Raw genomic sequence first — 71,474 nt, forward strand, 5'->3', positions numbered from 1 at the left:
GCTTTGGTCAAATGATACTCGGTCCTGTTGGCAGAAAAGAAGACTCGGACACCGTAGGTCTCAACTCTTCATCAAGACTCGCCCTCTCAACTATAATGTGAGAATTTATAAAGTTACCATTAGTAGATACAATATAGCCAATCCCCATTACACCTATAATCATGGGATCTCCTAGTAATTAGCTAGTGCCAACTGAATTTTCAGGAGATGCAATAATTAACTTCATCTTCTTGCAGTATAAGCACTAATAATCATAGAGACCAGTGTACGCATTTTTACACAACTACTTTTAAATTCTAAACAATTCTTTACATTCACCATTTTTTTAATTTACTGATTTAGTATTAGAGTGGTTATCATAGGCGCCAACTATTTCACGTTCTCTTTCTTACAAAGTGATCAATCGCAGCACAGTTTCATTTTAACCACATCAAATTGTAATATTAAAGTAGGAATAACAATAATATTCAATAAAATATAATTATAATTAAAATTAGTATATTTATAGTAATATTTTGAAATTTTTTGAATTATTATAATTTAGTTAATATGAACAATTTATTTATTTGTTATTTACTTTCATAAAGAAAATAAGTGGTTAAGAAAATTTAAAAAATTCTAATTCTAATTATATTTAAAAGAATTAAAAAGTTTATATTTAACCATTAAAAATAATCAAAAGAATTTATATCTGATGTGGTTAGTATAACTATATTAATATTAGTGTAAATATTTAAATTTTATTAAATTTTGATTAAAAAAGATGAAATTATATGTGAGGTGAGAGAAATAATTAATATTTTAATTAAATTTAATCTGAAATTTATAATATAAAATTAAAGGGAGTTTAATGATATTTAAAATAAAATTAAAAAATTTAAAAAGAAAAATTATTTATTTTTATTTCATAATAAATTAATAATTTAATAATTATTTATGGTGTAAGAGGTATAGAATTACTTTTAGCAGTCTCGGCTACCAAAGTCAAACTGACGAAAATTCTAACTTTCAGAGCCAAGTAAAGAATAAGGACTTTTAATGCAACTGCTTGTATCTTATAAAAAAAAAAAAAAAACATTTGTTCAACTTCAGTTATTCTATTGGTTTAATTGTTGGATTTCAGTGTACAGCTGGAATCCTAATCCAATTCTATTATATAATAATCACTGATTGTAGCATGATTTTTGGTTTATCCTCTCTCTCTCTCTCTCTCTCTCTCTCTCTCTCCCTCCTTACCCACTTACAGATTTTCTTTGCTTCCTTTGGTAGGGCAATTATTATTCTTAACATCTATTAGTATTAATTCTCGTTTTTTTTCTTTACTTTATTCATTGTTCTTGTAGTTTACTCTTTCAATACAATCCTGTCTCTATCAAACCCACTTTTTTTTTTGGTTGAATTATTTCTTTATTATCTAATTCTAACCTTTCATGGATTCTTCACTTAACCTTGGTCTATTCTTTCACGCTAACGCTCCTTTCTCTTTTCTTGGCAGACTTTTGGGTAATTATTGTAGGTAGAGAAACTTGAGGTATCTTGCCCACTATTATTCATGCTTTGATCTTGTACAGTAAGAGAACTGCAACTTTACTTTCCTTTTTCCAACGCTTGGGAACTTTTCTGCTCTGTGAGTGATCAGTTTTGCTTTTCTTGTATTGGATTATGTTGAATTCAGATGAAGTTTTGTGTGATTTTCTCTATTGGGTTTTCTTTTCTGATGGTGTTTATTAGACTTGAAACCTGAAATTGTTGATTAATGGCGGAATTGATGGGTCCTCGGTTGTACAGCTGTTATAATTGTCGAAACCATGTTTCTCTTCATGATGATATAATTTCTAAGGCTTTTCAGGTGAAGCACTTGAATCCCTGAAGATATTAACCAATTGTGTTTTAGCTGTTATTTCCTTTCTGTGATATGAGATTTTGTATTATGATCTTTTGATTGAAAATCTTGTACAGCAAATATATGATTTTTTCGTGGGTTTTGAGTGGATGAAACATGAATCCTCATCTGGGCTTACTTTCTGTGAAAATAATTTTTGTGGGTTTAGCTCTTTCTGCGAAAATAATTTTCAGATGTGCTTTCAGTTAAATCTTTACTGCAGGTTTCATCCAGTTACTTAATTCTCTTTTTCTTTTCAATTTGTGGAGGTTATTATTATTATTTTTATAGGAAGTTACAAGAAAATTTTGTATTGTTCAACAATCTATTACATCATTTCCTTCATAGGGAAGAAATGGCCGAGCATTTCTGTTCTCCCACGCAATGAATATTATTGTAGGTGCTAAAGAAGATAGGCATCTGATAACTGGTCTCCATACTGTTGCTGATATCTATTGTGCTGATTGCCGTGAGGTGTTGGGTTGGAAGTACGAGCGAGCTTATGAAGCATCTCAGAAGTACAAGGAAGGGAAATTCATACTTGAGAAGTCGAAAATTGTTAAGGAAAACTGGTAACAACCTGCTAGGATCCTCCTTCGGTTTGTTCCAGCATTGATTGTTAAGCATATAGTTCTTGGTAATGTTCATGTTGTAAAGAAACTGATCAGAATTGAAATTGTCATTGTTTGTCACTGTCATTCTTGCCATGTTCCACATCTGAAAGATATTTGAAGTCTTGATTTATCTGTTAATAAAATTATTTTCACAAAAGCTTATGGTGGTATTGCTCCAGTGTTCTATCTCATCAAGTTAATTGACTGGAACTCGTGTAGGAACTACAAAAAAAAATTCAAAAGAAAAAATAGATCTGGTACCTGTTTGAATCTTGTGCTTAGTTATTGATTTGAATCATATGATGTTATGTGATTACTTGGCATATGAGCTTCTTTGAAGTAAAGTGCTTTCTTGAAGAGGATATAAAGATAGCATCTTATTTTTTTTATGAGGTTTCATTACCTTCCATTTGAAGTTCAGCATTAGGCTGAATGAACTGCCTTTTGGAAGTAAAATGCAATTTTCTGTTGCTTCCGGAGAGATCCATTAGAGGAATGTTATAGAAACAATAAGCTTATAAATCATATTCATCCTCAGGTTCTCTGGCATTTGTCTATACATTACAAACTGTGTTTTTGGGCTGCATTCTAGCAGAGGCTCCACTGCAGAAGATCCCATTAAATTGAGCCTACAAGCCTACATATCAGGTCTATACTAATAGCCATAGTTTAAGTTCTCACACACCTGTAGAAAAACTAGATTCTCGGAGTTGTTTAGTTGAGCTCTATTCGCCTCCATAGCAGCTCTGCAGGCTGCCTCTCGGCAACTGAGAATAGTTATGATGGGCTCCTCTGCCTCAAGAGCAATGTCCTGTATCTTGACATCAATATTTGCCAATACTTTGATTTGCAGAGTCTTCCTAGCCTCCAGGTGTGCCAGATATGTATTTTTTTTTTTTTTTCAAATTCAAACTGAAGCATGCCCACCAATTCATTAATATCCTGAGGCGTGCTTTGAGAAGAGCATGGTACCTTTTTAGCATTATAAGATCAGCCTCAATATCAGAAAACCTGTTGTTGCTTCAGTTACCTGATGAATAATTTTCTCATGGAGAGATAACAACTTTGCAGCTTCCATATTCTTCCCACGCTCATTCTCTGCAGTGCACAATTCTGAGCAGGTAAAGCATGGAGTGACCGGTATTATAGAAAAATCGGTAATCAAGAATTGCCAACTGTAACCCTCAAGCATTTTGGTAGTAAAAACAGGCAAGTCATGTAACCCAGGAGGATCTGGAAGTGTAGAAAGTAGATTATCACAGGCCTCTTTTTCCTGGGGAGATGGAGAGATGTCAGTGAATGCATTCGGAACCCTCGTTCCTCGTTGCTGGCTTAGGCATAGGAGTTGTTCTCCTAGTTGTCCCTAGCCTTATACACTGGTTAGCTCAATGCCACCCCCAATATTTACATTTAGGATGGATGCAACCCCAGCCTGCCTCATAGATTTGTAACTGCGTTTCACAATAGACATAACAAAATACTCATCCTTTTCTCAGAAAAAGAAAAAATTTACCATACTATGATTATATGTACAATGGTTAAATTAGATGTAAGGTATTGATTACGGTAGAATTTATATGGGACATAATGTGATTAATGATTATAGTAGAATCTACATTGATTATGGTTGGATTTACGTAATGATTATAGTAGAATCTACATTGATTATGATTGTATTTACATGAGACATTGACATTATGATTGGATTTACATATGAGACGCTGACGAACGTCGAATCTGTCAAATGTGAGTATTTTTTTTAAGTTCAAAATTTATTTGCAGATAAGATGAATGAATTTTGACCCTCAGAAATTTATAAAAATTATTTCTTTTTAATTTCAAGTAAGAAAATATAAGAAAAAAAAATTAATTTTGAGATAGAAAAGAGAAGGAAAGAAAATCGCAATTGAGAACTTTATTAATAAAGACTGAAAAATAATTATTAAATAAGTAAGTAATCAAGTTGAAGATAATTTAAATTAAAAGGTTTTATCAATTGATTATTGATATTTAAAAATAATTTATTTAATTTTTTATTGTTTGATTAAAGGGTTCAAACAAGCCAATTTCACAATTTTTTTTAATGTTAGAATAATTTAATTGCATTTAATGAAGAACAATTTGAACTTAATTAATAATTTACAAGTAAAATTATTTAAATCAAATCATTCAATTTCTTAATATAAATTACTATGTTAAACGCTACTTGTATTAACTTAATTAAATAATTATGTACTTAATTGAAGGCCTCTTAAATACTTAGAAAGACAATAATGGAAGTGATGTTTTTTATGAAGCAGAAGAAAATGAAAATAGAAAATTAAGATGAAAATAAAATGAAATTGGATCTCGCAACTTGATGAAAAAAAAACTCAACTAGATTAACTTTTAACTGAATAAAGGAATTGAGTTTGTTAGGGATCGAATAATAACAAAATACAAAAATAAACACGAAAAATAAATAACACATAGATTAAATGTAGTTCACCAATTTAGCTACGTCTATGGCAGTTAGGGTTTTCTTATTTATCTGTGAGTTTTTCAACAAAATACACTATGAGAATATTACATATTTATATGTTCAGAAAAAATATAAAAAAAAATAAAATAGTCCTCAAAATATATCATTAGGAGAATATTACATATTTCGTGTGGTTCACCAATTTATATACCCGTTGAGTATGGTATGCAGTCCATAATATATTATTAGCCTCTATATCTCAATAGAGTTAAGTGCAGTGATATCTAAAAAAAGTATGTGCTCGACAATGTCCAAATTAGTGTTGTGTTCATTAAGCAAACTCATATTTACAGCTAACACAGAAAATCACAAAATCCAAGTATATGTCATGCCTTGTGTTAAAAATGATTCTAAATTATGAGACTAACTAAAATCTAAAATTTACCTTATGCTTTTTCACTATATATCAAAGAAAGAAACCATTCATGTTTGGTTAGTTCAGTGGGATTTTTATTGTTTTTAGAAAAATATAACAAAGAAACCTATGGATACATCTAAGAGCGAGGCTTTAAATTTTATTTACTTTTGATTTACCACCCTTAATTCAAGTCAAGAATTCCCTATTAATTCCTTATAAACCTGTACCGGAATCCAATCTGCAAGATAATCACACAAATAGTTTAAATATAGAGTTGTTTTTACATATTTTTTATCATAAACACCTAAATCAAGATTAAAACTTGTAATGAAATAATATATCAATTTATCTCTCAACCTAAAGCGGAGAAGTAGTATATTTAAATTGAGATTTTTAACATTATAAGAATACTCAAAAGTAGCATAGAATTTCCTCAACTTATGATGAAAAATTAATCTCCAAAAATTTTCTTCAGTCAATATTATCATTTAACTCATAAATCTCATCAAACATCAAATACATTTAAATTTATAGAAATGTATAAATTTATTTAATAAAAGGCTTATTAACTCAAATAATTCAATATTTTATCAACTCACTGTTTATATCCTAAACTTTTAATTTTGAATTATTAAACTAAACCTTTAAAATTTATCATTATTTTATTTATAAGTCCAAATCGATTTTGACCAGAATTTAAAAATGTCAACTATCAACCCACATGCCTTTTTTTATTATTTTTTTAGTTAACTATATTTTTAGTCTTTTGAACGAAATAATCCAAACCTTTTTTTTAATTTTATATTTATATCCCAACCTTTTTGTATTCATGTGGTGGTATCTATAAAGTTAACATTGGACTTAAGACTATGTTCATCGGAATTATCCATCAAGGGTAATATTTGAAGATTTAGAACTCTATTCATCGAGTACTATTCCTGTTCATTGGGTATTGTTCACGAGTTTTGTTCTTCTGATCCTTTGTTTATTTTAATTGTTTTGGGTTGGTTGTTCTTATGACTGAAGTTAATTATATATGTAACAAGTTGGGTATGATTAACATTTATACTTCAACTTGAGAGAGAGTGTTATAGATTATAGGAAGTAAATATGTTAATATAGGAAATAAATATTGATAGATTAATCAGTTTGTTTAATCTTAGGGATTGTACAATTATAGATTTGATTTTCCTTCTCTTTAGATACAGTCTCTTATATATAAATAGGTTGTAATCTCTATTGTAAAAGATAATAAATATTATCATTCTATATAAATCAAACATTTTCACAAATTCATATTTATATTCTAACATTCAAATTTTGAAGAGCGGGAATACAATTATCAAAATACATAAAAGATCAGTTACTACATCCTTGTTCAAAGCATCGATACAGGAAAAAAAATCAAATTAGTCAATGATGTTTTTTTTATAACTCTAGTTGCAATGGAAATGATAAAATCTAAATAAATAAAACGATAATAAACAAAAAAGTAATAATTAAGGAGACTAATTTGAAAAAGAAAATAATTTTTTATTTTTTATTGATTGTCTTTTTCTTCAAACTAGTCTCTCTTATCCATTATTTTTATTTAATTTATGTTCTACTTTGTCTGTTACCATCAAAACTGTTAAAAAAAAATCACTTACCAATTTGAATTTTTTTTCCTCCAACGGTACTTTAGTTAAAAATGTAACTATTGATCTTTTAGATGTCTTGATAATTTTTTTTTTTTGAATTAAGATGTCTTGATAATTGTTTTTGTAACAATTCAATATTGAAAGATTGAGACATAAATGTGAAGTTTTTTAAAAAAATATTAAATATTTAATTTAATTATCTAAAACTGAATTTAAAATATAAACAAAAACATTTAGATTATTTGAGTTAATTCGCCGTAATAAAAAAAAAATTAGAAGTGTGCTAATTTCAACATTTCAAACAAGTTCATAATCTGTGGAGCAATATTGGAGCCCAAGCCCATAGGCGTGAGGTGCCGAACCGACTCAAAAGAAACAACGTTCCAGAACATAATTCCCTTCTTCCCTAGCACTCTCCCACCAGAGCATAGCTTCAATTTTCAGGAGAGACTACGTCGTTAAATCTTTTCTCAAATTCTAGAATTTGTGAAACCCTATCAAGAGAGCAAAGAAATGGGTGGCTTATCGGAGACCAAGTTCTTGCAGGAGCTTGTATTATACGCTGCAAGTGCAGCCCTAAGTTGTCTGGTATTGTTTGCGGGCCTCCGACATCTTGACCCTAACCGTGAGGCCTCGAAGAAGGCTCTTGAACAGAAGAAGGAAATTGCGAAGCGGTTGGGTCGCCCGCTTATCCAGACCAATCCCTACGAGGTACTTCTAATCCTGTGTATATTTTTTTTTAGTTGGAAGAGTTTCTTAATTACTCATTTGGTTAGCTAATTTCGCAAACAACAAACTAATTGATGTGGGTTATATGAATTTTTCACCACTATGTTAAACACCAAGTTCACGTCAAAAGTGGGATAAAGAATTTTTTATGGGTATTTTTAGATTGTGAGGATGGAGAGAAATGATAGGTTGAATTTGTACTTAGGTGATTTATTTCGAAAAACATGTGTCATTCTTTAAAGAATTTTGAAACTAGTGTTTATCTGAGTTGAAATTTTTTTTGTGAATTGTGATTAGGTGTTTTTGATTTTAGGTTAAAATTAATTTGATGACATTTACAATATATAAGTTTCTTTTGATTGTTAATTCTTGAATGTGAATGAATTCTTATGTTCAGTATGCATTTTAAAGTCTTATTAAAAATAGGTGTAATTTTTCCAAAAACACTCCAATTGTTTTTCCTCCTTTTTAATTATAAATTCCAACTGATACAGTTTGAGCCAAAATCAAATTCAGAGCTATCAAGGAATCCAAAATGTTAATACCTCAATGATGATGTTTGACAACACAACATCAGTAATGGTCTCCATGCTGATTATTTGTTTGAGTAAATGTAAATAAAACACAGGATTTTAATGGGATAGCAAAAGTGCAGCCTTTAGTGACAGGATTAAGGTTCTTAGGCAAGAGATTTAATTAACACCGACTTGTCTTTGAATCATTATGTGGGTTTAGCAGGTAAAACCACCTTTGATTCTGTTTTTAACCTTTTGAATTTTACATGTCAGTCTCAGTGGGGGAAGTGGTTGCACTATGGAAAACCTTTCCTCTTTCATGGGTGTGTGGAAGATTTAACCACTTCTGAGGTTCTCAGCAACTGATTGATGGTCTAAAAGTTTTTAGATTTTGCATGTTTGGCAATATGATTGGTTGTAATAAAGGCTCTTTGAGGCTTATGATCAATTCCACAATTTTACACTATTAACTTGCTTTGAATATCCTTGACTCCTTTATTTCATTTTTAACAGGATGTAATAGCTTGTGATGTCATAAATCCCGATCACATTGATGTGGAATTTGATTCAATTGGAGGATTGGAAAGTATTAAGCAATCATTGTATGAACTGGTGATTCTTCCTCTGAGGAGACCTGACCTTTTTTCACATGGGAAGCTTCTTGGGCCCCAAAAAGGAGTCCTGTTATACGGACCACCAGGTACTGGTAAGACAATGCTTGCCAAAGCTATTGCAAAAGAGTCAGGAGCTGTTTTCATTAATGTGAGGATCTCCAATCTGATGAGCAAGTGGTTTGGTGATGCTCAAAAGCTCGGTGAGTAATTCTAGTTTTCACTTCGATTTTATATGATATCTCGTCATGAATCTCTTAATCTTTTGAATGAATTTAGTCCAACTATCATTGAGATAAAATATTTGTGAGAAACCATTCTTTGTAATTAAGTTGAATCTATGTTGTATGGTTTCATTGGGCTCTGGGGGAAAATTGGAATGATGTCAGTAGACTTGGTATAATTCTTTAGGTTAAAACTCATATGACAATCTCTTTCTGATGGCATCATGAGCCTTTGAGCCCTCTCTCTCTCTCTCTCTCTCTCTCTCTCTCTCTCTCTCTCTCTCTCTCTCTCTCTCTCTCTCCCGCTCTCTCTCTTTGCACGTCATTAATTTCAAATATAAGGTGGTTCAATCATTTGCATTTTTTGATGTGGACATTGAGGTTGAGAAGTTTCTGATATGGTTCGACCTTTCTTTCTCTCCTTTAAATCTATGTTATTTCTTATTTGGTTCATTCGATGCAAAATTATTTATATTAACAGGAAATAGGTGAAGCAAGTAAAGGTTCCTTTTGCAATTCTTCTGCCAAGGGTTAATCTGATGTACTGTTTATTTTCTGCTATCCTGTGACAGTGGCTGCTGTTTTTAGCCTGGCTTATAAACTTCAGCCTGCTATTATATTTATTGATGAGGTCGACAGTTTTTTGGGGCAGCGTCGTACTACAGATCACGAGGCTTTGACTAATATGAAGACCGAGTTCATGGCTTTGTGGGATGGGTTTACGACAGACCGTGAGTTCTTGTCCTGAAACAGTTACATTTTGTGTTTTCTTCTGTGGAATTGACAGTCTGTATGTGCCATATGTAGGATCCTTGAAACTGAGGTTTGCAGGGTTTAGTTGTACCTACTTGGCCTAAACTATTTTGTTGATTTCATGTATTTTAGAGAATGCACAAGTGATGGTTCTTGCTGCAACAAACCGCCCATCAGAACTTGATGAAGCAATACTACGGCGCCTTCCCCAGGCCTTTCAGATTGGGATGCCTGATCGCAGGGAAAGAGTTGATATATTGAAGGTTATTCTGAAGGGCGAGAAAGTGGAAGAAGGCATTGATTTTGACTACATAGCAAGCTTGTGTGAGGGTTACACAGGTTCTGATCTTCTTGAACTCTGCAAGAAAGCAGCTTACTTTCCTATTAGGGACCTACTGGATGAGGAGAAGAAGGGGAAACGATATAGTGTGAGTATATTCTTCTTTTTTTTTTTTTTTGGTTTGCTCTTTCAATTGTATTTATAATATGGGATATGAAAAATCCTTATTTGCAAAAATATTAGAAATTTTTTAGATCTATTTTAATGGTGGCTGGGCTTATACACATCTAAATTCATAAAGTCTGTTTTGATGGGTATACTTGTCAATGTGTTACAGTCAAACTGTTGCTTCTGTGTGTGTAAAAAAATTATTGGGCTGTAACTTCTCAAAATTGTATAGACTATTAGTAACCGAACCCAATTAGGTTAATCCTCTTCATTTTTTTTCACTCTTGCATACATTTTTCCCTATTCCTCTACTGTCTAGCTATGATTTTCCTTTGCTGACTTTGTGATGTCTTAAGTTGACTTGAACCTTAGCAAGAAATGAAATTAAGTGCTCTATGAGCAGCCATTTCCTCCTGGAAACCTCACTTTTATCTTTATGTCTAGCTATTTGAGACTTACTCTTTTGTGATTTTCAATTATAATTTTTCCCCCTCAGGCACCAAGGCCTTTGCGCCAATCAGATTTGGAAAATGTTGTTGCCACATCAACTAAGACAAGGATTGCTGCAAATGAGTACACTAGATCCAACTCACAATCACCTGGATGGTCTAGACAGTCGGACGACCATGTTCAAGCCACAATCAATGAACTCTCTAAACTTGTAGTTTCCCAAATATTGAACATTCAGTCAGATGCCCAGGACCATTGAAAATTATTGTCGTCTTTAATTCTCTGCAAATGATATGTCATTTTGTAAGATCATCATCCCACAATTATAGTTCTATTTATTTAGTGCTCTGAGTTGGATCCCATGCAGAAAATCTTATGTATGTAATCAAGCTGTTAATCTATTGATTTGAGGGCTTTGACATGCTCTTGAATGTCTTGGGATTCCAGATTTTCACAAGCAGAATTCTTGGTTGCTTGCTGCAACACGGTTACAGCACCTTTTTTAACTGGATTCACTTGAAAGAATCTGGAACCACTCTTTCCTGATTTTGCTTGGTTTTATTGAGATCTAGAAATTTAACATTCTGATATAGCCGTCGGAAACACTCTGACCAACTGTTTATTTTACTCAGAATTTTCTGAATGTTCCGATAAGTAAGCTGAAGAAAAACTTGCATGCAGTTTTTGCATGTATTTATACATGAATATGACAGTTACAAGTTGGATTTGGATTTTTCTCCTCGTTCAGTTCTTAGACAGTCATTTTTTAAAGATGATTTAATTTTTTTCTTTCACTGGATAAATGTTTTCAATTGATTGATTTTTTTATTATTTTTATTTTTATATTTGTTTCTTTCTTGAAGTGGTTGGCTTTCATCTGTTTTTACATAGTGCCTGTCAGCCTTTACTTGTCGTCCGGAAGACCATTTGCAACAGGCCTACTAGGCTAATAGCGAACGGTAATGGGTCTATCTTCGAGATACTCATGATCCCCTACACATGGGTTGTTGTAGTTCTTCTCGAGCTAAATTTATCACAACATGCATCTCTGCGATTCGATGAATCTCTTTCATCTACTGCTTTTTCAAGCTTTTACCTAGCCATAGTTTCTAGGGTCTAATAAAATATGGTTGGATTTTCTTAACTTTTAGACGTTAGCTTATTCTTCTCCACCTGTGTAGAAAGGCATTTCAAAACCATTGGTCTTTGTGGTTTTGTGTCCTACTTTATGTAGGAAAAGATTTCTTCTCAGCTTTTGCTTCTATTTTTCACCTCTAGAGCTGTTTATGATTATCGAGGGTTTTTAACCGAATTGAAAAATCATTTTCAATCGCATTAAAATAAATAATAACTTAATTATAAGAATTAAATTATTTCTAAATTAAATTTATTTAATTATTTAATTTTAACTCTATTTCCTTGTAAGAATTATATTGAAACTGAGCATCAATTTTGTGTCTATATATATTTTAATAGTTTTAGTAATATTATGATTTTATTATATAATTTTAATAATATGTTTAATATGTTATGTAATTTCAATATAATTTTATAAATTATTTTTTCAAAATTATAATTCTATTTAAAGAATTTAAATTTAAATTTTATAAATTATTAAATAATATATGATTGAAACAGTAAATAAATAAGGATATAAATAAAATAAATTATTTGTGAGCTATTTAGACTTATTGTGTGTATATATATTATCTCTTTAATTATTTTTATATTTAATATTGTCTGATTATTTTAATAAATTAAATTATTCATATAATTTAATTATAATACACTCTCTTAACTATTAAATAGTTATTAATAATATTATAAAATAACCATATATTTTAATTAATTATTAAAGACATCTAATTATATGATTTTAAGTTAAAATAACCACATACACTCTCTTAACTTTTTACGTTTCAAATTATTGAAAATTATTGTCTTTACGCCCACATCAAAAAGACAACAGATGCACGAAATTGCATAATAAAGAAAGTGTTAACAATAAAGCAATTTTCTTAAAAATATTATGATCAATCAAAATTCAAATTTCTTTATACATGTTATTAAATAAATAAAATAGTAAATTGGTCTCAACTGCATATGAATGAAAATTTTACTTTGGATCTATAAATTTTATTTAGTGATTTTTAATTAAATTAATTTTATTAAATAAATTTAATTATATATTATTGTTTGCCATATAAATGATAAATTAAAGTGTATCATGTTACTCATTAAAAATGAAATAAATTAATAAATAAAGTAGTCTTTAACTAGAGAATCAAAAAGATAAGTCTCAAGCAGTTAAACTCTATCAAGGCTCAAAACTATCAACTCTATAAAACTTTCAGTAAATCATTGATATTGTGAAATCTAGTTAGAATAGAACAAGCCCTTAAATCATACACTTCAATTGAAAAAACAAAATCAAATGATTTTATTTATTTATTCTATCTTATTGTTTTCCAATTTCAAATAAGAAATATATTTTTATTTTTTATTTTTTGATTGCTCTAACTAGTTCCTGTATACAATACACTATTTCAACGTGCCCTGCAACTTACTGCTTAAGAAGGGGAAGCTCTCTAATTATTCTCTATATTTGTGCCTATAATAAAGTTTATTGGTCAAAAGCTACAGATTTTGCGAGCTCTCAACCGCATTTCTACTTGAAACTCATGCATATTGGAGGATGAATTTTAGCCAGTGCAAGGATGGATGAGGGGAGAATCCATAAACCATCTCCACAGATCAAGCCGGAGGCCACTGCAGGAATCATCAAACCTGCTCTTCTGCTGTTTAGCTTGTGCCAAGCAAACACAACCAGACTCCCCACACACATATCAATTGCGAAGTTCGCCCCGACTAAGAAAGGTACTGCCATAGCCATTGGGAGAGGGATCCATTTGCCAATGTTTTTTGGGAATAGATCTCTTACCAAATTGGCTGCGATAGCGAAGGCAAAAAAACCATAACAAAGCTGCAAGCAATGCTGGGGAAGGGCAGAGAATCCTTCGACACCAAGAATCGCCATGTTTCGGTATATGAGGCCATATGGAGCTTTATACTCTCCATCAGGATTCCCCACATCAAAAGCCTTGTAGAAGAGAAAGAATGTAAGAGGAGCTACAACACAACCTATTGCAGTCCCAATCACCTGGCTAAGAAGCATCGACCGAGGAGAAGTAAGAGTTAGATGACCAGTCTTGAAATCATGCATCAAATCAGAAGAATAGGAAACAATGGATTTAATCAGGCCACATCCCACAAGTCCTGCGACAACCCCGTTATTTCCTCCAGATATGGCTGCAAGTATGAAAAGGGCCACCTTTCCATAGTTATACGCCATATTCATGTCGGTTAGACCAGCACCATAAGCATTGCAGAAGCTAAGAGAAGGTGCAAGAATGTAGGCAACCACTACATAGTACCACTTTAGCTCAGGAAACATGAGAGGGATCACAATGATGGAAATGATGGAGAACGCAGTGTACCCTAAACATGCTACCCACATTGGAATAGTTTCTCTTATGAAAAATTCATTCCTCCGAAGATCATCCGGAGCTTGTTTCGACTCATCTGAAACCACATATAGGAAAGTTAATATCTTATGCTACCCTGATGAATTCAACATTGCATAAATGTTTTATCCTATTCTTTTTCTTTCCCTTTTTTCTGTTTTACATTTGGCGATGCAAACTCTAATACCATTAAGCTAGAGATACCGGAGCTGACCCCAATGTCTTGAGAACTAAGTTGCCAAAATCGAACATACAGAACTGAAAATTACCTGTTCTAGAATTGTTAGTCTTTGCTCTGGCACGGATGCTATTGGCAGTAAAATATAGTATCTTGACAAAATTGTAGAGCCCGTCTCCGAGGATCAGAGCAATAGAAATAAAGACCTGCAACAGATATGAGATATTAAAACACTGATTTTAGCAATCACCACCATTTCTGAAAGATGACAGGAGCTTTACTAAAGCAAGTAATCGAAAATGAACTAGTATAGGACCTTGTAACCATTTAGACTCTTCATATTGCTTTCTGGTAAAGTAGCAGGAAACCAATCTCCTTTATTCCCTCCTATCAGTGGCCACATGATTCCCCAAGAAAGTACAGCGCCAAGTAGCAAAGACAAATTCACAAGATGGGAACAGATCATTCCTGCTCCTACGTAAGTAGAACTGAAGTCAAAGAAAAATCTGCAAAATCCAATTTGTTCAATCAATGGAGAATTAATCCCACGTTGAGATACAAACTGTAAGTATAATATGAACACTCACGAGTTTTTCCAAGCTTTCAATCCAAATGTAGGGAACTGAGAAAATCCACATCTCTCTCCACCAGAGTAAAACCACTGAAAGAAAGCCCAGATGAAGCTTATTGAAAAGAACTTCATGAACCCATGAACCTGCTTCCTGCAAGAAGTATACTTAATGCTTCATGATCAAATTTCCAATTAATATTCAATTGGCATGAACTACGTAAATTAGATGCATACCTAGCAAGCTTGTCTCCTTTAGAAGTATGGAAACCATTGATGAGAACCGCAGTTGCGGTTCCACTTGGATAAGTTAATTTATAATCTATTATCATGATCTGGTTTACCAAAAAATGCATAAATTAGATACCATTTCCAGTCCCACAAGTAAATATAAAGAAGTTTAATAATGAAATTAACTAATAAATTATGCAAACATGTAATCCATCAAGCAATAGGATTAGTTAAAGGGAAAAAACCAAAAAGGGATTACCTTCCTAAGAGGAACCAACGCAAGCAGCCCAACAAAACTGCTAACAAAGAGGAAACCAGTCATCCAGCCAATCCCAGGTTCCTTTATGCTGCCAGGAGCATTCCCTTCTGTATCAACTCCAGCTTGCTCATATGTCTTCCTATTCAATGCCAGAAGATAAGACCCAAAACCACCTGATATTCAATAATTTTTACAAAATGAGCCAAGAAAAAATAGGAAAATTTCATAGAACAAGTCATAAGATCAAAGCCTCCAACCTCCAACAGCAATGCTATAACAAGCAACGGCACAAGTTTGAATTATGGTATTCTCTTGTCTAGTGAACGGATTGGTTACAATTCCAGCCTTCTGAAGAAGCTTAGTCCATGTTCTAATAAAAACAAAAGCCAGTAGAGCAGCAGAAACATTCAGATTGGGTACTAGGCCTGTGGTGAGGTTCAGCTTCATCACTATCACACTGTATATGATGCCAATTACTAAGCTAGCTACGACCCCTCTAACTGTGATCTGTTTATTCCACGGAGCAATTCTACTTGTGTACTCTGGCTCATCTCCCATCTCTTCCGAATTCTCCTTCTCAATCCCTTTCGTTTCTTCCATGTGCACAGTCCCCATTAGATTATTCATCAAAATATTCTACCTAAACAACCAACACAAGACGCAATTTTGATACCAAGAAGTGATAAAATATATACATATATTTAAAAGAGAAACCTGATCTTACCCTTTTAAGTCTTCTTCTTGCTGCTGGTTTTCTTGTTTCTCCCTTTGGTAGTAAGTAAATGTAACAGAAAGTTGAAAAGGTAGCAAAGATCCAAATTTGAAATATATAGTTAACGACAAATCTCAAAGGAACATTACCCAATGAGTAAAACTTCTAGAGAGATGAAAAAAGGAGAAACACTCAAAATCAGCATCAAATGGGTGGACTGGGGGAGGGTTACAACGTGCTCTGCTTTAACTTGCAGAATCCCTTCAAAGAAAAAACAGACGTTAGCCCACAATCTTCAATGGGATCCTTGTATGAAAGAAGAGAAGCCACAAGCACCAGTTGAGCCTTTCAATGTAATATGGACAGCATTAAATGCCATAACAAAAGCATAGCCGCAATTGGGTTTTCGATAATCAAAACATTGATTTGGTTTAAGTTGACAAAGAACTAGATGACACATGAAATAGAAGCAAGCAAGCAACTATCTATTATCTCACCAACCCAAACTAAGAAGACCCATTTGAACATGGACTGCAAAGAAGTTAAAACACATATTTTTTCAATAATCTGCAGTACAGAGAACAGAGTAGTCAGACTCTTCCAACGAGGATGATATATAAAATTCTGAACCCATATTCTGGAGTCATGCTACAATCATTATCACCTCTTTACTTTCTTGGATTGAGTTGGGTATGATGGCAATGGAAGTGGTTATAAGGAGAGGGAGAGATTAGGACAAAACACCGCTTGGTTTAGGAGCTGCTGAGCACTTCACTTGAAAGTGTCCTTTCACTGTTGGGGCGTGTGGCTTGCAACATGAGGTTGCCTTGCTTTCAAAACGAATATGAAAGGAAAGCGATTTTCAAGGCCAAGAATCCACGAATGAGTGCATGATGCAAGAGAGAGAGAGATAATGAGGAAGTGGGAAAGCAGACTTTGTTTATGGTGGGTGGACCAAGATGGTGAGTTTGAGTGGGTTGGGGTACTTTGTTCATACAAACCATTAATAATTTTCAAGAGAAAAATATCGTCAGCCCTTTACTGGATTTTTTTTTTCAATTTTGCTAAAGTTATTTCAAAATTCATTATAAAAAACGTTTACCCAATCAAACTAAATTAAAATAAATCAAATTCAATTAATTCAATCTAATTTAAATTTTATTTAAAATTAATTCGATTTAACTTTTACTGATCATCAAATTTTTTTGACAGGAGAATCATCAAATTTTATTTTCTATTTATTTGTACTCTCCCCTAATTCTTTTATAATTCAGTATAAATAATTTTATAAAAAAATCATTTAAATAAATTATTAAAAAATCATTTATAATTTTATATTCATATGCAATAAAAATTTTCAAAGTTATAAAATTTTAAATTTTTTTAGAAATGTTAAAAAAATCTTTAGGGATAATTTAAAAAATTAAATAAATTTTTTATAAAATTGTTCTTGATTTTATTTACTTTAAAATGATTTTTTATAATAAAAAGCTAAAATTTTCATTTCAAGTATAAATATTAATTAAATTGATTTTTTTCTATCATGATTCATGATATCAAATAGAGAGTTTATATATTTAATATAATAATAATAATTAATGAAGTTTTTTTATATTATAAAAATAAATAATTTCATAATAAATAAAATTCAAATTTCAAACTTTTAGATACCCTTAAAATTAAAGAAATTTTTATCTAAAAATAATGGAGTTTTACATATTAATATAATATTATATGAGTCTTTTTCTAGGAAAAAAAAAAGTTAATAATGACAAAATCCAAGCACAACTTGCGTTAGTCGTAGTTGGATAAAGCGAGCTATTTGATTGGGAATTACTTGCGTGTAAAACATGCAGAGGGGACAGATGATTGTTTGATTTTGATGTGGCTTTATATTTGTTCAACGAGATTCTTATTATAATAGCCTCTGATGATGCTAATTCACCCAATCAAACCTCTCCTCTTTTTCAAGAGATAAACATCAAAAGGTCTACTACCCAAACATGTACAACTACATATAAAGAAAAATAAACAAAAGCCCAAACTAGCACTCCGGCCCATGAATTAGAAGCATTAGCAACTTTAGATCAATAGTAGGCAGTATTCAATTCAAATAAAAAAAATCGATCGAATTGAATTAATTTAAATTTTTAATTCAGTTATTTATTTATTTTAATTTAATTTTTTATTTATTTCGATTCAATTTTTAATTTTAAAATTTTTAAATAATTCAGTTCGATTCGATTTTATATTGAATCTCACATCGATTGTGAAAATATATAATGTGCCCCTTATATAGGACATAGACACTCCTCCCTTGAGTTAGCTTTTAATATGGTATCAGAGTCTCTCATTCGATGTTAGATCTCCTATAAATATGCCACACACCAGTAAAATTTTAAGCGTGAGAAATGTGTTGAATCTCACATCGATTATGAAAAGGGATAATATATCCCTTATATGAGCTATAGATACTTCTCCCCTTGAGTTAACTTTTTTGGATAAGTTAGACATGATTCAAATTTAATATTTTAATAAAAAAAAATTAAAAAAATTAAATTCAACCGAACAGAGATAATAGTATATTATTTTCAATAATATAAATAAATTAGATTATATTAAAGTTAAAATATTTCAATTAAAATTTAAAATATTAAAAATAAATCATAAAAGATAAAAAATTTATTAAAAATTTAAATTGATAAAATTGAATGTAATCAAATCAATTTTTTATTTTTAATTAAAGTTAATTTAATTTTATTTTTAAAAAAATATTAAATTTTTAATTTTTAATTTATTTAATTATATTTACTATATCGATAGCGACTTAAAATAGCATAATTTTGTTGATAAGATACTAAATCTTGATAGATTCTCTCGAAGAAAAGTAGAAAGAGATTGATTTTCTACATCAGTTAAAATTCTCCCATCACATTCACGGAGAAAGAAGACCTTTTTTTAAAAAAAAAAATTAAAATAAGAGGTAATAGAGTTTATCGTGCAGGAATAAAGCTGAAATCGCCACATGTATTTTCGGCAAAACATTTCGTTGTTGAAAAATATTCAGTCTTACTCCAACTTTACTTTATAGGAATATTACTTTTTGTTGTTCAAAGTCAAAAGTTTTTAAAACCCACGTAATTTTATCGTTACGTAAAAATTATTTTTTATTAATTTTAATTAAATTAAAATTATAATATTTTTAGATTATGTGAAAAACACAAATAATAATAATAATAATACAAAAATCCAAAGCACAAGTTGAGATGGCGCTGGGATTGGGAAAGGGATTATTGAAAATTACTTGCGTAGAAACAATGCAGAGAGGACAGATGATCGTTTGATATTGACGTGGCATTTATTCAACAAGATTCTTGTTATAATAGTCCCAAATGATCCTACTCCACCCAATCAAACCTGCTTTTATACATAAGTCTGAGATTTCCCATCACATTCACTGACAAACAACACACATAATAGATTTTTCTTTTTCTAATAAAAAAAAAGAATATAAAATAAAGGTCGAAGACTTTATATTGTAGGAATAAAGCTGAATTCGCCACTTATATTTTTGGCGTGCCTCAATTTCAATGACATTTTTTTTTTTTTTTAACTGCAACAAGATTGTATTATATGGCTCATAATTGGGCAAAATACAAAGAGAGCGTAACAAATTTGGCCCAAAAATAATCAAAGCAATCCAATCCAACGTAGTCTAGTCCATGCTACACAAAAGAGTCCAGCCCAAAAATAAAAACCAGAAACTAGAAACTAAAACAAACATTACCCAAAACGGCAGCATCGCCCCAGCCTCACAGTTCCCAGCTTCACCCATTAATTCCATTGACCATATAAAATACATTTGAATAATTCTTATAAAATTATATAAAATCTTAATTTTTAAAACTCTAAAAATTAATTTAATTAAATTTTTATAAAAAATTTTACATTAAATAAAAGGATAATATTTCTATAACATTATTTTCTCACATGTTTACATATGATGTTTTTATAAATATTAATATTTTTAAGGGCAATGCTGTGGGCAGTGCAAGGTTGGTAATTGCAACAACGGTCAATTTAAGGCTTCAATGTGTGGCTAAGCCTTGGAAAGATTTTCTACGACACCGTCTTGGATTCCAAGTTTTCAAAATAAAAAACCCAACCACGCACACAGCAGAAAATTTCAATGATTAAATTTTTCTTTTTGATACAAAGGATTTTGATATAATCAAAATCAAAAGTCTATTTAAAATTAAATTGAGAAGATTTGAAGGGAACCTTATTTTCAAAATAAAAATATCACTTTCTAAAATTTTGAGAATTTTATAACACTAATATATAAATTTATATATATTTTATTTTTAATATCACAATAAAAATAGTTATTTTCTTAAAAATTATTTTTAAAAAACATTTGCTATAAAAAATATTATATATGAAAAAAATTAGATTTTTTAAATTCATTAACATCAAAATATTTTAGTCCTTAATTGAAAAATAGCAATTTATTATGTTTCGATTTTAATATTTCAGTATTACAGTTTAAAGTTTAAGTATATTAAAATTAATTTATTATTCCTGAAGTATTGAATTATAAACTCTAAGTTATTGAAGTTTTATATTTTTATTAACTAATATAAAAATTAAAATATCAAATTTAAAAAAATAAAAACTAAAAATGCATTTTCATTAAATATTAAAAGAGTTTTTTATAATCAAGCCAAGAAAGATTCTTTTGCCTCAATCCCTAAATTCCTGTCATCCCTTTTTGTCCATATGATTAGTTAGCATGCAACTGATTGCCTCTTAAATAATACTTCTTTTCTCCTATACTTATTTTTTATATGAATTAAATAAATATAATTAATAAATTAAAATAATAAATTTTATATTAATTTATATTCACAAATTTAGTCTGTGATAAATCTATTTAAATAAAAATATCATATTTTACTCTTTCAATTCTCATTTCAGAAAAAAAATTTATATTAATTTTTTTATTACACCTTTATTCATATTGTATCCATATTAAATTATTCTTTAAATTAATAATTTTATTTATTTTAATATTTAACTTATTTATTAGATTCCTAATCTATATCTATTTAAAATGTATTAAAGAAGTAAATTATATCGCTCAGTTTAAAAAATGGTCGTTCCTTGACTTCATTTTATTGTCAAAAAATTCTTTAATTTTAATTTATTTTAATAAAAATTCAGATAATTTTTATTTCTAATCACTCAATTTTAAAATTTTTTAATAACGTCATGATCTCTTTTTTAAAATTCACTTAATTAACTTTAATTTTATTACCATTAAAGTCAACATTGTTGACTGAATATTGTAGTTTTTAAGTTAATTTAAACTAATTTTAATTTAAAGTCACTCAATTTTAATTTTTTTTTTTAATATTGTCACTCAGCTTCCTTTAGTTCTCCAACTTTAATTTGAGTAATATAAAATTTTTGTTATATGTACTTATATATTTATAGGTTACAACAAAGTAAAATTATTTCTCCCTTATCTCTCTTAATTTCACCTTATTTAATAAAGTTTAAATATTTAATGCTACATAAAAATCGCTTAAAAGTGAGACATGAATTATCCTTGCACGAGAAAAGAAAATTTTGGATATCATTACACCTAATTCTTCACCAAAACTCGTCCTCCTTTAAAGAGGTTGAGTCTCGGTATAAAGTTACCATTAATAGGTATAAATCAACATATTGTAATAGTGGAACCACCGACCGGTTAATTAGCAAACTTTCTTATCAAATAGCCGGCCACATCATCGCTAGATTTTCAGGAAATAATATATTAACTCTATCTTCTTATAATATAAAAGTTAACAATCATAAAGACAAAAGTATGCAATTCTCTTGCACAACTACTCTCAAGTTCTATATTTGCCTTATTCTCTAATTTACTGACTTGAGCATTGGAGTGGCTGCCATAAGTGCCAGCCACCTCACGATTTCTTTCTTGCAAGTTTAGTCAATCATAGCACAACTCTCTTTTCGATTGCATCATTTGGTTTTGCTGCTGGGAGCATCCATTGCATTATTTTTATTTATTTGAATTAAAACTGGTCTCTTATTCCTTTTCTCTGAGAAAGAAATTTCTCTCCTCTCTCTCAAAATGGCCGGGGTCATACATGTCATTGCAGGAGAACCTGATGGGAGAAAATAAATGTATTGCAGAAGACATCCTGTCACTTGAACAGGAGTCATGGGTCAAACAGAAAGTAAGGGTCGGATCTGCAGACAAAGCGATAGGATTCTTTCAAAATGACCCGCTAGTCGTCAAGATCCTTCTAAATAGGTATGAAGCAAGGCGAGTATCAATGATCGTAAATATTTTTAACAAGTTAGGATTGTATAAAAGAAAATCTAAAGCCCCATCCACATCCCTCCATGGCTGGACCCCATCCTTCTTCAATTCCACCCACAGATTCCAGCTCATTCGGAGGCATCTGAAACTCTCGGACGTCGGGTGATGGAGAATAAAAAACTTATTTTTCTATCGTTTCAATGGAGAAGGTATCTAGTCAAATATCGTCTAGCGTTTTCTCCCACTGAAAAACTAGAACTCCTCATTTCTTTGAGTGTCCAGCTGATACAACTAAGAGAAGAGGATCATGCTTGGCTCGATGTTATTATTAGAACAAACAAACTAGAAGGCCATCAGGACTCCGGCTGTTGGGATGTAGCTGGCAATTGAAAGTTTGTGAAACCGGAGAACCTTAGTGAAAAAGGGATCTATATATGGGAAACCGAAGACTCGCCTTCAACTGCTCTTCAAAAACTATGATGGTATTCTTTGCAGGGTTCTGATCATCTACGTGAACGTTCGAGGAGGGAGCATAGACGCGGAAGGTTTTTCAAAAAATCTGGTACTTATCGTGAAGGTGACCTACATCTTGTTTCATTAGGATGGAAGGAATATCACTGATCAGAATGCCTTCATGTTCATGAATCGCCCTCAGTAGAACGATAGAGCTAAGAACACGGATGGGACCGTCGGAGGAGGAGCTCGAGGCAAAACTTTCACCGGGAGTAAGAGAAGAAGAGGAAATATTCCTATTTATCTTAAAAGGAAATAGAAAATAGAAAATAGAAATTATCGTGAAAGCAAAGGAGTATAAACAAGAAAGAAGGAGCGACTGAGTCTTTTCAGAAGTAAAGATTATAGTTGTAAGCAAAAGTTATATTTTGTGAAGAAGAAGGGTTCTTATATGACGGTTTTGACGGAATGCTTAAAAGTGGCTCGAGAAACAGAGTAGTTATCATCAATGTGCAGAAGTAGGCAAAACGACATGAGTAGGAAAAGGCCAATTTAAATTAGCCATGTGCCCCAAATCATGGAGATAACTGTCACCTTCGAATTTGAAGAATCAAATACTGGCGGGAGAATCTCTGATGTTATATAATAATTGTCCAAAATAAGCTCTGAGCTGTGACCATGGGATAGGCTATGTGGCAAAGGTCTGACAAGCAGATGCATGGTCCCACCCAAGGGAAAGAAGACCCGTACAACATAGCATACCAATTCTTCATCAAGACTCACCCTCCCATTAGTAGGTATAATCTAGTAGACTCCTATTACGCTTGTAATCACGAGATTACCGATCAGTTAAACTGGTGAAATTCGTTATCAAATAGATGGCCATATCATTGCCGGATTTTCAGAAAGTACTATATTAGTTTCATCATTTTACAGTAAAAGCTAACAATCAAAGAGATAAAAATATGCAATTCTCTTACACAACTATTTTCAAGTTCTATATTCACCTTATTCTTTAGTATACCGATTTAAGTATCGGAGTGGCTACTATAGGCGCCGCGCCAATCACCTTATATTATATTTTTTATAGATTTAGCAAATCACAATACTGCTCTACTTTAGGCCATATCAATGTTGTAAATTTAATATGTTAAAGTAAATTAGATGAGAACCTACTGCACTCCAAAAATTTATGCAAAAATTTATATACAGCTTTGGATAAACTTGAATCGAAAAAGTTACCATTAAATATTGTTTAATATTTATTTATTTTAAAATTAAAAAAATTATTAATTAATTTCTATAAAAAATATAATTATAAAAAATATATTAAAATATTCTTTACATTTCAGGCAGTTTAATAATTAGTTCTCGATTAATTTTAATAATTAAATATTTTATTAATTAATTTTTATAATATTAAAAAATTAATTAATAAATTTTTTAAAAATATAATTCTCAAAAATTTATTAATTAATTTTTCATATTTTTAAAAAATTTATTAATTAATTTTTCGATATCAAAATATTTTAATGACTAAATTGATTTATTTTTATCGTGGCCTATTTAGATTAAAAACTTATAATTAAAACTTATATTTAGAAAATTATTCTTAATTATATTTATAATCAATGACAATCGACTCTAATAGCTTTAGAAAGTAGTTAAGGAAATGTATACGTAATTATTCAAATAATTGGATAATCTTTGACTTTCTTGTTCTCACTAACAATTGATATAAATATGAAATGGATGACAGTGCTTTTTTTTTTAACAGATATCAGCTGCTTCAAAATTAAAAATATTTTAATGAATCTTCAAAATATAATAACAAATTTATTACCAACTGCATTACCTCGTAATTAAATAATAAATTTTCTAAAATAACAATAGGAAGAATTATTACTATATTTCTACATTTTAAAAATTTATTATTTTATTTATTTTAAAATCACTTAAATAAAATATCTCCATACTTTTTAAAATCAAACTCCAAACATTTTTATTAAAAAAATTTAGCCAATTTAAATAATTACACAATTTAATTTTTATAATTTTAAATAAATAAATATATTTAATTGATAATTTTTAGTAAAATAATTAAATAGTTTTATCTTATAAAATTTAGTAATGCATAAATTGAAAATAAAAATAAATTAATAAATTTTTAAAAAAGTCAGGAAGTTAATAGTAATTTTATATATATATATAAAAATAGCAAGAAAAATAAATTATTTTTATGTTCGGAAACCAGCTCTGGTCAAACACGAAACAACCAACTTTCCGTGGCATGGCGGTAAATATGTGTAATACTAAGGTCAATTCCCTGTCTTCTGAAGATTTTGCCAAATAAATACACGTAATTACTTAAAATGGAACCACTCCAGTTTTGAGCTTTGACAGGTCATTCACATAAACAACGAGAGTTGCCGCAGCACACGTCTTTTCTGCAGGGCGTAAGTCCTTTTGGATTCTTGATTTTGTTCAATTTTTGTCCAGAATCTTGACTCTCTATCTTTTTTCTCCTATTTCGTTCCGTGATTTAGGCTGTGATTATAGTCTGTTCGTTTTGGTTTTTGTTTTTGTGATTGATTTTGCTTCCTCTTAATTTGGTCAGATTCAGTATTTTTATTTTGTGGATTGATCATTAAGTTTGAGATTTTGAAATTTGAATTTCTGTGAGTTGTGAATATTTGATTCTGTTGTGTTTAGTTTAGCGGAGAAAACGATGGCTTCAGATCCCAAAATTCACAAATTCGATGAGGTTGCAAAGCACAACAAAACTAAGGATTGTTGGCTTATTATCTCTGGCAAGGTTCGAATTTTTCTATTTCATTACAGTTCTGGTGTTTTTTCAATTTTTTTTTTCATGTTCTTTATCACAAGATTTGTAGAACAGAAAGTTGATTATTGTGATTGAATTTCTTTACGATTTTTTTTTGCTTGAATTTATTTGCACTCTTTCTGTTTAATGCTTTGGATGGTTGGTTGGTCTTTGTTGTGGCTGTTTTCCGTGATTCCAGTAGCTTTTGAAGAAAATCCATAAAACTGATAACTGGAGGAAATATTACTGTCTTCTGAAATTAAATATAGAAGAATGATATTTTGAGCAATATGTCTTTCATTAAAAATTCTAAAAGCTAAATTAAAATTTAAAAAATTCTAACACAGTGATAAGTTACTCCATAATTAAATTAAATTTTCAATGATTATTCCAAATATTGAAAAAAAAAACTTGGTTTCCAATTCATTAAATATTTTGAACTTTTCTTTTCCTGGTGAGATGTTGAAATAATTGTTATATTTAAAGTATTTCTTGGAATCTTGTGTACAGTATTTCTTGGAATCTTTTTAAAATGAGTGCTTAAACCATTTTGATAAGAAAAAATGAAATTGTAATTTTTCTTGAGTGAAAAGTATTAAGGTTCCGGAAACAAATATTTTCTCAAAAACTAACTTATTTTCTATTTTTTAATTTTAATTTAAAAAATAAAATATATTAATAAATTTATATATAGATGTGTTAATAAAATTGCCAAAAATACAGAAAATGACTCTCTTTTTTAAAAAGAAGTCATTTTCCTTAAAATACTTAATTTTTTCTTTAACCAGAAAAATATTTTCCGTTAACTAATTTTTTTGAATGTTTCAAATCTTAGGAAATGTGAAAAATATTTTCTTGGAAGATGTTTTATGTGAAACAAATGGACGCCAAGTGTTCAATTCATATTTTGTGACTCAACGTTGTATGAACATTTGGAGACTGGTGGTGACTGTAAAGACTTAAATTGACTAATTTGGGTTCGTCTAATGTTGGTCCTTGTCCCGACTGAATGTTTATTTTGGAGGTGCTCATAACAAGGCTTATGGTCACCTCTTCCTTAAATTTAAAAATATTTCACAATGGTTAGATTTTATTTTCACTTGATTGTTTAGATGAAGTCTAGTCAAATGAACTCAAAGTATATTGGACTTGGTAGATTTTCCTGGTTTTGGAGTGACAAAAGTTTAATCAAATGAACCCAAGGTATATTGGACTTTGTAGATTTTCCTAGTCTGGTTGAGTTGAAGGGAGCTTCTCTTTGTCTTCGTCAACTTTCAAATTGATAGTCATTTTCTTTGGTTGGATGAATTTATTGATATAGTCATCTTTCAATAACTTAGATTGTGATTGAAATTCAATATGCAAAAATGATATAAACAGTAAAAGTGCAAGTGAGTGGTTGGAAGTTACTTGTACTTGTGGAAGGATAAGGGTGATGGCAAATCTGATTTTTTACTGAAGAAGCTTGATAATTAACATATTATTACAAACTTTATCTATATGTGTCATAAGCTTGATTTGATGTGATGAACGATATAATTTCATTTATATCATGTTGCATGTAGTATGGGATTCTTTCCTGGGTAGGCATAGTTGTGGGCCATGTTCATGCGCCTACTCCATTTCAAAATGATAGTATAGACTTTATCTTCTGAACTTTCTTTTTTTTTTGATATGAGAATAAGAGCATATCTGTAGTATGAAATGGTTTTTTGTGAGCTAAATAAAGTTTCGAGCTTTAAATTCAGGTGTACGATGTCACCCCTTTCATGGACGACCATCCTGGAGGAGATGAAGTTTTGCTGTCATCGACTGGTAATGCTACATTACTAGTTGTATTCTTTCAATTTAGACAACTATTTTCTAATGTTTATTTGAGATTCCATATGATTTCTTGTTTTTATTTTAGGGAAAGATGCAACAAATGATTTTGAAGATGTGGGTCACAGTGATTCTGCTAGAGATATGATGGCAAAATACTACATTGGTGAAATAGATGCATCAACTGTTCCAGCAATACGAACCCAGATTCCTCTACAGAAAACTTCCTACAATCAAGATAAGGGATCAGAGTTTTTTATTAAGCTCTTGCAGTTTCTTGTGCCTCTCTTGATCTTAGGCTTAGCATACGCAGTCCGAAACTTCACCAAGAAAGAGTAGGTAATTGCGAAATATTAGTTCCCCATTTGAAGGTCTAGCTGTGGAATTGCATGGGTTAAAACTACAAAAGGTTTCTTTTTTCTTTTCCTTGAAATATCTGTCAAAAATTAAACAATGGTTCATAGTTGGTCCCCTGAGGACCTGTCAGGAACTGTATTTGGAACCATCTGTTTCATTGATAACAGGACAATGTTCGCGCTTTCTTGATGATAAGCAGGGTGTATTTTCCTTATTGCTTTTACTATTCTTATGATGTATGATTTGCTAATACCTTGCAAGCTTGAATAGGTGTGAATTTTGTGGATTTGAAATTGAAGTAAATTTGTTTTTGTTTCAAATGAAAAAATGGGTCAAATGTAATATGTTGTTATTTAAAATTCACATCCATTCAAATGAAGTCTTGAAGGATTTTGTGCTTTCATCATTCTAAGCATATGAACGTATCTTCAGACAAATGCATTACACTAAGTTCTTTTTTTTTTCCTGCTTAATTCTACAGACTGTTCTGCTGCATGTCAAACGGTAGACTAGAGGAATTAAGTAGAAAAGATATATATAATGTATGCACGTAACATATCATTTCCTGATCAAGTTGTCTTTAACTTTTGTATGTTTATTTGATTTAACTTTGTAGAAATGTAGCCTTTCAGCATTAAACTATACAAAATAATTCTTCAACCAAATATATTCTACTATCAGCAAGTTAGGCAGAATCTCCAATTCAGGACCTTGTCTGATGGTATCTCTATATTTTATGGTAGTGAATTTGGAGGCTGCTGCCTTCCAATAAGTGTTAGAACTAAATGCAGATATCTAAATTTATGCCCTCAAGTAATTTTTGTCAGTCGGCAGCATAACTGAGAACGTAGAGCAGATGATTGCTTGTTCGAAGCAGAGCAGGAGTTTTTTAAGCACATACGAATTCATGTGCATCATCATTCCTTATTGAACTCCCTTAAAATCTCTTCAAAGAGTTTCTTCATGAAACCCACAAGATCTTCGGTCCTTCAGGGAGAGGTATTGTCCTTGGAAGGTGCTTTCTTTTTTTTTTTTTTTCTGGCCTTCCCAAAAACAATAAACTTGTAGGACGGGTTCAGGTTCATCAAAGGCCGAGTCAGATGATTCATTGTCTAGTAGAAGCATCAGTGCTATTTGTCCCTTCTCCAACTTATCATCGCCTCCTAATCACAGCACTAGAGGCACCGTCGGAGTACTCGTTTGGACTACTTCCTTCACTGGAAAGGGATTCCATGGCACCAGCCACATCTTCATACCCAGAAGAGTATTTGACTTGAAAAATAGCTCCACTGGCCCAATTACTGAATGGTTCGCCACTCCCCTTCGACTTCAAGCTCTCACTGAAACATTTGAGAAGCAGCTGGCACTGTCCATGGAGTCTCATGTTTCTTCCTATACCACAAATTGTCAAAAAGTAAGAATGGGAAACCAAAAAGGGCTAGTGTCACTTGCTGCTGGCACTGTCTATCATCTCATTGACAAAAATCAAATAGGATGCTTTTCCAAGTGAGGATGCCAAAATACCTTTATATGCAAGGTTCAAGAGGCAAAAATAGGCCAAATTTAAAGCCTAAAAGAAAGAAATAAAGTCCAATCCATATAAAAAACAAAAAAGCAACAAGACGATGTCGTGTAGTTTAAAAAATTAAAAAGAAATCATTTATTTAATTGGATAAATTATATTTTAGTCTCTAAATTATATTATAATTAATGAATTAATTTTTATATTTTTAAAATGGAATATTTAAACTCCTTTATTTTCAATGAATAACTTAAAATAGGATAAAGTAATAAATAAATGAAAAGAGGTCTTAGAGGGAATTTCAAAATAGAAACTAGCCTTATCAGATAGTTGCAAATGTCAAATCAATTGCACACAAGCTCCAATTGACACTAGAAGCTAGTATACATATTGTTTTCTGTGTGTCCTTGCTGAAAAAAAAAATCTAGGGAACAAGTTGTGGTCTTCTAGGACTTGCTTTCTTTTGAAGAAGAATATGGTTATTCAACTAGAATCAGTCCTAAAACCATGATGATAATGAGATGGGGAATACTTCATGGCCGAATCAAATGGAGCAGCCCACCAATGGAAGATGCCACATGGAAAGACCACAATTTCATAAGCAATAAATTCCCTACTTTCAGTCTTCTTACAGACAAAAAAGATTCTGTTGGAGACTATTGTCACATATTTTAGAAGAAAGAAATAGTTAAGTGACAATTATGATTTGTTTTTATAGGGAATTGATAATTGACTAAACTTAGTTTATTTCTCTCACCTGTATCTCTTCGTCTGTTCTCATTCCCAAATCTGTATTCTCATCCTCAATCTTACAGAAAGTTTGGTTAAGGAGTTTAGCCTATTGCCTAACATGAGGTGTTAGGACCACCACTTCTCCTTTTTCCCGATGTTGATGTTGAGCAACCTTGGCCTGATGGCAATGGAGGTTCAGTTTATGTGGGTTGTCTTTAGAGTATGTGTTTGGTGTTTGTCAAGCCTCATAGCCGGCAGCCTTCTATTTCTATTATCCACAAGGTTGGCTTTATTCTAAATTTAGGTGGTGGTCACAATGCTTTAAAGACCAGTGGACTCTTCGTCGAAAAGCAATAAGGTTAGGCCTACTTAAGTTTTTATATTCATATTCTTTATTTTATTTTCTAGCCTTAGGCTTTGCAATTTAAAAAAAGGAAAATTGACTAATTTATGTTTAATTTTTGTGATTTTCATTAGTTTAAATATTCAATATATTACAATTTTAATTCAATTTAATGTGTTAATCTTGACTAATAAAGAAATGTAAATATATATTTAAATTAAATTTTACATGATTTTAATTGAAATTGAAATTGAGAATGGCTGATATACTAATACTATTGATATGGTAAAAGTCTCATAGTAAAAAATTTAAAACATTTTTATATTTATTGATTATAGCTCGATTTTAAATTGTTGTTTTAATTATAGTTGATTGATTAATTTTGACCTAAATTATTTTAAATTAATATTTTATTACTTAGTACAATAAAAAAATTAATATATTTCTTTATTTTACCTAATATAATTTATGAAATTTTCCTCTTTTTATTTTTTATATTATATTTTTTAATGTATTTATTAAATATATGTGAAACAAATATAATATTTTATAATTATAAATATTAATTTTTTTAATTTTTAAAATGTCAAACATTTTATGAGTTTTAATATAATATGTACTTTTTTAAAAGGAAGTTAATTTCTACTAGCAAAAAAATATCAAAATAGATATATATAAAATTATTTTTAATATTTTTATTTATTTTTTTATTCTCTAAAGATACAGTAGCAATTATATATTTTTTATTATTATTAGTTATTTAATATTTTTATTATATTTTATATATGTATTTTTTATAAGTATTAATTACCGTAATAGCTGTGATAATTTTAATAATAATAAATCAGTATAATTATAAATGGGTACTCATTTGAAATATTTATATTTAAATATTTTTTAAAAAAATTATAACTATTAGTTAAAATATATTTTACTTAAAAATATTAATCAAAGATATTATATATTAAAATTGAATTATAATAATATAAATAATATATTTAATTTAATGGTAAGTGCATCTAAATAAATCTGAAAGGAGATTTCAGATTTTATGTTTTTGAATATTCAATCTCTATTTCATATATGTATAATAAATTCTATTAACTTAATATAATATATATAAAATAAATATATAAATATATTAAACTTATTACATTAAATAATAAAATATTAATATTTATGCCAAGTCAACTATTTAATTTTTAATTTTAATTATAGATTAAAATTAACATTAAGATAAAATTGACAAGAAAAAGTTTAGTTAAAATTGATAAAAATACTAAAATTTTAATTTTTTTCTGAACATTGAAACCTAAAAATTATTAATATATTAAATTATCTGATATTATGTTGTCTATTTAATAGGAATGGGTCTTATATCACATTATATTTAATACGTCGTAGTTGAAGTTGTAACGTAACACGTCACCTCTTGTATAATTAATTATATTATTTTATATTGCATTAGGTTAATCTTAAATTAATTTACTATTTAGTCTTGTGGATAAATTTATTAATTAATTTTTTAATTTTAAAAGATATATTAAAATATTAACATTTAAAAATTTATTAATTAATTCTTTAACCAGATTTTATAGTTATTTAAAATTTAATCTTTATAGTTTAAAAGAATTTATTAATTGATTTATAATTTTGTAATAAATCTACTAATTAGTCTTATAAAAGTATTTTTATTTTTTTTATAATATTTAATAATTAAAATTAATTGATGAATTAATTAATAATATTAAAAATATTTTAATATATTTTTTAAAATTAAGAGATTAATTAATAATAATTTTTCCATTATAAAATATATAGTATATCACACTAAAATTATTGTGTAATGTGAGATCATGTCATTATCCTCACGTAAACCATTATCTTTTGTTTGTGAAACTAATATCTACTTTGAGACTTGTCTACCCATTTAATGCTTACATAAGAATGGATAATCATTAATATAATTTAATTAAATTTCAATATCAATCCATCTCCATCTCTCTTAAAACAATGAAAAGGAGAAAGAAATCATTAAAAGAAACAAATTAGTTATTATATTTTTAAAAATAAGCTATTATCAAACTACAGAAAATACAATTCTGCCATAACAATCCTTTCAATAATTAACTTGATCATACAAATCAATGGTTGCTTGCTTTTGTTTTTTTCCTGATAAAGACGAGGTCAATTAGAGTAGAAAAGAATTGATTAAGAAAAAGGATAATGATTTTGTCCTAAGCAGTGATAATTAATAAGAGAGGTGGCTTGCAAAAAGTAAAAGCAAAGAATGATAGTGATGATAAGGTGGGTGGTGGTAAAAGGTTATAATTTTCGCTTTTGTCAATTACACCAACTTGGTTGCAGAGGACCAAACAATTGCAAAAATAAAGAATGGCAAACGGTATGAACCAACTTTCCCTATTTCAATTGACAATCTGTCTCCACACTACTAAATAGGATGAGTTTCCTTTCTTTAGTTCTCTTTGTTTATTTATTTGCTTAGTTTTACACTTTACATTTGTAAGTATGAAAATCCAAGGAAAAGCATGGCACAGATATAATTTAAGTGGAAAGAATCTCTTCAAGAAAGTATAGCATTGCTATTTGCTGCTCTATAATTCAGCATTAAAATTATCCAACACAAATATTATTCAGCTGCTAGAACAAGCTATAAGCACCTAACCCTGCTTTTAATTAAACAGCTTCCACCAACAGCCAGTTACACAGAGAATCCAATTCTAGAGACGATGGGGAAAAAAATAAATTTTGAGAATCAGAGCGTAGATATCTCAATATTTCTCATCCAATTTGGTATATTGGGATACAGACCCTACCAGTTTAACACAATATGGTAGTGAATCTAGAGACACGGTGCTGTATTCCAAGGAGGTGGTAGGATTAGATGCAAACATGCCTACATAAATTTTCTCATTTGAGTGATAACCAGCATAATTGAGAATTGATAGCCTCTGTGGTACTTGTTTGAAGTTTTGATAAGGAGACTTGAAATATCCCAGTGAAGGAAAAGAATTAACGAGTTAGTGGACATACTCGAAATGCAGCAATCAGAAGGACGTCTCAATCTTGTCATGCAGGTTGACCACCAAGTCATGTGCATCATCTAGCAGCTTCCATACATCGAGTTGGCCTGCCATGCTATTGCACTCCCTTAAAATTTCGTCCATGCTGTTGTACTTCTCTACAATTAATTTCCTCCTCTGCAATACTGAAGCTGCAATAGCATAAAGCAATAGATCATCTGTTGGTGGAGCTCGCTGCCTTATCCTGCTCCATGCTGACTTGCCAATGCCAGCCCTTATGGCTGCCTGATCTGCCCACATTACTTCCCAGAGACAAATTGTCTGTTCAAAAGTCAACTCCCTCCTGAACAGCACCACCACCATCCTATAAACGAAAAAACAATCCTCAGCCTGAAGCTTCTCCAAGTGCCTGAAAAGGTGGGAGTCTTTGCGTTTGATAATCTTGGAAACAATATTCAATTGCCTTCGAATTCCCACTTCATCGAGTCTAAAATTATGGCGAGCCTTCTTCATGAAACCCACAAAACACCAGAATGCTTCATGATCCTCTGTCATAACAGTAATAATAGGAGAAAGTAGATCACTCATACCCTGACAGTAGCCAATTTCAGGGTCGTAGAGTGCATAAGCTTCAAGAATAGCAACTAATCGGGCAGCATGGAAAATTCTGCAGGGTTCCAGATGTTCGTAGTCCTTTAGCCCAACAGCTTCAGCAGAAAAGCGTGCTCTTTCCTCTGACACTGAAGCCTGAGATGGGGAGTAAGGTATCCATTCTGAATTGGCACGCACTGCATCTACACGAATGATCCGCTGCCATGTAGCAAAATTTTCAGTAGCAGGTGTGCGCAAGTGGAGCTCAGTCCTTGACGGAGATATAAACTCTTTGGAAGGCTCATTGTGTTCATTCTTTTCCTGGCCTTCTGAAGAAGATGAAGCCTGTATGACAACTTCAGGGTCTTCAGAGGAGTCCGAGTCAGATGATTCAGTGTTTACTGCAGTAGCATCACCATTTGTTGTTTGTGGTCTTGAACTATCATCACCTTCCAACAGTGTACTAGAGGGATCATCAGAGTACTCGGCATCTGGACTCCTTTCCTCACTGGAAAGAGATTCCCTGGCACTAACCACATCCTCAGAAGAGTCTGTATCTTGAACAAGACCTCTACTGTCTACAGTGTTGCTTGGTTCACTACTCTCATTTAACTTGAAGCTCCCATTGCTCTGCTTGAGGAGCCGGCGGCACTGTCTTCGGAGTTTTTCATATTCCTTTCTGTAGGTACAGATTTTCACAGATGATAAGAAAGAATAAAAGATGAGGAACAAGAAAAATATTATCAAGGCTGAAAAATCACCAATCTACTTATCTAAGGTTCATAATAGATTAAAGAAAGAAGTTGAATAAGGATGAGCGTGGCAGAAGTACCTTTTTTGGGTTCTTACAGTGTCTCTTTCTTCTTTGGAACTGTGCGAGTCATAGCTGTTTAAGGAAAGGGAAAAGGCCATCATTACATTGCCGTTATTTAAGCAAAAAATGTGAAAGTACGAACAAGCATCATCCAGTATGAAATTCTTAAAGAGATTCAATGAGAAGTTTCCAAAAAAAAAAAGAACTGCCACTAATCTGCTGAGATGCATGACCTGATAAACCCTGCATGTTTTTTGTTAACTATAGACTAGAAAACTAGCTATCAGAGTTATCATCAAGCATAACTGAGCTAGATTAGGAAAAACCAACAAGTAGGACTTTGCTTCCAAATGCCAGAATATAACAATATGCCAAATTCAACCCTAACTCTTAACATCTAGATTTGGGAGAGGAAATTTGATCAAAATCCTCTCTCAGGTATGCCAAGGAGCAAAACCCCTTAAATTTGGTGACAGTAGAGAAAATAAGTTAGGTGACATTAGTGAACACATTTAGCCTCTACTGTTGAAATATGTGACAACAGCAGCAACAGCAATAATGTTAACATAATTAGAAATAAAACAAGGTTAAATATCCTTACACTCCAAGGAGGAATGGCCAAACCTCTGCTCTAATACTTGGATCTACACCCTATATAAAAAAATATGAGTAAATATCTGCTTAATTATCGCATAGCATAACAAATGCAGAAACAGTAATGGAAATATAAGAGAAATATATGTAACAATGGCATAGCAAACGAATACAGAAACTAAAATATTACTCACTCCACTGCGAACTTTTTTCAAAAATTTAACTTCATCATGGAGTTTCCCATCTGGTGTAAACAATCTCCTCCATTGCCGAGGAGTAAGGACATGCTTTCTTTTCCTGCGTGACCAAGGCGATTTAAGATGGCCCCTGAATGAAAAGATACTAATATCAGCATCCAACCAAGAAGCCAGTATTTGAAAGACAACAACTACAACAGTTCAACCAACACAAGTACAGCTGCAAAATTATTTTTTTTTTAAACAAAAAGAATGAAACAGATCATTTACAGAAAGGCACCAGCAAATAAGGACATTTTTTCAAAATTGCACAAATTTCCACTGTCCTTAGAAGGAGTTTTACATAATTAATCATGTCTATATCAGTCAAATTAAGCAGCCCTATTATTTGAATCAAAATCATGGTATGCAATGGAGTAGGATTGCGAAGAAATATATGACCATATCCCCAAAACAGTCTAATACACGGTAATTAGGACAGGAGGAAATTGGATATCCAACTGATTAAAGCCACTGATTAAGTTAGTTGCAACAATAACCCATATCCAAAAAATCCAACACTTACATAACCGAACGCAACATTTTTTTTATCAGATAACATTACAAATCAACAAAACCCCTACTCATTCACATTCCCAACTATCGAAATCAAGTAGCAAAATGCAGAAGTGGAAGAGAGGAACAAATAGATTGAACCGAAGTAGATGCTGAAACATGACAGATCGGATCTGAGAAACAAAAATCGAAGAGCCCAAGAGAATCTGAAAGAAAAATCAAGGAAAAAGGGTGGTAAACAGAGAGAGATAAAGAGAGAACTCACCGATCAGAAGAGGAACAAGAAGCTGGTGAGGAAGAATTAACAATTAAAAGAACTGAACGCAAGTGAATCCACGAAGACGATCCTGATGATGAAGATGATGGAGAAGACGAATTTGAAGACGACGACGAAGTATGACTTCGTCTTAAAGCTTTCATTTACTTCACTTTTCTCACAACTACTCAGAAATCCCAGAAAACCAAAAAGAACGAAGAAGAACAGAAATTTCTGATTCTCTCTTTCTCAATTACAATCCACAGAACAGAGGAACCTGATCTTTCCCCTCATTGATTACCTACTAGTCGCGTAGAATACAGTAACGAACACCGCGATTCCGGCCAAGGCCGTGAAGGCTAAAGCTGCTCTGGAGTGAGGAGCTCCTACTGCCCACCAGAATCCTCCGCCGCCGGAAAGAGGGATTCCATGGGGAGCATTGTTGCCGGGGTTAAACATTGAGTGGATAGCCGGATCAGAAATTTTCCGCCCTGCTCTTCTCCTTCTTTAGGGTCTCACGGAGAAAGTGGCTTAAGGTTGGTGAGAATTGAAGTGTAGGGGTTTCAATAGCAGCCTGATTTTGGCACTGCAGAGAAGAGGGCTTTATTTTCGGCTGTAGTACTTCTATGGAGACTGAGAGTGACCAAAGCTAAAGGAGCGTAAGCAAATCTGCACGCTCAATGCAAAGACCTTGTCTTTAGGAACTGCCAGTATTGGCACCTAGACTGGGTAGTCTACTTCTCCTGAGGCCTTTTTTAACAACTCTCTCCAACCCGTAAGACTAAATAACTGTGAAAACTCTGCATTTTAATATAATTAATTAATAATTTGGTAATATTTTTAAAATATATTAAAAATCTTGTATATTTTACAAAATTAAAATTTTTTATCTTTTAATTAAAAAATATTAATCAGTTTATTTTAATTCTAAATTTCAAATAAATAGTCTAATTAACTTGGAGAAAGCACAAGACAATACGCATAATAATAGACCAAGGCAAATCAAGGAGTTTCTTTGCATCCACTTCTAACAAACTTTTGATAAAGACCTCAATGAAAATAGGAAATTTCATATTATTAACGATTTAATTTCATATTTTATTATTAATAACGATTTAATAATAATTTAATCCTTAATTTTCATCCCACTTTAAAAGATGGAATTTATTCTGAATTATAGAGCAAAATAAAAAATATTTAATTTCATCTTTTTTATTAAAATTTAGTCTTAACCTATAATTAAAATATCATATAAATTATATTTTCATTTTAAATTTTAATATAATTAATAGATTAATTTTTATATTTTTAAAATTTAATATTTAAATTTTTTTATAATCAATCTGTTTAAATTAAAGATTTCTATAATCAGTTCCTCTAAATTAAAAGTACCTCTATCTATTTTTATCTATAAAAATATATTTATTATATTTTTTAAATAAATAAACTATACTTAATATTTAAATTTTAGAATAATTAATAGATTAATCCTTATATTTTAATACTTAAATTTGTACTCATCTATTATAATTTAAATATTTTTATTTTTTATTTTTTAATTGAAAGAATACTTAAATCTTTATTAATTTTTATGCATAATATCTCATTTAACTAATTTTTAACACTTTTTATTTTTTAATTTTCATTCATGAAAACTACTTTAATACTAATAACTTTAAAATTTTTAAAAAATATTTATAATTTCAGTTAGTTTTAAGTGGTATCAAATAACTTTTAAGTAGGTTATAAACTAAGTAGGTTATAAACTTTTTACAAAGAATATTTAAAAATAAATTATATTTTCAGAAGAAATTTGATCATCCACTAATTTTTAAATAATTTTTTTAGTAGGTAAAAAAATTATAATTTTATATGGATTAAATATAGAGAGATTTAAAATTTTAATTTTAAAAATATAAGAATTGATTCGTCAATTATTCTAAATTTTAGAGACTAAAATATAATTTATATAATTATATTGAAAATAATTTAAGTGTTCACATAAGTATTTTACGTATTTAAATATTTATTTTTTCTTTAACTGATTAGTTAATGGAATTATGGTTAAAAATTTTTAATTTGGATAGATTAATTACATAAATATTTAAATATTTAATTTTAAAAATATAAAATTAATCTATTAATTATATTAAAATTTAAATATAAAAATATAATTTATTCAGTACAACTTACCCTCTAATTTTAATTTAACTTTATTTTTATAAATTTAAATTAAAATATAAAATTTAGTACTGTTTATTAAGATTATACATGGCTCTTGCATCATAAACGGAACCAAATCATATAGTAACTGAAAAAATAATCAATATTATTTTTTCAGCCAGGCCATGACGACAGCCCATTATTTAAAGACCCTCAAGTCTCTCGCATGAATCAGATTCAGCCCGCTCAGCCTTAAGACCGGGGTTCACCTAGATTTCTCAATCAGACCGGTCTAGCCTTTTCAGTCCAATGATCAGATCTCCTCTGGGCTCAGTTTTGATCTCCTCTACCAGCCTAGCCCGGAGGAAGAAAGGCGGTCAGTCCGTCCGCCTGGTGGGTCCATCCGCATGCGTACCGGGAGAGAATTATTAAATGGCCATTACGCATGGAGCAAAGATCTGATATTCTTGTACGTCCATATCAAAATGGCAGAGACAGATGGCCCAATAACGAGAAGTTTATTATACGTTACTAGCAGACAAAAGAAACGAACAAAAGGGAAGGGGCATCCTCCTCTAGAAAAAGTTTTTCTAAGCTTACAGAAACCTTTGTAAACCCTATTTTCTAGATATCAGATTATCAAAAATTAAAAATAACTAAAATCATACAAAAATACTTAAAATTATACCAAAATTTGATTATAAATATAGTTTTTAAATCTCTTCTTATTCTCTCTCTTACTCTATCCATATAGTTTCTCTCCCTTCCTTTCGCTTTCTCAACACTTTTGATTTATCAATTATTTCCAATCTTAGCTATCAAATAAAACAAATCCCAGCCGTCAAACAAAACAATCCACTAACATAAATTTATCACAACCAGCAATCTAAGAACTCAATTAAAAATTGAAAGTAAAAGGAGAAAAAATAAGTCTATGGACTGATTATGTCTGCAGATCTTAATGAGAAATGATTTTGCTGTTGTTGAAAGTGGAAAAGGGAAATCTTGATAAGATCTGGCATGGATGGAATGGAAGGAAATTGGTGAGAGGGTGAACTGCTTGTGAGATTTGGATTAATTATCTTCACATCTGGAGCTGCTGGCTTGAAGATTAAAGAAATAGATGGGAGAGTGGAAAAAGCAAATAGATTAATGCTTTGTATAGGGGAGAAGAGAAAGCCGGAGTAGATTTGCCTTTCCATAATTACTAATAGCATTTTGATTTTAAAATAAATGATGATATCTCCATCCGAAATCAAAATTTCACAAAGCATTCAATTTAATTAAAATTTTTTTTGTATTTTTTTATTTAAAATGAAAAAATTTAATTTGTTTTAATTTAAAAAAAATTATTTTAAAACAAGTTAAAATCATATATAATTTTATAATAATTTATTTAAATTTTATTCTTAATGAATCATAATGGTAAAATTTAAGAATAAAATAATAATCTATTTAAAAATATTATTTGTATAAAATGATGAGGAGAAAACTCTATACACATATTTTTTTACTTTTTATTTAGTATGATTTATTTTGTAACAAAAAAAACTTATTATAAAAAAATAATTAAATTAAAATTTTTAAAATTTTTACTTTAAATTTTATGAATAAATAAATATTCTTCCTTTGACCTCATATTGATGCTTTACAGTGGTCTTACTGTACATATGAGTTCTGTAGCGTTTCTTTTTAATACAAAATAATTAATTTTAAATTTTATAATACATTTATATCGAATTTAATTTTTGATACTGACATTCGAGATTAATTTTTAAAAGTGTGATGAGAGCCGTAATAAAATTTGAAATGAAAATTTTATCGTTTAGAGATAAATTTTATTTTAAATGAATAAATTTAAAATATATATATAATATATTATGGTAAATTAAAAAAATTATTTATCTATTTATTTATTTTTATTCGCATATCATAATATAAATAATAAAAAATATCAATTCATGTGATATGATATATTAATGCTCTCGATATATTATAATTTTCCTCCTTCATTAAATGACTAATGGTTTTAAATTTTCTCAAATCTCTCCTGAATTTTGTTGCATTATGGAGCTCAATATTCTGATGTAATTTTAATTAATTTTAAAATTAAATTAAATATAAATAATTTAATTATTAAATATACGGTTTATATTTTCACTTATGATAAATTTTATTTTATAATAATAATTATAAATATTTTATAACAGACATTATTTAATAAAATATCAGCATATGTAAAATATTAAAAAATAATATATTTATTATAAAATTTTAACATTTATTATTATAAAATAAAATTTATCTCCTATTAAAACTATATACTACATATTTAATAAAATTAAAAACATCAAATAACTATAATAAAATATAAATTAATATTATTTTTATATGTGAAATTAATTTATATTTAAAAAATAATAAAATATTATATCTGTGGTACTATTTAAATTCTCATATTTTAATTTTTAAAAATTAATCAAAATTACTTTCACTTATATCAATTTATTTAAAATTTAAACAGTTAAATTAAAATATAAAATAATATAAATATTAAATTTTTTAAACTCAATTGACCTAAAATTTAATATTGACTTTTCATGATTTAACTCTATTTAGGCACGATTTATTTCATAAAAAAATATTTTTTAAAAAAAGAATTTTCATATTTTCTATATATTTTAAAAAAATAATTAATGAAAAATATTTTTTATCAAATAAAAAATTAAGTTATTTTTTTAAAAAATAACTTCAATTTTTTTTATATATTTTAAAAATTTTATTAACACCTTCATATATAAATTTATTAATATATTTTATTTTTTAAATTAAAATTAAATAATAAAAAATAAAAAATAAATTAGTTATCGATAAATATTTTGTGTATAAATTATTTTCCATAAATGGACAGTGTTAAAAGCAGCAGTTGGGTGATTCTTGAATTACAATTAAATCCCAAGTGGGGAAGGATAATACCAAAGGTAGGGCCATGTATTCTAAAGGGTAAACTCGATACTTCATCCATTTTTTACACCCTTTTACTTTAAATCCTTGCGAAAATAATGACTTACCTACTTTAAATGCGTGCACTGCCCTGTCACACTAGTAATCATACACTAAAATAAAGTCGTTCAATCAGAAAAAACTTTTTGAAAAAGTTAAAATCTCTTTGTAGAAAATAATTATATTTAAAAAATATGTTTTAATATGATAATTTATTTTTTGTTATTTAATTTTAATTTAAAAAATAAATTATATTAATAAATTTATGTATAAATATTTTAATGAAATTTTAAATGTATGAACTTAAATTTTTTAATTAGAAAAATATTTTTATTAATTAATTTTTGTTAATATTTTAAACATTAAAAAATATATAAAATATTTTTTTGACAAATATTTATTTCATAAAATAAGCGGAGTTTAAATACTTTTTTAAAAATAAAAAATTATTGATAATACATATAAATATTTAGGATATATAATTTTTTTTCTTTTCAAACACACTCTAAAATTCTCTTGAGACAGTTCTTTTTCCCCTGTTATCCTACCTTAGCAACAAATTCATTTTTGCTTTACTTGAACAGCAAGAATGAAACACGTAAATTTGCTATGAGGGAGTTATTTTTTAAATTTTAGAATTTTATTAATAACATTAAATTTTTATACATAAACATTTTCTATTTTAATATTATTGATGTGATTGAAATGGAGTCGACCTGTAATCGATGTGATTGAAATGGAGTCCAACTGTAATTGATCAATTTATAAAAAAAAAATATATAAGGTAATTAATATCTACAGGCCGTCACTCCAATATTCAAATTAATAAATTGATAAAATAAATAAATATAATAAATTATTTAAAATTTAAAATAATTGTATAAGAATGTGTACTTGATTTTAATATTTGTGCGTTGATTATCTAGAAATTTGATTGGTACTAATGAATAAAAAATTTTACGATCATAGATGTAATTGAAATATGCTAGATTGTATTCGCTAATGATAATTTTCTATGAAATTTTATTCTGCTAAAAAAAGAGTAAGTTTTGATAAAAAATAAAATGCAATTGTGTTCGAGTCTTTTTTTTTTTTTTATGGATGAAACTGCATATCAATTTATCAGATATATTTATCATGTAACACTATTTTTAATAATACTATTTTATAGTATCAATTAAAGATTTATATTGAGCAATTATTATGTTCTATCAATTATAATCAAAAAATATTTTTTATATATATATTATTATTTGCAAAATGAAGGGATGAATATATCATCTGTAAAATAAAAAAATATATTTTTTAATATTTGAAATATTTCGAAAAAATAGTAAGTTAAAAAAAATTATTAAAAAAATTATATTATATTTTAAAGAAAATAATCTTTTAAGAGGAAATTAATTTTTAAATTTTGATAATTTTATTAACAATTCTAAATTTTAGACGCGAGTTATCTTTTATTATAATCAAATAATGAAAAAGATTTTTTTGAAAAAATATCTTTTAAAAACTTTCGCATATGATAATCATAATATTATAAAATATAATAATTATTAAAAACTTAATAATAGATAAAAACAAATTTAAAGTCATCATCTCAATTTTAGTTATATATATATATATAATCTAAATAATGATAACATTTCTTAAAAAAATATTTAAAATATTACATATTAAAATAAAAAATATTAAGAAAGTAATATACCATGGATTAATTTTTAAATTTAAAAAATCCAATTGGTCCGATCAAAAAGCAATATAATAGGAAAAAAATTAAAAAATTTCTAAAAATTAAAAAAAAAGAATGTTAAATAAAAATGGAGTTTCTATTTGCTCTAGGTTTCTATAAACTTACATTATTTGATTTAGCTATTAACTTATCAAATATCAAATGTTTTAAAGTGTTACATCCTAAATCTTTATGTGTGATAAGATTGGTCTTTTGTTCTGCATATATTTTCTTGAACTAAACCTAAATTTTTTAAAATTCAACTTTATATAATTTAAGTATACTTTTAAAACTTTTAGATCGTTAAAATTTAAGAATTCGTTATTTATAAGTTTGTGAACTAATTTATATATATACTTATTTAACTAAAATTATTTAATTTTTAAATTTATGAATTTTAATATAAAACTCTTTATATATTAAACTCGATAAAAATTTGATTCGTTTAAACTTATTTATTAAATAAACTAAATTTAATTTTATTAATACTCGACTCGACTCGAATTTATAATGATCGAATTCAGCTTGAATTAAAAAAAAATTAACGAACTAAATTTAAACTCTTTAAAATTCGATTCAGCTCAATTTGTTTACTATCGAGTTTTTCAATAAAATTTAAGCGTGGAATCATATATTTCATCTATTAAAATATTTTACTAAATTTATACTTTACTCACTTCATCATATTATTTCCCGTTTCTTTATAAATAAAATAATATTTTAATGCTCCTATGTTGCATGATATAAAAATTTATTCACGCGCATTATCATTCAAGTGTTTTTCATTTGAAAATTCAGTGCTTTGCATAGAAAATATTTTTTAATAAAATAATTTATTTTGTATACTTTAATTTTAATTTAAAAAATAAAATATATTAGTAAATTTATATATAGAGTTATTAATAAAAATTTTAAAATCCAAAAAATAATTTAATTTTTTCTTTAATTAAAGAATATTTTTTGCTGATTAATTTTTTAAATGACTCAAATATAAAAAATATTTTTCAAATAATATATAAAGTTGACTGAACTAAAAAAAATCTCATTGAATGCATGAAAATTTTAATATAATAATTAATTATTAAAAAAAGCATGCAGAAAAGAGAAGTATTGAATAATGGATTGTTCTTGTGGGGCCTATCCAATTGCATTATGGCTGCTAGTGGTTGAAAACTAGTGCTTTCAAAGAATTAGTTATACCAAAATGCCACGAGTTCAAACGATTCGTTAAAAAAAAAAATTAATTAACTAAAAAATCGAATCAATTATTTGAAAGCTACATATACAATAAATTTTTAAAATATTATTTTATTGTTGTAGTCGATATATGAACATATAAATATAGATTAAGTTTGAAAAAACAATTAATTAGTATTTTTTAATATAAATTATTTGATATCTAAAATCTATTATTTTAAATATTTATATTCGTATTTAAAGTTTTTTTATATATTAAATTTAATATAAAAATTTTGATTTAAATAAAAAATTTTAATTTTAATTGAGAGATTTACAATTTAGTCCCTGAGTATTGCCATTATTAACAAGTCAGTCCCTGTATTTTTAGAAACCTATTAAAACATTCTTATATTTTCTTTCCGTCAACGAAATAGTCCTTCCGTCATTTTTTCCGTTAAAATTAGATAAAGGAGGAGAGAGAAAATTTTTAAAATTCAATTTTACCCTCAAATAAAACCTCTTATTTAGTCCTTGGATATTGCCATTATTAACAAATTAGTCCCTACATTTTTAAAAATCTATTAAAACGTCCTTATCTTTTCTCATATCTATTAAAATGTCCTTATTGTTTATTTCCGTCAATAAAATAGTCCCTCCTCCAAAAAGAAGAAGAAGATGATGATGATGAAGGAGAAGGAGAAGAAGAAGAAGGAGGAGGAGAAGAAGAAGAAAAAAAAGAAGAAGAAGAAGAAGGAGGAGGAGAAGGAGGAGGAGAAGAAGAAGGAGAAGAAGAAGAAGAAGAAAAAGAAAAAGAAGAAAAAGAAAAAGAAGAAAAAGAAGAAAAAGAAGAAGAAGCAGAAGAAAAAGAAGAAGAAGAAAAAGCAGAAGCAGAAGAAGCAGAAGAAAAAGAAGAAGAAGAAAAAGCAGAAGCAGAAGAAGCAAGAAGAAGAAAAGGAAGGAGAAGGAGGAGGAGGAGGAGGAGGAGGAGGAGGAGGAGGAGGAGGAGGAGGAAGAAGAGAAGGAAAAAAAAAGAGGGTAATTTGGTCTTTTACTATATTTTTAACGGCAAAAATAGACAGAAGGATTATTTCGTTGACGGAGAGAAAAGATGAGGATGTTTATAGGTTTCTAAAAATATAGGGACTGATGTGTTAATAATAGCAATATTCAGGGATTAAATTATAAATCTCCCATTTTAATTTTTGTGCAGTTACATGGCAAATAATGGATGGTGGGCTCAACCGCTTTTATCTCTCGCTTTCAACGTGAGAAAATTTAATTTTTTATCCACGATACTTGATAAGATTTTTGATTGAGAGATGGTCTATGCTTTCTAAAAACTCTATCAAGAAAAAGAATAATTATTTTTTAAGAAAAAGTTTGTTTCCATGATTAATTTTTGGTTTCTTTTATCTCCTGTGGATGTCGAGTTATATGTGTTCATGCATCGGACGGCCTTTTACTTTTGTATAAACGAAAGGGAGGTGATTATAGAATCCGTGATTATGAAATCGGTAAATATCCAGATATTTAGATTTTTAATAAATTAAATTTTCTTATGAAAATATACTACAATCTCAAATAACTCTTAGATTATAAATTTATATATATGATTTATTTATGCAATATGTAATATAAAGTTATTTATTGATATGTTGTTTATTTATTTAAATTCTAAAAAATTCATATTATTTTTCAACGTTAATATCAGAGTCTAGTTGTTATATATCAAAGTTTATACCGATAATTTTTTCTTTGGATTTAATTTTTTTTATTTAAATATATTTTAAATAGATATCTTTAGATACTTATATTTTGTTGTATACGTTTTTATAAATTGTGATAGTAATACCATTGGAAAGCTCTTGAAATAAACTTTCCAACGGTATAAATATTGGCTAAGATATTTTTGTAGTATGTGATTTATACCCATGTGCTTGCGATCAATCATATAAGTACAAACGATAATACGATAATATTTGCTTGTTAATATGTAAGACTCTAAACATTATAAATAAATTTACTAATACTCTTAAAACTCTAATATGCTTATTTGAAACTTAATTGGATGTTTGTCACGTTAAGATATTATCAGATGATTACAAATGATTTGATCTGATTAAATATTTCTGAAAAAATAAATCGATTAAGACTGAAAAATCAAGATAAGAGAAAAATTATAGAGAAGTATCACATTATTTTTGCGTTCATTAACTGGTCAATTATATTCATCTATAGATAGAATATAATTATAGATATGAAAGAAAATAATTGAGATCATATAGATAATCAAATATAATAAATAATATAGGATATTGTATATTTCAACTACTATGAATTTCACTATTAAAATAGTTATATTGCCTTAATATATATATATATATATATATATAACATTTGAATTCTCAAAATCCGTACATGTCATATAATCTATTTGTTAAATATGAAAATTGAAAATTAAAAATTGAAGTGTACATAAAATGTCACGTGTGAATAGGAGATGAAAGAAACTATACACTTAAAATAGAGCCGAAAAGAAATAAATCTCTTAATAAGGTTTAATAGTCTACTGCATAAGGCCATACCATATAATTAGAAATAGTGGATAATAGACGTAATTGCTTACTAACTCTTTTTATCTCTCTCATCTAACACGGAAAAAGTACTTTTTATCCAGGATAATTTATAAGATTTTCGATCCAGAGGATTCTCTTTACTCTATAAAAATTTTATTAAGAAAAATAATTTTATTTTTTAACAAAAAAGTTTATTTATACAATTATATTTATGTTCGTATAAAATGAACGATCGTCGATTATCGAATCTGTAAATATTTAGATATTTGAATTCATTAATGAATTTAATATTTTTTTTAAAAATACATTGTAATTTTAGATAATACTTAGATTGTAAATCTATATACATGATTCATTTAACCATGTAATTATATATGAATTATGAAATACAAACTCATTTATTGGTGTATTATTTATTTATTTGATCTTGAAAATTTTATATTTTTTTCAACATAACAAAATAAATAATTAATTAGTAATCACATGATTTAAAAAATTAAGTATTTGGATAATATTAGCATATTTAAAATCTTACAAAATGGATTTTAAATATGAGAATATTACCCACATACTTTAAAATGATATGCATAAATTACAATGGATTTACAACTTTATTGATAATTTTACCATACGAGTTATCTCGTAATTTTAATATAAGATAATATAGATTATAATTGACATATATTTGTAAAACTTGTTTAATTTCATCATTAATAATAGTAATAATTATAAACGATATAAAAATTTTGAAATTGAAACTTAAATTATATTTTTACAATATAACTTATCTTATATCAAAAATATTTTAATTTTACTTTTAAATACTCTAAATATTTTATAAAATACTTTCAAAATTTAAAATACCATAAAATTTTCATAGTAAAATTTAAATGCTTTGCTACATTAACTTGCTTTTACTCGTTTCAACACTAACAATATAACCTTAGCGTGGATAAAAATAAAAAAGAAAAAAAGAAAAAAAAAAGAGAGAGAAAAAGCAAACAAGGGAAAAAGAAAAAGTCTAGAGGATAGTCAAAAAAGACGGACATGGTCCTTGGAATTGGACAAAAGGCAGAAGTCAAAAGAAGGAGAGTTTGAAAAGAAGTGTCGACCTGTTCTTTTTTTTTTTTTTTACAAAAGAGAACAAAAAAGAATAAAAACTGAACAAAATTGATGTATTCATTTTACCGTAAAAATAAATATTTAATAAATAAAAAAATAAATTTAAGATTACATACACCTTTTATACCTTATTAAAAAAAATCAACAAAATTATTATCAAAATCATAATAATTTTGATCGATAAAAAGGAAAATATTCTCCAAATACAGAAATTTATTATTAATTAAGATAGCACTTTTTACAAACTGGTGTTAGATAAAAAAATAGATATAATGTAAAAAGTTATACGTTATTATTTTTAAATAGAGTATTATATTTTAATTTGTAATAAAAACCCATATGCTTAATTTTTTTATTTATATTAAAATTATTATTTTATTTTAATTATCAATATTAAGTAATTTCTTAACTAGATAAAATATCTAAATTATCCCCTCCCTCAATAGACACCCTAATTCTGGTTCAAGCCCTATTTCAAATTTTGACTCGGGCTAGTCCTAGTCCTAATCTGGTCCAAAGCCCAAACCAGCGGCCAGCCGGGTCTACATCCCACACAGGCCCTAAATTTAAATGATTCAACCAGAAAACTAAATTCATTCAAAACAGTTTTATTATAGGCCCATATCATATATTACACAAACTAACATGGCATCAGTACTATTATTTGGCCAAACTCGAAGCGTTGAGAAGCATACCGTCCTACAGTTTTGAAGCTGCATCTTTGTCCAAAAACCACTTCAACTCCCCTTCAGGCGAAACCATTTGAACAGGCAGCAAATCAGCAGCATGTTGATCCTTTCCCAATGCCCTTTGTACCGCATCAGCTTTACCTGCACCACACACCACAAGCGCGATATACGCGGAGGAGTTTATCACCGGAAAGGTGAAGGTAATTCTCTCTGGAGGTGGTTTTGGCGAGTCCTTAATGCAAGTAACCCATTTCTCCTTTTCGTTACAAAGATGATGCCCAGGGAACAGAGAAGCTACATGTCCATCTGGACCCATACCCAAAAGCATGAGATCAAATTTTGGACACCCACTAAGAGGGGATGCTTCTATCACCTTGATATTAACCAAATGTTTAAGACAGGTTTCATAATCGTCGGCAGCACCCTCAGCTGATAGGGCATCGTTTATGGCATAAACATTACCAGGCAGAATTGGCAGCTGCAAAAAATTGAGAAAGAAAAAAATAAAATTCTTTATTAGATAATGTCACCATTGCCACCAAGAAAGGCTGTTAACTCATATCAGATTGAATCACAAACGCCCTTGTACATAAACTGAAGGTAGCCTGGAGATGTAGCCAGTAGCCAGTAGCCCGAGGATGAAAAAGATTTATTTACAGGGAATCCACTAAAGCTACAACATAAAAGACATGTTCAAAAAAATTCATCTTTTGTATGTTAATGAAACGACATTATCACAGGAAAAAAAAAGAACATAAGAATTAATCATCATAAAAATTGCAGAATCAATTAGTTCCATCAGATTAATTCACTTTAACTATGTCTTATTCCAAAAGTACTAAGTTCAAACATCTTTTGTACACGAGTAAAGTAATAAATTAATCACCGTGGAAGCCTAAAATATCTTCATTGAGCAATTCTTTATTGGGTTAAATACAAGGAAAGAACCAGTAAGAGTTTAGCATGAAACATGTTCATCCTCCCTTTCTTCAAAAATACATACTTCTCCGTTAGGCTTTCAATCATTCCAAGTTTTACTCCAGAATCAATTTAAAATAGACATAAAACAATTGGAGAATAAGATCCACAATCTATGACAGTAAGAAACTGTCTCTTGCTAATTAGTCCATTACATTTTCATTGCTTTCCCAGAGATGTTTTTCCATTAGCGAGAACTGGTAAGGCTTATTCATTGAAAAACATTTTAACATGAATTTTCAAAACCTCCCCTTATAGGTAAAATTATCACAAGTAATTGCAGGTTGCTAAATGCCCTTAACAGGCAAATTTCAATCCCTCATTCAAGCTCAAATGACAGTGCACACAGTTATTATAGAAAGAAAAGACCTAAAATTCATAACAAATTAAAGACATTAACATTAGTTTTAAACCAAATAATCTTAAGTTAACAATCTAACCAGACAAGCTGTGTGTAATAAATTTCTAACTGATTCATGCAGAAATAAAATACTGCATTTAAAACTTTGGAGCAAATTAGATAAGATGAATATACAACAACAATAAGGGTATATTTCATAAGATGAAGTTGAACATGATGTAATACACAAAATATGAGATAGAATAAAAAGGGAACAGAATGTATTAACCATTCTAATATTATGTGGAGTTACAAAAACAAAATTAATTTCATGTAATGAAAAATCACTTTTCAATCCTATATTTTGTTCATTCAATATCGGTCGTGGTGACAACAAACTGGCAATAATGTTGGCAGTAGCTAGGGGGTGGTCACAACAGCCACACTGTTTAGCTGTATATATACTTATATACACTGTATTAATTGGCATTGAACACTTAAACTAAAATAGTAAACTATTAAACACAAAAATAGAAAATTATGAAAATAATAAAGAAAGAAAAAAGCCTGAGTATATTAGAATTACAAAAATTAATATTAGAATTAAATATTAATGAATATGTAAAGAAAATAAAAAAGAAAAAAAATCAATGAATATACCTGAGCAAGAAATCCATCATATGCCAGTTTGTAGTTACTGTCAATATGATCCTTAGGGACCACTCTCTCATCTACCCACAAGACATGCCATTTCGACCATTCTATTGAATCAATATAAGGAGGTTCCAACAGTTTCCTGAAATTCCCAAAAAAATAAAAATAAAAATAAAAATAAATTATAAAATCCCCAATCCAATACCTTTTGACTTCATTTTATTACTCTATCTCTGTTTCAATTAATTTCTTTCCCAATCCAATACTTTCTGACTTCATTTGCTATCCCTGTGTGGAATCAAGAATTTTATAAGAACTAAATTTAATTAATTTTTTTTTCTATCTTTTCCACTGATTCTCTTGGAACTAAAGAATTCATTTCTTTTTTAACTTCAAAAAATTTCATTTTGAGAGAAATTGAAATCAGATTGTGTAACAATTCATTTCTTGTAAAAAGAATAGTTCCGAACATAATAGTTTCCCATCATTTAAAAACCAAAAGTTATGAAGGGTAAACAAGAAAAAAGTTCTTAACACAGAACAGAAGCAGTGTCGCTGTCAATCAAAGAGGGGTAATTTCGCCTACAGGAGATTACTGACTTGAAATCCAAATAAAATTAGAATTAATGAACGCTACGCAAGTAGAGACTTTCTGGTATTGATCTCTTAATCATTTACCTGAGCGACTTGATAAGAGAACCACCAGACAAAACGACAGTAAAGCATCCTCTTTCTTGACAAAACTTTTCGGATAGATCAGCGGTGTACTTAGCCAGAGACGCCGCCAGGGCCTCCTCCGAGTCAAACACCTCCACCTTCTTCTTATCAGTGGTCGTGGCCGTCGTAATTCCAGCCATGGGCAACGCCTTTGCTCTGCAACCAAATCTCCTGTATTCAGCTACAATAACAGCTGAAGCCACTGGTCTCAATCCAGTGGAGTAGTCAAGTCTACTGAGACAAAATGCTCCCTTGGGTGAGATTAGTGGAAAGTAGGGTCTACTTAGTCTTCGTACGGAGGACGAAAGAGTGCGCAGTGAAGAGGACAGAGAGAGGGAGGAAGAAGCCATTAGAGGGAATGGGGCGTGGGTGTATTTATAGCCGTTTGATGATCTCAAATTTAGCCTCTAGCGAGAGTGAACGGTGGTGAAGGGTGTTGATTATCGGAGGAAAGAGGGAACGGGGTTTTGGTATGATGAGTTGGCGTTAACAACAACGGAGAGTCGCCATTGAAGGACGCGTGTAGGTAGAGTTATTCAAGTTTCATTACTATATATATAATTTTTACCCAAGTTCCACAATCTATATAATTTTTACTAAAAGAGTAGCAGTTAGTGTTAGAACCCTACAAAATCATTGTAGCTTACACAACTTGCCTCATTGATGCTTGTGCTGGGATGGTTTTCTTCCATATATTTTAGAATCCCATGTTGAATCTGTACCATATTTCCCATATTCATATTCCAATCTTGCTTCTGTGCATCATCAAAAGGAGTTTCAGTAGGTTGCATCACATTTTCTACAATGGCTTTTTCCTTTATTTTCAACTTCATTTCTATGAACCACTCTGGATAACCATGGATTTTCAAGCAAGTATCTCTAGTCTATCCAGTTGAGTTACAATAGTGCAAATTTTATCTTCTTTTGCATATAGGGAAGCTTCAGCCAGATCTTTATTGAGTGAATTGAGAATTCAGGAGGTGACCGGGCTTCAGCCCGTTGGCTAGGGCTTTGTGCTTGGGCCCGAGTCTAAGATGTGGCTCGGAAAATGTCCAACATGCATAAAAGATTTTGCATTATATTTTATAGAACGCGTCGTATGCACAGAAAGGAGAAGAAAAATACTGCTCAGAATTTTTTATTTTTACACTCCAAACGTTTAAACCTATACTCCTATGTCCTATCCCATGCTAGAATTTTCTGTTGCTTGCTAACATTCATATTTTTCATATATTTATATGATATTATAGTCGCAAAACGACATCGGACATGTGGCGGTTGTGCGAGTCATAAAGTAGCAGCAGTTAACGATGACAGCGACCGACTGTAGCAATTGGAAAAAAGAAAGGGAAGCAGCATGCTATTGCCGAGGCATCCTCATCACAGTTGAAGGACAATGAATGAAGAATACCTCAGCCTTCTGTCTTTTTTCTTTTTGGGTGGAATAACGTACAGCAATTCCTCAGTTTTTGTCCAAATGGCTTTCACTTATTCATATCTCATTCAGCTTTAAGGACAATCTTCCTTTACTCAGGGCCCATTCCTTAGCCCACTTGGCTGTTTTGACCCTAGACGTTCGCAGAGGAAAATTATATTAAGACTACGTTTGATTCAAAAAGATTATTTTTTAGAAGTAAACTTCTCAAAATAACTTAATTGAATAAGATAAAATAATTTATTTTTTGTGTTGGCAGAAGAAAAGGAATTTGTATAGGAGACTGTTGTGATTGATTCAAAAAGCAAGCAAGAAGACGAACCGATTTTGGAGAAAGTGGAATAGACACAATCTAGTGAGTTGCCGTATAAATGGAAGCATAAAATTGTGAATCAGAAAAATGACAGAAGGTACCAAAGCTCTCTTGCTTTTTGATAAAAACAAGAACTGAAAAATGAAGAGCTAGCTATTGCCATAGCATGCTTATAATTGTTTGAATCAGAATCAGAAAACAGGCAGAAGGTATCATTGTCCCTTCGCTTATTACTTCACACCAGCTTCAATTTGAGATATAGTATATGACCTCTTGCTATGAATCCAACATTCCAAATTTAAAAAAAGAAATTACTATTATGTAACTATAACAATTCATGCTTCTAATTGATGTTGCTCTAAGTAAAAACATTATCTTGGGTGTAGAGATGCAAGAAAGAACACTAATGGCAGTGGTTAGTTAACACAATCACTCTCATGTTTAACTAGAAAAAGAATATGAAAAGAATAAGTAGCAATTGGATAAGATCTCAACAACTATACATAGTCACCACTTGAGTTTGCATTATGGATTTTTCTAAATAGTTTAAGAAATTTGAAAGTGATAGAGTTTGAGCAACCGAATTATGGATGAGTACACCGACAAATTTTTAGAATTGCTATGATATGTTGGTCAGGTTTACAACATAGAAGATAAAAAAGTTAAGAGATATACCATAAGACATCATTCTAAATATTCCTCCTTGATTTTAGTAGCAGACAGAGAGAGTTTTCACATTATAATGGAGGCGGCTAGAAAGATGAAAACCAGTGTCATCATTTAGTGAACAGTAAGATAGCAAGTAATACAATCATCAAGTTTTAAAGCCTCAGGTCCAAGGAAGTTTAATCTCTTTTACTGACTTTATATGGGTAACAATGAACAGATTAACTAAGTTTACTCATTTTATCTCTGTCATACTCATACTCTATGGACAAACTAGCACATTGGAATAGTGAATATCTTATGATGAAAAGCATTACATATGTGTCAACATTCCTATAAAACTTCATAATTTTTTTAGTAAGCTTACTATTTTTCATTGAATTTTGATTTATAGTGTCAAAATTAACAATAATCAAGTAGATTTTTTTGGTAGGTTAAATTTTATCTTTTTGTATTACGGGTTATCTGTTTATTGTTTTTGTATTTTGATCTATGATTTTATATTATTAATATGTGCTTATGATTTTATATTATTAATATGTGCTTAAGTGAGCTTAGGGCTAGAGTTTAGGGTTGGCCAAAAACTCACTCCTCAAATTGAGACCTCTCATATTTACTTAGATACACTTTACCACCAAACTAAATCTGTGAGAGTTTTGGTTTCATATTTAATTAAATTAGTTAATTACTGTAATTTTTTTAATTTTTAATTTTATTTAACTTCACTCTTGCAATATTTATTTTATTTCTTATCATATCTTAATTCATGTTTATTTTCATTGATTTATTTTCTTTTCATGTTTGATGATTTCTTTTCTTATTTGATTTTATTTCTCATTATATTTGTGAATATTTTTTTATATGTTTGAATAAATTTCTTCTCTTAATTAAGAAAAATAAAAAATATTTCTTATGTTTTTTAATTTATTTATTTCCTTAATTAAAACTTACTTTTATTAATTTATTTCTTTCCATAATTAATCTATTTCTTTTCTTAATTAAAATTATTTTTTATTTAATTAATTTTTTTTCATATTTTAGTTTATTTCTTTTTATGTTTAAATTTTCTTTTTCTTATTTGAATTATTTCCTTTCCTTTTTTTAATTCATTTTCTTACTTTTTTTTTTATTTATTTGCTTTCTATTTTGTCTTGTTTTTAGTTATGGTAAATTGGATTATGATAAGTAAACTTAAGGAAAAAAAAAAAAAACTCCCTCTTTCTTACTTTGGCCGAATCTCATGCAATTCTTTTGGGATTAATAATTTCCTCCTTCCTCTTCCTTTAGTTTAGGATTTGGGTTTTTTTTTTTTATTCATTTCTCCTTCTCTCCCTTTATTTATTTTATTGTATTTACTTCACCTAATATATATGTAATTAAATTAATTAATTAGATAACTCACCTGATAATTTAAAAATAATTTTGATATGATAAAAATATAATTATATATGCTTAAGCAAGTTGACCATAAAATTGAAATTAAAATGCTTCTTTAAAAACTTAATGAGACCTTTTTTTATTATGTGCTAAATATAAATTTAGAATCATTCATGATTATGTTCCTCTTTTTGTGCAAATTAGTCAATAATGTGAAATAAATTTAAAAATATAATTAATTAGGACAACTTGGTAATTCCTCCGTTTTAGGGCTGTGCAATCGGTCGGTTCGGTTTCGAATCGAATCGAATCGAAAAAACTGAAAATCTAATTGTAAAAATATTAAAAATAAAAAAAACCGATTATAAAAATATAACCGAATCGAATCGAACCGATAAAAATCAGTTCGGTTTGGTTCGGTTCGATTCAAATCGAAATCTGTAATTTTTTTTTTTTAAATTTTCTGCTTTTAATTTCAGTAGAATAATTTAATAAATATTTCACATAAATTTACTAATAAATATTGTTTGAATACATACTGATAGTATTTAAAAATTCATAAAAATCTATGTAAAATTTAAAAATACATATAAAATTAATAAAAATATATATAAAATCGGTTTTTCGGTTATTTAACACGTTTAAACCGAACCGAACCGAAAACCGAATAAGTTGAAAAATATTAACCGAATCGAACCGAAAATTTCGATTAACCGAACCATTAAACTGAAATTGATCGGTTCGGTTCGATTTTTCGGTTCAAATCGATTTATGCTCTCCCCTATTCCGTCTTAAGTCAAGTAGAGATTTTGTATCCAAGGCCTAATCGATGGATATGAAATGAGTCCTTTGCGTGATCCATGCGTGTAATAATTAGATTACATACTACTTGAAATAAATTTCTCAATAAATACTTAAAGAAAGGATATAAGAATCGATATAGAGGTATGGTACTGATTCTTAAGTAAAGTTTAGGTGCGAATGGTGTCTAATACATTTCCTTTCTCGTATCAACTATTTTAAACTTAGACCATTGGTTTATAGGGTAGGTCGCATAATCATGTCTTTCTATTTGTTTTCTATTTCCATTAGGGTAGCGATTCCTTTCTCCTGCTCTTACTCTTTACTAAACGTTAAATATATAGGTCTTGTGGTAGTATTATAGGAAAATGAGACCTTATGGAAAATTTTTGTATCCATACTTTGATAGTAATTTGAATATGGAAAATTTTTGTATCCATACTTTGATAGTAATTTGAAGGTGTTCGGATTGGAGCAGAAGCAAAAAAAATAGACAATTTTAAAAAAAATTCAATTTTCAATTTAAATCAACCCCAAACACACTAAATCAAGCATTCTTACATCTCATGCAAGTAAACATCAATTGAACCAACAATGACATTTATTGTCTCTAAGGATATCATACGCAATTGCATATATGGTAGAAATATAGAAGAAAGAATTCCTAATTTTCTAAATCAAATAAAAGGAATCTTACCTCTTGATGTCTTATTCCACTATCTATAGGATAGGCTTCAAAACATCAGCCTCTAATTTGTCTATATGAACATCTCGAGCAAGAGAACTATTTGCTCTGCAACAACATCTTCTTTGGCTCCTCTTTGTCAGCCTCAAAAGGAAGGAAAGAAAGCTAGCTCAACTGATGTTGGAAGGAGTGGCTATGACCCATAAGAGAGCATATTATCCCAAAGCTAGCTATAAAAAGTAATAAAAAAAATTAAAAAGTCATAAATTAATAATGATAAAAATAATAAATTATATTTAATATATATATATATATTAATTATTATTTTATATAAAAATAAAATTATAAATATATAAAAAAAATTATAAATTTGTGGCGCACGGTATAATTATATAAGGTAAATTGTATCACTTAGCAATATTTTAAATATAAATATAATAATGACACAGATCAATCTCTTATTAACTTATTTTAGAGTTTAACTTTATATATATATATATATATATATAATTTCAAATTTTTATATTTACATTTGTTATTATTCACACGAAAGAGAGAAACATATTAAATCAATTAATAAATAGTGTTGATTATAATTTTTTTATATTTTATTTACTATTAAATATAAAATTAAAATATATATATTAAAGTTTTTATTTTATTGTAATTAATATATTATATTAAAAATATTATAGGAAATTAAAAAATCACATTACTATTAAACAATTAAAAAGTTATATACACATTATAATAATAAAAATAATAAATTATATTTATTATAGATATATTAATTAGTAACATTATTAAATATAAACATAGTCAAATATAATTTATTATATTAATTATCAACTTTTAAATTTTCTAGTACTTTTCAATATAAAAAATTTTAAGGTATTTTTTATTTTAATAATAAAAAAATATTAATAATATATTTATAAAAATTACATAACCTTCATATAAAAAAATATTTAGATAATAAAATAAATCATTATCATATATATATATATATATTAGCAATAATTCCCTAACAAAAGATTATGTAAAAGGTTTTTACTATCAGTGTTGTTTATTAATTTAATAATTTTTTAAATCATATCTAATATAATCTAATTAATAAATGCTATATATTATTTTCTCTAATTTGAATAATTATACAGAATAAATATATATAATTTATTAAAATTATTATAAAAAAATTAATTGTGATAAAGAATAAAACAATTAATAAAATTAATTGCATACAATATTATTACATTAAAATTTTATTTAATTTTAACCATTAAAAAAATAAATAAATATAAATAATTAAATATAATAAAAAGTAAAATAAAGTTTCTATTACTTTATATTTTGAATTATTATAATTTATTATATTAATTTTTAAAGAGTATTGTAATAAAACAAACGGTTTTCTTCCTCTCCATCGCTACTATTGCCGTTATTGTCATCTACCACAGTTGAATTTTAGTAAAAAAATTTTTAAAAAATTTAATTGTTTAAATGAAATTTATTATTGAATATTAATAAAATATAATAATAAGTTCTAAAATCTTTAATTTTATTTGATACAATTAAGTTTGATGATGTTGGCTTTCTAATCCATTAATATTTGAAATTTTTAAATTTTTTATTTTACAATTAAAAATTATGCATATTAATTAAAATTTTAATTCTTATCCATATATTTTTTTTTATTTATAGGCGAAAAATTATATATTTAATCAATATCTAAATTAAGGTATATTTATAAAATTAAATATTTATTTTGTGAAAAATTATTTTTTATATTATTTTAAATTCAAGAGATAAAATAAAATATTATAATGTATTTTCTATTAATCGTTGGTTTTAAATTTAAAATCCAAATATAAAAGAGGAAATATTTTATTTTTTTAATATACTGACTGAATTTATTAAAAATATATTATTTTATAAAATAATTTTATATTATTTTAATAAAACGTATAAATAAACCGTTAATTCTCTAATAATGAAAAGTCCTTATTATATTATTTGAGTATATTTTACAAATAAATGGCTAATTTTTTAAGAAATAATTATTATATAAAGAATACATATAAATTTATTAATTAATTTATTGATTTTAAAAAATATATTAAAATATTTTTAATATTTTAAAAACAGTTATTTTTCTATTAATTTTAATAATTAACTATTATAAAAAACTTTAAAACATCGTTAACTACTATAAAAAAATTTTAAAATGCTCTTAGTATAGAGGATTAAATAATAAATTTTTTAAACATTTAAGAAATTAATTAATAAATTTTTTAAAATTATAAATATTAAATAGTAAAATATTTAATAAAAAAATTAATTAGATATTTTAATATATTTTTTAAATTTAATACACTAATTAATAATTTTTTATAGTAATTTTTCTATTTTTTGATAATGGAAAGCCCCTGTTAATAAGAAAAATGAAATTTCATCTTACTCATAACTGAACTAAATTGGGCTGAGTGATTTTTTTTTTTAAATAATCAGCACAAAAATCAAGATATAAGCAGATAGAAATCTGTTCATGTAGCACTCCGAAGCTTAATTTGATGGAAAGTGCATCCTAGTAGATTTGAGAAGTCTAAGGTTCTACTCCCTCAACCCCTATTTTCAAAAAAAAAAAAAAAATCTGTTCATGTATGATCACAACTTTAACTATCTTTTAGAGCTGCCCAATTAATGACATGAATAATTAGGAGGCAACTGTTAACATGTGACTCCTTGTCCCTGGTGCCACTGCCTTTGAACTACTCAAAGGACCTAGCTAATTTGAAGCCATTTATAACTTTTCACTATTTACAAATCTATTTCCAATATCAAACACACCAAAAATTATTGTTTTTAAATTTCAATTTAATTCATACTGTAAAATTTATTATCTAAAATTTAAATGAAATATACTCATTTCAATGAAATTTTCTAATTAAATACTGGAAATAATCAAGCTGTTGTGATATCAGCCATAATGGCCATATCTACGGCTAGGAGCTGAATGGATTCTGTTCCTCTTTTATATATTTATATATATGATAAGGTGTTTATTATTTAAGTGAGAGACAGACAAAAGAAAGCAGACACAAATGCTGCCTTCGAAAAATGATCACGACCCCCCGGACCCCATGCTCTCTTTCTCTCTCAAAGCTAACTTTTCTTTTTTCTTTCTGGTAAACCAAATGATTATCTTCATCATCATGTTCATTGTCCATGATTTTTAGCACAAACCCACAAATTCTTGTCATAAAATGATGAGGCTTATGCATTCTCTAGATCACCAGAACCACCAGAATATGACGAAAAAAATAATAGAGTGGTTTTCAAAGGAAGAAGATGGCTATAGCCTGCTAGGAAGCTTGTCCTTTTGAGGGGAATGTTGTCTGGTTCAAGGTCATGTGAAGCTACTTGGTCATCTTTTTTAGCTAGTTTGATCTCCTCGGACCAGGCTTCATTCCTCTCAATTACTGCTTCCATATATGCAGGCGTTGCTTCTTCAGCTTTCAATCAATTGGATCATCATCAAGATTTGGAGGTTAGTTTTTTTTTTTTTTTTCCCTTGATTTTTCTTTTGAGATTTTGTTGTTTTGAGTTTTCTTGTTCATGGGTCTTTTGCTCTCACAGATTTTTCCTTTTCTTCTTTTGTTTTCACAGAAATTAAGGCTGCTAATTACTAGCAGATTGGTGTAATGATGAGACATTTTTTGACTGCTCATTGTCATTGCTCTGATGGGTATAGCAAGTATTATCATCATTACTTGCTATATAGTTTTTAAACAGAACTTTTTAATGTAATTGTTTTTTCAACTTAGTTATCATCATGGCTAGCTATAAGATTTTGCCAGTGCCTTTCCAAGCTTTTTGAGGTTCATCATTGGTCAGATTTTGCTAGTTATCATCTGTTTCTGGTCTTGAGCTTTAGGGTTGAAAACATGAACTATATATCGTTTTCATGCAATCTTTTCTCTCTTTTCTTTCACACTAGGGTTTATGTTTCGGAGTGGAGAAAAAAACACGAAAAACCAAGAAATAAATTTGTAAAATTATCAGATTAACAAAACCCATAAATATTATATCATAATTTTCATTTGCTAATTAATCTGAATCAAGGAATTTTCTGTATTCTGTGCTAAGGTGATAGCAGATATAGCAATGCTAATTAATCTGAATCAAATGATTTTCTGTATTCTGTGCTAATGGCAATATTATTTTCTTTTCTTTTCTTTTCTTTTGATCTATATTCTCTTACCTTTACCAATATTTTCCCAGTATATATTAAGCCGATCGAATCCATCGACTTTGTCAGTGGAAGACAAATAGCTGCACTAAAGATTTTGCAGCTAGCAGTGGATTTATATTCTGTAGTATTGATTCTATTCTATTGCAGTTGCTTTATTTATTAAAAGAGAGGCATCTTTCCAAACTTATATGTCTTTTAATTAGAAAAATAATTTTTTCCCATCCTTTTGTATTGTTAAGCATCCTCTAAATATTATCTCTTCATGCATATTTTTAATCTTTAATTACCTCCTAAAATTATGAAAAATAGAATGTAGATATTTACTATTGATAATGCCATTAACAATATTAGTTTTTTTTTTTTTAAATTAGCCTTATTAGTTAAAGTAGTAGTGAATATAGTTTATTAATTAATTAATTAATTATATCGAAGGTTAATTATGTAGATAATACAAATTTTTTTACTGAGTAAATAATATTTATTTGGTGAAAAAACTTATTGACCTAAATTATTTGCAACTTGATGATCGCCGAAATTTCTACATTTTAGGGTAAGGCCATATCTTGGAGAAAAATATAGGCCTAAAATTCATCAAGTCATTCTCGAATAGACTGGCCCAATATCGTGAGGCCTAATCCGATGATGTGAAGCAGGCTGGATCAGCCATACGCACGAGTCCAACAGAAAACCGCTTAGCCTGGTGATATGACGCGGGACAGAATAGCAGACCCAACCACTTCACAATCTTACCAACATGTATGTTAAATGACCGCCTAATAGAAAGGGGTACGCTGGTGAGTCCGTACGTACGGATCTAAATAATATAAACAGATGATACTATAATAAAATAGCGGTTATATGTCATTAAAAAATAAAAAAAAGCAATAAAGAGAGAGAGAGGCGATCCTCCTTGGCTAAGCTTACGTTTATATCATAAAACATCATTTTGCTGGTTCTCAAACTATCACAGTCCAACATATAAAGCATGTTGACTGGTCTAATCAAATAATTTAAGATGTTTGCCAAAATGTGGCAAGCTCTCCTTTTAAAGGATAGTTCGAAGCAATAGCAAGCACATGTATTTTCACATTGAAATTAGTAAAAAAAAACATGTTTTCTTAAAGAAACTTGGAGAATAAAATTCTTAAACTGCCCTTACAAAATTCAATATTTAGATTAATTTAATGATTTATTTACATAATCACACTTTGATAGATTAAAAGTGTGAAGTGTTTGAATTTTCTAAATGATCAATTAAATTTCAGAATAAAGAAAGACAGTTTTTTAAACGAGAAAGAAAGAAAGACATAGACCTGAGAGACAATTTTGTTTAAGTTTCTTACTCAAAAAATCCATGAAGAAGGGCATTGGATTTTGCATTTCATTGGTGAAGTCCAACTGATGAGTTAAAGAGGTGGCAGATTTTCTCTGGGTAACGTTTCAATAAACAGATTGAAGGGTGAATAGCTAAATCTAAGGACTTTCAACTTGCATGGCAAAGGAAAGCTTCTCTCATTGAAACTCATCCCATGCAAAACCCTTCCATTATTCTTCCTTCCAACTGCAAAAATTTGCATCAATCCACAGGAGATGGCTCGAAAGATTGATGACGTATTCCACGACGATGTGTTTTGATATGAAATCTTTCACTCTGTGGGTTTCTACAGATGCTTTTGCAATGAATCGTCAGGCGCAGTAGCTAATCCAGAGAATCTAATTTTAATGGGAAATTGTCGTTTTTCCGTAACTGGGAAAAACCCATTTAACGAAAAAGCTCAATGGCAAACTTCAGTGCCTATCTTTTATTTGCTAAAACAAATTTCCTAAACTGTCCAATGCTAATCTTCAAAGCTGATCTTCTCTGCACATTACCCGAAGGAATCATTTACTTTCCTGGGGAGTGATGTTTACATTTAATTTTGTAATTTTTGTGTAAGGCTGATCTAAAGATGACGTGATTGAAAGATAAAAAAGTTATTTTACTGATAAATATTACTTTGGAAATATATACTCTTAAAATATTTATTAAAAAAAGGTTTTTTTGTTTTTTTTTTTCTTAAATAACTTTTTTTTTTCTTAAACCCAGATGTTATGGACTCCTCCTACCCTTGATGCTAAAGAGGTGCCATATGATTGGGTTCCTTATGAAGACCTGTTTGAGAAAATGAAAATGCACTATTATAAATTTTATTATTATTTTTTATTTTTTTAATATATATTTTAATTGATTATTTACTATAACTATTTAAAAATAATTGAAAGATTGTGATAATTTATCCAAAATTGAAACATATACCTTTGATATGAAAGATTTTACCAGAAAAGAATTTAAATAAATTCTTACAAAATCATTTATGAATTTATTTCTATATCTAATGAAAATTTATTTCTATATCTAACGATCAACATTTCAGAGTTGCATTAGTCTGGAGATCAAGGTCAAGCGAGTAGAAAACATGGAAAGATTATATATGATCCAATAGTAGCTGTCATCTCCTTTATTTTGTCAAATTTAAAAGGGAAGCACAGAGCACAAGAGATTTTTTTTCCTCAAAGTATAATTCATTAAGAAACAATCTTATAAGAGCAAGGCTACAAATACAAAGTTCATGTGAGCGCAAGAATCACATCTAAAAGAAATATTTCAAATGAAATTGTTATAAAGATAGTGAGCTACTTGATTACTATTTTGCCTAACAAAAGAAAAAGAAACAATTCTAAATTATCTAGAACATTCAATAATATCCGAAATTAGAAAAGGAGGTGGATTGAATTTAATTATCACCATGGGACGGGGGATGCCAGCGTTGGAGATGCTCGACTAATGCTTGGCAAGGAGGATCAGTAGGGGTATAGGTTGAAATATGATCTTCTTGAGAGCAAAAGACAACTTACTCAACTTCAAGACTGGAGCAGAAAGTGTGGTTGAAAATTTTGTAATTTCAATTCTTCTAAATTTTCTAGAGAAGAAAATCCACCACTTGCATATATTTTGATCCTTCCTACGCAGGCGATTGAAAATTTTCAATTTCTAGCCAAATGAGGAACACAAATGTCCTTGTAGAAGATACTCTTACCATTCCCTACATTCCATCAGATGCCCCTTTTCAGATAAGCCATTGATACTTTATGACCTTAATTAGCTTGCAAGAATAAGCTGGAAGGGAAAATATATTCCTTTCAAAACCCAAGCAAGGAAAAAATCCAGATTAGAAAAGATTGCCACCTTGTTTAGCAACCAAAGCTTTCTATATCACAAAAGCCCAACCACCCTCTCCTTTTGGAAAGAAAAGTTTAGACCGAACTATCGCGTGTAGCTATTTTTCATTCTTTAGTTTGTCCCCTGTGAATAAGATGAGAGAAGTGGTTTTGTATATCACTTCATAAAGAATACAGAGGTATAAATACACAGTTGAGTCCCTATATCTTAGGAATTACAAAATACAAATATACTTTAAATATACACATCTAACTAACATTATCTTTGTTTGTTATTATCTCCAATACCCCCTCTCAAGCTAAGAATCTCTGTCAAGAATTCGCAGCTTGTTTTTGTGTTGCAAGAATCTGGTTGAACTCAATGGTTTTGTGAAAATATCAGCCAACTGATCTAGTGAAGAAATATAGTGAACACTTATATGACCCTCTTTAACTTGCTCACGAACAAAATGGAAGTCTACCTCAATGTGCTTTGTTCGTGCTTTAAAACAAGGGTTTATTGCAAGATAAGAGGCTCCTATATTATCACACCAAACTACAGTTGGGTTGCGTAGTGGCTGTTTCAATTCTGTAAGCAGTGACCGGATCCAAATTAATTCAGCAACTGTATTGGCGACTGAACGATATTCAGCCTCTGTCGAAGACCTTGCAACGGTTGGTTGCTTCTTAGCTGACCATGAAATTAAGTTTGGTCCCAAATAAATTGCAAAACCACCTGTTGAACGACGATCAATAGCATTCCCTGCCCAGTCAGCATCACAGAATGCTTGTAAAGTAGCTGCAGGTGATGGTGTAACAAACAACCCATGTCGAATGGTACCTTTGACATACCGAAGGACTCTTTTACAGGCTGCCCAATGTATTGTGGTAGGGGCAGATAAAAATTGACATAGCTTATTCACTGCAAACGCAAGATCTGGCCGCGTTAAACAAGCGTATTGTAATGCACCCACAGTCTTTCGATACAAAGTTGGATTGTCCATAGGCTCACCATCACTGATATGTAACTGACAAGAAGGAGCCATAGGTGTCTTAACAGCAGTCGCTTGATCCATTGCCGTCTCTTTGAGCAAATCTTGAAGATATTTCTGTTGAGAAAGCAAGATTCCTTTCGGAAGATGAAGTACCTCAATACCCAAAAAATAATGCAGCCGTCCTAGATCACGGAGTTTAAATTCAGTAGAGAGCTGTTTGAGACAAGTAGTAATTGCAACTGAACTATTCCCAGTAATAACTATGTCATCCACATAGAGAAGAATATAGAGAACTACTGCATCACTCTTGTAAATAAAAAGAGAGGAATCCGTGTGAGAACCTGCAAACCCAATACTGACTAAATAAGCACTCAGCCGTTGGAACCAAGCTCGCGGAGCTTGTTTTAACCCATATATAGATTTGTTGAGCTTACAAACATAGGATGGACATCGAGGATCTGTAAATCCAGGTGGCTGCGACATGTACACAGTCTCTTCCAAATAACAATGGAGAAACGCATTAGATATGTCAAGCTGTCGCATTTCCCATTTATGTGAAACAGCAAGTGAAAGAATAATACGAATAGTTTGCGATTTAATTACCGGACTAAAAGTAGCTTCATAATCAATCCCCTCGACTTGATTATAACCCTTCGCTACTAATCGCGCTTTACATCGTTCAATAGTACCATCCGGATTGCGTTTCACTTTGAAGACCCACTTGTTGCCAACAATATTTGTATGTAAAGGCTTTGGAACCAACGTCCAAGTTTGATGTTGAAGTAAAGCTGAAATTTCCTTACTCATAGCCTCTCGCCAAATTGGTATTTTAATAGCTTTGGAGTAACAAGAAGGTTCTGTAATTGATTCCTGTAAAATATCCACCTTTGTTTGTAAACCAAAAAATTTCTTCTTCTTTGGATTCGGTCGTAACAGCATTGGATGAGTACGAATGGGAGGAGCAGAAGTAGCAGATGGGAGAGCAACTTGTAGTGGTTCTGCGGATTCAATTTCTGCAGCTGCTGTCTGTTCAATAATAGAAGGTTCAGAGTGATGCGGGACTGAAAGTGATATATCAGTAGCAGAATCGGTAACAGCTGGGGCTGTATGTTCATCACTAGAAGGAGCAGAAACAAGTGTTGGAGATGATGATTGTGGAGAAAAAGAAGGAGCTGCAGCAGTACATGTAAGCCACGGCACTGAATGTTCAGATGGAGGTTTTCCCAAAAGAGAATCAGCAACATTATCACATTCTTTATAAAGAAACCGAGATTCATCCACACGAACATGTCGGCTAAGATATATCTTTTGATCTGTAGGATTAAAACATATATACCCAAGATGATGATTAGAATAGCCAAGAAAAACACAGGCAGCACTTCTATATGAGAATTTATTCCGATTGAAAGGACGAAGTAAAGGATACATTGTGCATCCAAAAACCCGTAAGAAATTATAATCTGGTGATGTGCCGAATAATTTCTCATAAGGTGAAGACTGTTGGAGTACAGGAGAAGGAAGTCGATTCACCAAATAAGCAGCAGTAGTTACGCCAAAATTCCAAAACCGCCTGGGAACAGAAGAATGAGCTAGCATAGTTAAACAAGTATCCACAACATGTCTAATTTTCCTTTCGACAGTTCCATTTTGTTGATGGGTGTGTGGACATGTAATTCGATGATGTATACCATGTTCTTTAAGATAGGTATGAACAACTCTAAATTCCCCACCCCAGTCTGATTGAAAATTCAGTATTTTTGCATTAAACTGCCGTTCCACTGCTTTATGAAAATTAACAAATACCGAACACACATCACTTTTCCTCTTAAGTGGAAATAACCAACAGAAGCGAGAAAAATCATCAACAAATATTGCAAAATAGCGATCACCAGTAAAAGATAATTCGGGAGCAGGACCCCAAACATCACCATGAATTAATTCCAAAGGTTTGTTTGAAACAGAACCAGTAAGAGACAAATGAATTTGACTATGCTTTCCTAAACAGCAGGCTTCACAAAGACTATGCTGTTGTTTTATTGACGAACTAGACAAATTAAACGTGGAAATAACAAATGACACTGTTGTTGGTTGAGGATGACCAAGGCGTGAGTGCCAATCTGGAGTTGTACTGCGAGCAGAATAGAAAGCTTGCTTTCGTGATTCATGTGAAGGCAAAACAAGCTTGTACACACCATCCTCAGCCGGCCCTTGAAACAACACTTGTTTACTTGGCTTGTGCTTCACAACAAATCCATCAGAATCAAATTCAAATGAACAAGCATTATCTTTGGCAAATCGATAAACAGACAAAAGTTGATGTTGCAGAGATGGCACATGAAGAATATTATTGAGTTTAAGATGTGCAGTGGAAGTGGGAACAAGGCGTTTTCCAACATGTGCAATAGATAAGCCAAAACCATTACCTATGGTAACTTTGTCAGTTCCTTTGTATTTATCAGTAATATCCAAAGCTGACAAGTCTGGTGTCATATGGTGAGAGGCACCAGTGTCGGCAAACCAATTCTGTGAATCAGAAGAATCGGAAACATTAGCAATATTAGCAGTAATCTGATTGGAATCCTGATCGTACCGTTTTCGACACCACTTGGCCTGATGGTTGGTGAGACCACAAATTTGACAGGGATTAGGGTACCATCGTTTGGAACTCTTTGAATTAGTTCCAGAATGCGCCCCAGAATTGCGATTATTACTGCCACGTTGATAATTCTTACTGCCAGAGTGAGACCCAGAAGTGTTTTGTCTTGCAAAATTAGCAAGAATAGGAGAAGCCCGATTGGAATTTTGAATCAAAATCTCATGCGACATCAACTGACTAGACAACTCGGAAAAAGTTATTTGTGTTTTACTAGCAGACAGTGTAGCAATAACAGGATGATATTCAGAGGGCAATAAACGAAAAATAGTAGCATTAAACTCATCTGTGGAGATGGGTGTCCCTGCAGCAGCTAGCGCATCTGAAATCACCTTAGCTTCGCGCAAAAATTTAGCAACCGATTTATCACCAAAGGACAGATTCTGCAAGGCGATATGGAGCTGAACCCGTACGGCACTATTGCTAGTTCCAAACGCATCTGAAAGAGATACCCAAGCGTCACGAGCATTCTCAATTCCAGTGACATAGGGCATAACCTCCTCAGTTAATGACGAACAAATCCAACTGAGTAGAAGTTGATCTTCTTGAACCCATTTGATATACTCCGGATTTGGAGAAGGTAGATTTGTTGTTGAATCGGTAATAATAGGAAGAGGGGCTGGTGTTCCATCAATATGCTGATTGAGATTATAGCATTTGATGATAGGTAGGAACTGGATTTTCCAGGCTAAATAGTTTGTCTCTTTCAATTTTAATGAGAAAGAGAGTTGAGCATGAGGTGGTGTGGTGAATAAATTTGATGTTTGAATAGGAAGAATGGGTGATGTAAGAGATGAAAGAGAAGGAGATACAGGAAGAACTGGAATGTTTGTTTCAGAAATTTGAGGAGAGGTACTCATCGTGGCTCTGATACCATGTGAATAAGATGAGAGAAGTGGTTTTGTATATCACTTCATAAAGAATACAGAGGTATAAATACACAGTTGAGTCCCTATATCTTAGGAATTACAAAATACAAATATACTTTAAATATACACATCTAACTAACATTATCTTTGTTTGTTATTATCTCCAATATCCCCAATAAAAATTAGTCACAAAGCTATTCCTGACATATAATACACAGAATAATAAAAGCTATCGACTTAATTTTATCATAATTTATTTTTATGTTCGCATATTTCTGAGATCAAAATAATTCACGTACATAATTATATTTCTTAAATATTCCATAAATATTCAGAAAAATATTATATTTGCTCCAAACTAACTTTATCTCCATCACATGCATTTTTTCTTAAATATTTGAGCATCCCATATCTATTATAAATCAAAAGAATTGATATGTTAATATCACGTAAGCAACCACTACTTGTTTGCTAACTTAATGAAATCTCCTAATCCTTCGTGATATTTATAATCACTCTTTTTTACTCTAATCAATTATGCATTACCTAATCATTTTCAACCACTACCACTCAAAAATTCAAAATGCAAAGTTTAATTCAACTTAATTCACAACTCTTAATTTGTCTCATAATAATTGATATTAGTCTTGTATTGTAACTTAATTAAAACCTCCAATCCAGTAAATATATGCATTTATAAGTTTTGTACTATGATCACTGTAATATCCAATACTTTATTTCACTCCGAGCCCTTTAATTTTTCTCATCGTCTATTCTTATATTTAGCCCATAATTGAGTTACGATTAATATTATCAGCATTTTTTACTTTTGCTCAAATTAGAACTCCTATCACACTAGAATTTTGAATAATCTAATTAACACTTAGTATCTTCTATTTTAAAGTTTCTTTATTTTTGAAATCTTAACACAAGAAATCAAAATATTTATAAAATATTAAGATATCACATTAAGTACTAAATTTATAATTAAATGTTTCCTATTAAGAAGTTTATAATTTAACTATGTTAACAATTCATTTCATATAATTATCTCATTTGAAACAATATTTTACAACTTATCTTCTTTTTTTTTTTTTTCTCTAAAAGATATAACCACTCCCTATGAACCTTTGATATTTATTTTGATTCTAACCTCACCAACCTCTAAACAAAAATAATAAAACAGAAACTATCTGCAATATATGTTATAGAATATATGATGCATGCAGTTCTACATAATAATCCGATATTCGGACTCTGCAGCTTAGAGTATATGCATCAAAGTTATTATATAGGTTTATGTGATACATCCTAATAGGTCATCATCGTATCTTTATTATTTTTTTAAACTACACATAAACCCATGTAAATAATGTGTTCTAACCAAGTATTCTATTCATAAACTGGTAAAATGACACATCACTCCATACCAAGGTAGCTATATTGACACAATGCATTTTAATACACGAGTGCTTCCAATTGGGCACACACAATACATGCCTACATGTCATAGAAAGATCGTAATAAACGTGTCAACTCAAATCTACCCACCATGTCATACCCAAAAAAATAATAGTTACCCTCTACAAATACAAAATATACTAAACATATAGTGCTGAAACTATAAGCAATGAATTACAAAGAAGTAGACGAATAAGGAACCTATACTCCGCATGTAATAGACTACTAATAAAATATTCTCATTGAATCTAGAGCCTAAGCTCTAATACCAACTTTGTTATGATCCAACCTCATGGATTGGACTGGCACTAGGAATTGGGTCGGCATGAAACTCTCCAAGCCTGTAGTAAGCCTCAAATCATATCAAACTAAAAATTTAGCCCAAAAGAAAAGCTTAAATTCAAAAAATTAAACGAACATAGTCTCGCCATAAATTGGACTTATCAAAAACTTACTCGACCTGCATATGCATAAATCTCAACAATTTGGTGAGGTCAACTCACCCTCACAATCCATAATATTCTCAAATAATCAAAATAGTAATATTAACACTATAGGGAGCTCAACTCTCCAAAGGAAATCTAATATCACAATAATATATTAGTTGAAATAAATATTCTTATAACTAGGGGATAAGATCAATAGTCCACTGCGGAGTTCTAAAGTTAAAGTTTCAAATATCAAAATATAATAAAAATGTAGATAATCCTGCGAAAACAACATTTTCAAATAATTAAAATAATAATATTAACACTGTAGAGAGCTCAATTCTCTAAAATAAATTCAATATCACAAGAATATATTAGTTGAAATAAATATTCCTCTAACCTAGGAAATAACATCAATAGTCCACTGTGGAGTTCTAAAATTAAAGTTTCAAATAATAAAAAGGTAAATAATCCTGCAAGAAAAAATTTACAGGTCGACTCTCAAAGAAATATACCTGTCATCTGAAAAATAAA

General features: G+C 29.4%; 6 protein-coding genes and 1 long non-coding RNA gene across 15 annotated transcripts; 3 read left to right on the top strand and 4 right to left on the bottom strand.

Annotated features, from left to right (window-relative positions):
* The first annotated feature begins 1,135 nt into the window (after positions 1 to 1,135).
* Positions 1,136 to 2,653, top strand: LOC110616019 (protein yippee-like At4g27745). Its single transcript, XM_021758315.2, has 4 exons — positions 1,136 to 1,265; positions 1,496 to 1,627; positions 1,732 to 1,849; positions 2,231 to 2,653. Exons 3-4 carry the CDS (start codon positions 1,757 to 1,759, stop codon positions 2,456 to 2,458), a joined length of 321 nt encoding a protein of 106 aa, XP_021614007.2. The 5' UTR covers positions 1,136 to 1,265; positions 1,496 to 1,627; positions 1,732 to 1,756; the 3' UTR covers positions 2,459 to 2,653.
* A 4,725-nt stretch (positions 2,654 to 7,378) lies between these two features.
* Positions 7,379 to 11,179, top strand: LOC110616150 (outer mitochondrial transmembrane helix translocase). Its single transcript, XM_021758489.2, has 5 exons — positions 7,379 to 7,726; positions 8,773 to 9,073; positions 9,667 to 9,825; positions 9,980 to 10,275; positions 10,792 to 11,179. Exons 1-5 carry the CDS (start codon positions 7,529 to 7,531, stop codon positions 11,002 to 11,004), a joined length of 1,167 nt encoding a protein of 388 aa, XP_021614181.1. The 5' UTR covers positions 7,379 to 7,528; the 3' UTR covers positions 11,005 to 11,179.
* Positions 11,180 to 13,161: 1,982 nt separating this feature from the next.
* LOC122721284 (metal-nicotianamine transporter YSL3-like) lies at positions 13,162 to 17,126 on the bottom strand. 6 transcript variants are annotated; one of them, XM_043957052.1, is made up of 10 exons: positions 16,882 to 17,126; positions 16,719 to 16,784; positions 16,230 to 16,478; positions 15,763 to 16,145; positions 15,506 to 15,678; positions 15,253 to 15,350; positions 15,035 to 15,169; positions 14,764 to 14,953; positions 14,539 to 14,653; positions 13,162 to 14,327 (listed from the first exon to the last, which is right to left on the bottom strand). In XM_043957052.1, exons 4-10 carry the CDS (start codon positions 16,130 to 16,132, stop codon positions 13,414 to 13,416), a joined length of 1,995 nt encoding a protein of 664 aa, XP_043812987.1. In that variant the 5' UTR covers positions 16,133 to 16,145; positions 16,230 to 16,478; positions 16,719 to 16,784; positions 16,882 to 17,126; the 3' UTR covers positions 13,162 to 13,413. The 6 variants fall into 6 exon arrangements, with proteins under 6 accessions (XP_043812987.1, XP_043812985.1, XP_043812986.1 ...); XM_043957050.1 differs by having other exon boundaries at positions 16,715 to 16,784; XM_043957051.1 differs by lacking the exon at positions 16,719 to 16,784.
* Positions 17,127 to 25,375: 8,249 nt separating this feature from the next.
* On the top strand, positions 25,376 to 28,227 carry LOC110614353 (cytochrome b5). Of its 2 annotated transcripts, none has more exons than XM_021755872.2 (4): positions 25,376 to 25,460; positions 25,717 to 25,819; positions 27,577 to 27,643; positions 27,738 to 28,227. In XM_021755872.2, the coding sequence occupies exons 2-4, from the start codon at positions 25,733 to 25,735 to the stop codon at positions 27,986 to 27,988; spliced, it is 405 nt and encodes a 134-aa protein (XP_021611564.1). In that variant the 5' UTR covers positions 25,376 to 25,460; positions 25,717 to 25,732; the 3' UTR covers positions 27,989 to 28,227. The 2 variants fall into 2 exon arrangements, with proteins under 2 accessions (XP_021611564.1, XP_021611565.1); XM_021755873.2 differs by lacking the exon at positions 25,376 to 25,460 and adding an exon at positions 25,492 to 25,616.
* A 798-nt stretch (positions 28,228 to 29,025) lies between these two features.
* On the bottom strand, positions 29,026 to 30,714 carry LOC122723627. Its single transcript, XR_006350622.1, has 2 exons — positions 30,286 to 30,714; positions 29,026 to 29,398 (listed from the first exon to the last, which is right to left on the bottom strand). It is a non-coding gene; the product is annotated as an uncharacterized LOC122723627 (long non-coding RNA).
* Positions 30,715 to 33,186: 2,472 nt separating this feature from the next.
* LOC110615539 (rab GTPase-activating protein 22) lies at positions 33,187 to 37,405 on the bottom strand. 2 transcript variants are annotated; one of them, XM_021757435.2, is made up of 5 exons: positions 36,956 to 37,405; positions 35,841 to 35,973; positions 35,654 to 35,703; positions 35,071 to 35,124; positions 33,187 to 34,917 (listed from the first exon to the last, which is right to left on the bottom strand). In XM_021757435.2, the coding sequence occupies exons 1-5, from the start codon at positions 37,111 to 37,113 to the stop codon at positions 33,672 to 33,674; spliced, it is 1,641 nt and encodes a 546-aa protein (XP_021613127.1). In that variant the 5' UTR covers positions 37,114 to 37,405; the 3' UTR covers positions 33,187 to 33,671. The 2 variants fall into 2 exon arrangements, with proteins under 2 accessions (XP_021613127.1, XP_021613128.1); XM_021757436.2 differs by having other exon boundaries at positions 36,664 to 37,405.
* An 11,587-nt stretch (positions 37,406 to 48,992) lies between these two features.
* Positions 48,993 to 52,748, bottom strand: LOC110614919 (6-phosphogluconolactonase 3, chloroplastic). Of its 2 annotated transcripts, XM_043956528.1 has the most exons (4): positions 52,464 to 52,748; positions 51,769 to 51,963; positions 51,097 to 51,232; positions 48,993 to 49,596 (listed from the first exon to the last, which is right to left on the bottom strand). In XM_043956528.1, exons 1-4 carry the CDS (start codon positions 52,466 to 52,468, stop codon positions 49,129 to 49,131), a joined length of 804 nt encoding a protein of 267 aa, XP_043812463.1. In that variant the 5' UTR covers positions 52,469 to 52,748; the 3' UTR covers positions 48,993 to 49,128. The 2 variants fall into 2 exon arrangements, with proteins under 2 accessions (XP_043812463.1, XP_021612302.1); XM_021756610.2 differs by having other exon boundaries at positions 51,769 to 52,747.
* Positions 52,749 to 71,474: the final 18,726 nt, after the last annotated feature.

The sequence above is a fragment of the Manihot esculenta genome, chromosome 5 (assembly GCF_001659605.2).
Source record: "Manihot esculenta cultivar AM560-2 chromosome 5, M.esculenta_v8, whole genome shotgun sequence".
Lineage (NCBI taxonomy): Eukaryota > Viridiplantae > Streptophyta > Magnoliopsida > Malpighiales > Euphorbiaceae > Manihot > Manihot esculenta.

What these genes read in the sequence shown, in the direction of transcription:
- LOC110616019 (XM_021758315.2), top strand. Translation starts at nt 1,757, where the DNA reads ATGGCGGAATTGATGGGTCCTCGGTTGTACAGCTGTTATAATTGTCGA. An exon ending in TAATTTCTAAGGCTTTTCAG is followed by an intron (nt 1,850 to 2,230) that starts GTGAAGCACTTG and finishes TTTCCTTCATAG; the next exon opens with GGAAGAAATGGCCGAGCATT.
- LOC110615539 (XM_021757435.2), bottom strand. Translation starts at nt 37,113, where the DNA reads ATGTTTAACCCCGGCAACAATGCTCCCCATGGAATCCCTCTTTCCGGC. An exon ending in TGGCCATTCCTCCTTGGAGT is followed by an intron (nt 35,125 to 35,653) that starts GTAAGGATATTT and finishes TTCCTTAAACAG; the next exon opens with CTATGACTCGCACAGTTCCA. An exon ending in ACTGTAAGAACCCAAAAAAG is followed by an intron (nt 34,918 to 35,070) that starts GTACTTCTGCCA and finishes CTGTACCTACAG; the next exon opens with AAAGGAATATGAAAAACTCC.
- LOC110616150 (XM_021758489.2), top strand. Translation starts at nt 7,529, where the DNA reads ATGGGTGGCTTATCGGAGACCAAGTTCTTGCAGGAGCTTGTATTATAC. An exon ending in TCCAGACCAATCCCTACGAG is followed by an intron (nt 7,727 to 8,772) that starts GTACTTCTAATC and finishes CATTTTTAACAG; the next exon opens with GATGTAATAGCTTGTGATGT. An exon ending in GGATGGGTTTACGACAGACC is followed by an intron (nt 9,826 to 9,979) that starts GTGAGTTCTTGT and finishes CATGTATTTTAG; the next exon opens with AGAATGCACAAGTGATGGTT.
- LOC122721284 (XM_043957051.1), bottom strand. Translation starts at nt 16,132, where the DNA reads ATGAATAATCTAATGGGGACTGTGCACATGGAAGAAACGAAAGGGATT. An exon ending in TTATAGCATTGCTGTTGGAG is followed by an intron (nt 15,679 to 15,762) that starts GTTGGAGGCTTT and finishes ATTGAATATCAG; the next exon opens with GTGGTTTTGGGTCTTATCTT. An exon ending in GACTAACAATTCTAGAACAG is followed by an intron (nt 14,328 to 14,538) that starts GTAATTTTCAGT and finishes ATGTGGTTTCAG; the next exon opens with ATGAGTCGAAACAAGCTCCG.
- LOC110614353 (XM_021755872.2), top strand. Translation starts at nt 25,733, where the DNA reads ATGGCTTCAGATCCCAAAATTCACAAATTCGATGAGGTTGCAAAGCAC. An exon ending in GGCTTATTATCTCTGGCAAG is followed by an intron (nt 25,820 to 27,576) that starts GTTCGAATTTTT and finishes CTTTAAATTCAG; the next exon opens with GTGTACGATGTCACCCCTTT. An exon ending in AGTTTTGCTGTCATCGACTG is followed by an intron (nt 27,644 to 27,737) that starts GTAATGCTACAT and finishes TTTTTATTTTAG; the next exon opens with GGAAAGATGCAACAAATGAT.
- LOC110614919 (XM_021756610.2), bottom strand. Translation starts at nt 52,157, where the DNA reads ATGGCTTCTTCCTCCCTCTCTCTGTCCTCTTCACTGCGCACTCTTTCG. An exon ending in TCTCTTATCAAGTCGCTCAG is followed by an intron (nt 51,233 to 51,768) that starts GTAAATGATTAA and finishes TGGGAATTTCAG; the next exon opens with GAAACTGTTGGAACCTCCTT. An exon ending in ATGATGGATTTCTTGCTCAG is followed by an intron (nt 49,597 to 51,096) that starts GTATATTCATTG and finishes AATTTTTTGCAG; the next exon opens with CTGCCAATTCTGCCTGGTAA.